This window comes from Anguilla rostrata, chromosome 2 (genome assembly GCF_018555375.3).
Source record: "Anguilla rostrata isolate EN2019 chromosome 2, ASM1855537v3, whole genome shotgun sequence".
Taxonomy (NCBI): Eukaryota; Metazoa; Chordata; class Actinopteri; order Anguilliformes; family Anguillidae; genus Anguilla; species Anguilla rostrata.
The window spans coordinates 65,746,457-65,812,238 of NC_057934.1; the positions used below are offsets into that span (position 1 = coordinate 65,746,457).

The 65,782-nt window shown below is 46.3% G+C and overlaps 2 protein-coding genes across 5 annotated transcripts; one reads left to right on the forward strand and one right to left on the reverse strand.

Moving 5' to 3' along the window:
- The first annotated feature begins 3,272 nt into the window (after positions 1–3,272).
- Positions 3,273–17,530, forward strand: nfil3-5 (nuclear factor, interleukin 3 regulated, member 5). Its single transcript, XM_064324051.1, has 2 exons — positions 3,273–3,704; positions 12,548–17,530. Exon 2 carries the CDS (start codon positions 13,143–13,145, stop codon positions 14,946–14,948), a length of 1,806 nt encoding a protein of 601 aa, XP_064180121.1. The 5' UTR covers positions 3,273–3,704; positions 12,548–13,142; the 3' UTR covers positions 14,949–17,530.
- Positions 17,531–42,681: 25,151 nt separating this feature from the next.
- On the reverse strand, positions 42,682–62,717 carry rgl3a (ral guanine nucleotide dissociation stimulator-like 3a). Of its 4 annotated transcripts, none has more exons than XM_064324052.1 (19): positions 62,569–62,717; positions 61,241–61,622; positions 60,103–60,329; positions 53,016–53,311; positions 52,341–52,385; positions 52,038–52,207; positions 51,711–51,877; positions 51,359–51,610; positions 51,155–51,258; positions 50,740–50,824; positions 49,144–49,215; positions 48,598–48,684; positions 47,907–47,939; positions 47,414–47,535; positions 47,125–47,220; positions 46,721–46,856; positions 46,065–46,364; positions 45,392–45,506; positions 42,682–44,861 (listed from the first exon to the last, which is right to left on the reverse strand). In XM_064324052.1, the coding sequence occupies exons 3-19, from the start codon at positions 60,292–60,294 to the stop codon at positions 44,668–44,670; spliced, it is 2,466 nt and encodes an 821-aa protein (XP_064180122.1). In that variant the 5' UTR covers positions 60,295–60,329; positions 61,241–61,622; positions 62,569–62,717; the 3' UTR covers positions 42,682–44,667. The 4 variants fall into 4 exon arrangements, with proteins under 4 accessions (XP_064180122.1, XP_064180124.1, XP_064180123.1 ...); XM_064324054.1 differs by having other exon boundaries at positions 60,103–60,317; positions 61,228–61,622; XM_064324053.1 differs by lacking the exon at positions 62,569–62,717 and having other exon boundaries at positions 61,241–62,500.
- Between the last annotated feature and the right edge of the window lie 3,065 nt (positions 62,718–65,782).

The window sequence follows — 65,782 nt, forward strand, 5'->3', positions numbered from 1 at the left end:
CTCAGTGGGGAGATGGAATGAAGACTTGCCGGGAGTTACATCTGCCCCGTTGACAGGGGTTGTGTATAAGACAAGCACATATCAGCCCTTTGTCACCCCCCAGCTCCCCACATCCCCCAACTCTCCCCCTTCTCTTCTGCAGAGGAGAAAGCCTGTTGCTAGGCAGGAAGTACGGCTGTTGCCATGGGAACCCTTGCAGACGCAGCTGGGAGGGATGGGGTTGAAGGGGGGAAAGTACGGGTAGGGAAAAAAAGGGGGGGATGGGGGCAGCAAGTTCAAGGCCAGCATTTTAGCTCTGTTCCCTTCATCAGCCAGGGAACAAAGAGGGAAAGAAGGGGGGACAGAGAAAGAGAGAGAGAGAGAGAGATGATCCTAATCATGGGTGTTGAGCTTTTCTCCATTTTTATTTTCCAATTCCTCCAATTGCAATGCCATTGCAAGGACATCTAGCCACAAACAAAGAGTGTATTACCCAATGTGGAAAGAATGCAGGTGACTCATTTGATCCCACACCACGCTGAAACTAAATTCCCATGTTGAGCATTCCATACGTTTACCATCCTAGTTTTCTGTCAAGACCAGTTAAGTAAAACCCGAGACAAAAAGACACATGCACACACTCACGCATGCACACACTCACGCATGCACACACACACACACAAAACTGTATCAATCTAAATACAAAACAACCCAGAGGAATAACTGCAGCATAATTCACACCCTAAAAGCCTTAGCTGGCTAAGGTGACAGGGTAAAACCTTTTTTGAAAACCCCATCCCCCCAACAATTCTAATGGCTGGGAAGACAGGTGTGTGGGTAAGCATGAAGGTGTGACATGTTAACGTGTGGACACACTAACACACCCCCCCTCCCCCTCCAAGCCCCACCCAGGACTGAACACCTGAGAGACTGGGTACCTGCTTGTGTCCTCAAGTGTGGAAGAACAAAGAAAGATCCATCCACTTGCTGTGACCAACCTCTAGGAACTCCGCGGCACCTGTTCCCGGAAGAAAAAAGCTGCCCTGGTCACTTTACATCCTCTGAAATTGTGCACTTGTTTCGTCTTGTGTCCCTGGTCTGCCAATAGTTCCAACTGCCAGCTCTGTCTGTCCTCACTCTGAAAGTGTATGTTTTTCAAGTCACAAGGATCAAGCAAGAAGGCAACACCTATTCAACACCTAACCCAAGATCCATCTGCAAAATCTCATACTTGCTGTACTGCAAATGGTAAAAATAATTTCTGGAAAACAATTTGATAGGAAACCAGGAAGATACCAGGCAAATGAAATAACATTTCCATTACATGTAGATATTTGTTGGTTAAAAAATAAAAAATAAATTTTAAAAAAAACTGTGAAAGTTGCTTAATAACATGTTTTACTACATAATTACTTAAATTAATTCATGTTGTAGTCCCTTTTCTTGTATTAGTCATAAATCTTCTGGTCTACATTACACATTGTGAGTAACTGGTGTATTGGACATGCTGCTGCGCTGCATAATTCGAATCATAACCACTTTCCAAGTTAATTGATAACCAGCATAAATGCCCCCTTGATGTTTTAATGCGGAACCCCCTGCTGTAACTGAAGACAGTGAAGACAGCACTGTCATCTACACAGGTAATCCATCTGCAAATGGAAAAAAAAACACACACACACACACACACAAATAAACCTGGAGCCCTTTGGTTTACCTACCACTGTGGCTTTCATCATTCACTCAGTGAAATCACGAGGCCTCGAACATCTATTTATTTACACACATGGATACGTTACATTTATTTCCAGTACACGCAACAAAATGATATTTGCTCTAAAAAAAAAAAAGGAACCGCGATCAGTGCCACAGAGACAGCCACAGGCCAAATTTACAGACGCAGTTTGTTTTCACAAAGAAACTTGCAGCGTCAAGAGGACATTAGCACAGTTTGAGTTGTGTTACAAGAAGGAGAATAAATTATACTAAACTGTAAAACAATAAATGCTTTCAAAATCTTTTAATCCACAGCAAGCTTCCAATAATGGACGGAGTGTAGCACAGTGGGTAAGGAACTGGGCTTGTAACCGAAAGGTCGCAGGTTCGATTCCTGGGTAAGGACACTGCCGTTGTACCCTTGAGCAAGGTACTTAACCTGCATTGCTTCAGTATATATCCAGCTGTTTAAATGGATACAATGTAAAATGCTATGTAAAAGTTGTGTAAGTCGCTCTGGATAAGAGCGTCTGCTAAATGCCTGTAATGTAATGTAATGTAACAAAATTGTTGCAGGCACCTAACTCATTTCAAACTGCAAATAAAATGTAACGCTCTGTTGAAGCCCTGACCGATCCCTGATACTCTCACTTTTACCACAAATTATATAATAATATTAATTATCCAACTGATTACAGTAAACACATCAAACGGCAATCACTTGTATCACAAATGCGTCTTTATGAGACAATATCTCATTAGCCAGTGTGCCAAAATATTTGAAAGCAATATAGCAATATAACATGCACTTTGTCTTCCATTTTATAAGCTTATTACTGCTGCTGTATTTGGTAAACAGTGACAAAGCATTACGGTTTCCTTTGAGTTTACTGGATTCCTAAGAAGCTCTTTGTAACTTCCTTCCGAAGTATGGCTCCAGTTCTGCATTTGCACTTCTTGTTTTTACATAATACACAAGACGCTTGTAAAGGTTCTGAGAACGGGAGTTAGTCAGGTTACAAACAATGCTGTGTGGGCCATGGACTTGGTCTGGAGACCAGGAAGGGGGTGGCGAATTACAGTTTTGGGTGTGACACTGCTGTTGTGCAATTAGGCGAAGTACTGTTACAAGAATAGAAATCCAACAAATTAAATAATATGTGAAAATGCAATCATGTGTAAAGGACGTTAGATTAGCAAATAAACTTCTGACCAATGTATTAACGGCTGAGAACTTGGCGCGCCACTCCAAACATTGCGCAATAAACAGAAAGACTAACTGGATTTCTGCATGTCACATATTTTTTCAAACATTATTTAAAAACACAATAAATTTGGCATTCCAACCCACTTGCCGTTGGCATCCTTCACTGAATCGTACTGCGTAGGCTAACCACCCACTTCATGCTGAGCGCTATTGATACACTTCCACACAATAGCACATAAAATCATACTTTCTTTAGAATATCGTCAGTTGTTGGCATGTTTCTAAAAACGTCTCGCTCGCTCTCTCCCTACCTCTCTTTCTCTCTCTCTCTCTCTGCCCTACATCTGAGCTGGCCAGGCGTTATGCTGATACCACAATCCCATGCCCCCTCCCCCTCTACGCCTCACATCTCATTGCAAAGGGAGAAGCAGTGGAAACGAAGGACGAGAGAAAGGGAGAACAAAAACGTGACACGGCACCCAAAGCGTGTTGTTATGCAACTACTGACCTACTAACATACATTTTGAGAGAGAGAGAGATAGAGAGAGAGAGGGGGGAGAGAGAGAGAGAGAATTGGAGCAAGTCACTAACATAACACGAGGATTCAAAGCAAAAAGGGAGACACGGAACCCATACGCTGAGACTGAGAAACACTACCTTTGATGCCAGAGACTCCTGTTTGACCGCACCAGTACATTTCAGTCCAAACTTGGGAGACAAAAAAGAAAGAAGCGAGAATACACTACAACCATTACTCCTGAATAGAAGCGACGATATGGATTTGTAATTAAACGATATTAAGGTAGGTTATGTTTACGTAGCATTTACCTATACCTACAAATGCATGATTACCTGGAAAAACGCGCACTGGATGAGAAGGTTTGTAAACTGAACCAGGAGAAATATATTGCTAAAACAGAATGGAAAATTCGTGTACGCTATTTTACATAGTACCTACTACGTGTTGCATTAGGATATATATATATATCATATAATATCCTTAACCGCCTCTCCTGTCGATTACTTTAAATGTGATTATGAACTGTTTTTGTTATTTCTTTTGCAATTCATACGGAATCTGTTGGTTTTGCGGATTGTAAGTGATGCGGGGACAATTGCATGTTGGCTGCGTCGTGCCACGCATTTTCTCAATGTCAAGGCGAGGCAACTACACCCCCCTTTCGGTGCCGTATTGATGTATTGGGGGCTTGGGGTGCATTTCCTTTTGGAAAATAAAAAGGTCGGAAGGTACAAGTTTGCTGGAGCAATTCATACTTGAAATAGTTACATTTAGAGTATTAAAGACTATTGCAGCCTTTGGTTGCTCTTTGAGTCATTGCATGTTGTTTGCATGTTTTCGTGTATTAACAAAAATATAAAACGTTCCAAAGGTTTGCATTAATTTATATAAGCCTACGTATGAAGAAGTCGTAGACTATTAAATTTAGAATTATGAAAATCAGAATGCGTATTGTAAAATATACGCCCTTATTTCCGTATTCTGGTAACGACCGTTCAGTTTCGTGGAGTTCTTTGTCACCGTAAAGGAAGCGCTTAGTTAAAATAATGTGGTTTAACGAAGTTATTAGTCCACGCGGACAATTGGAATTCCTTTGAAAAACTGGGAACACTTGTCTCGCTGTCACGTGTAGTAGTGCTCTGCAGCGGGTAAGGCGGGGTGGTTCTCGAGCTACTTGTAGACTTTTACCTCATTGTAGTTAGTCTGTAACAGTGAACTAGTACGATAAATTAATCACACATTTAATCGGTTTAGGATACTCACGTATACTACTCTGAATATAATTCGTAACGGCCGTGTTCTATACTGTTGTGCAGGTCATCGCTTTGTACGATGAGCTATGACCTCATTTTGACTCTGGGCAAAGAAAATTTCCAAAAGTTTCATCAAGGCTATTGAATGTAACGTTTGCTGTGACTTTAATTTTTTGTTTGGACTGCAACGTTGTATCATGCTAGTGAGTTGGAAGACGATAGCCTACCGTGACGTTTGTAGAATATAACTTATTTTATGCACATAGACTATAATACAGGTGTATGAGGTGAATGAATTGCACAAAATATGCGAAATCTAAACCTTCCTGAATGAGACAGTTCATTCACGTGTATTGTATAAATATAGACCAGTGGCGATCGTAGGCTATTCGATTTTGATTTGGAATTACATTGCAGTTGTTCCAAGACAAGGTGTTAAAGCAAAAGAGCTAAAATGCATGTGGGTCCAGATTCATCCGATCCTTTCAGATACACCACACATTATTTAAAATGATGTCTACAATATATTAAATAGCAAAAATACAGATGGAATTATAGCCCACAGCGAAGAACATTTAATTGCAGTGAACATATTTAGGGGGCGATAGCATTCTTTGAAAGTGTGGCCGCTTGTGCAGCAGCTGTCTTTGATGTGAACTCTGTTTAGGAAAGAAGCCATATTGCGGTAAAATGTAGCCTACTCTTGCACAGTGGGCCAGCAGCTTGTTGCAAGGATTCCACACGTGAACCTGACTCACGTGAACTTCAAAAGTAACGACTGCAATCGTCGGTACTGTGTGACGTAAATTATGAACGATTTTTTTCGCCCTCAGGACTCCGCAATTTTCCAGTGGTTTTGTAGTCGGCTTAGGGAAACAACAGTTTCTTCGCATGTGTTCCTACGTTGCAAAACGCGATTTACATTCAGCACGGGAATAAAAAGAGCATTCCACGTGGTGACCTACAGAAGTTCGACATACCCAGGACGCTTAACATTATCTGAGGAATGGATATTGTAGGTAGCCATATATCCCTGTACAAGTTTCACTGAACTATTATTGAGTTTGAAACTTTTAGATGCAAAGGAATGCGGTATGGTGTGTGGTTAAATTAATGTATTAATATAATGTCATGCATATTATTTTTAACATATCTTCACTTAGGAGTAGACCACTAACACATTTGTAGCGACCAGTTGACCACTGAAAAGTGACAAATATTTCATAGAACTAGGCTACATATCATTTCACTGCAATGGGACAAGTAAGGCAAAGGGAGGGCAAATTTCCACAGGTGTGTTGTGCATCGATCCTTAACCATGTACCGTAGTTTTCCCTGGCAGAACGGCAGTTCCAGAGGGCTTCAGTGGGTTGCGTAATAAAAATAATTATTAAACGGCTTGTGTAGAGGAGATGATGCAACTAGTGGAAACCCAGAGTCTGTGGTGTTCCCACTGAGTGGATCTGCCAGTTGGTCGGTGCTTAACCCAGTTTATTTTGCCAGCGTTGAAATGTAGGTCAAATTCGTCACATGGGGAAAGGATAGAGGAGGGGGGAGTAAAACTAAAAAAAGGAATAATTTAAGGCTTCCTTACATAAGAAATTTGGATGAATGCACTGTAATTCTGTCTGTTCGTCTACACCAGGTCAATTCACAGTATCTGTCTTCTTGTTTGATTCTGAACAACAGATATGAAAGCACATAAAAGTAAAAAAGACAAAAAAAAAATTGTTCAAAAATACTTGCTGCCATGAGGAGCTCATAGACTACAAAGTTTGCGCTGCTGTAGTTCATCTTTAGAGTCTTGACATCAAAAACATTCACGTTAAATATCATAACTCATGGTTTCTCACTTGTAAGATAATCATCAAGAAAAAACTAGGTTTACTAACACATACTATATATAACCTACACAACACAGACTAGCATGGTGTACTGAGTATAAGTCACTTTTTTTTGTTTTCTTTTTTGTTGTCGTTGAATTTTATTGGTGCCGTTGAGGAAATTAGTTACATGGCTACCTTTTCTGTTTGGTGGAAGTGCATGAAGAAAAGTGGCAGCCGGCATGGTTATTACATCACAAGGCTGTCATCAGGCATGTCAATCCATGATGTTTCCTTGGGAGAGATTTGACATTCTGGCAAAGTGTGGTTCTCAGTTACAGGCACAGGTGCAGTTATGGTCAGGTAAAAACCTGCAGTTCAGTGGCTACAGGTTTCCTCCAGCTGGGCACTGTTGCTGTATCCTAGAAAAAGATTCCCAGCTTTAATTTCAGCTTCAGTAGAAATCCAGCTGAGTAAATGGATAACATGATTCTTATTTTTATTCTAAAAGCGAGCTGTGTGCGCTGTTCTCGATAAGAGTATCTACTAAGTGTACTGTAGCATTTGTTGTGATTCCAATATGTTGTGGTTTCATTCAACATAGTTTTTATTCGTATATCGCTTTTTATAGAGACAGGCACTGTCCCAAAGATACTTTGTAGAGGAAACAGAAAGCAGCAATTGGGGCAAAAACCACACTTGAACCCCCCAGAAAGCAAGCAATGGAGGTAAAAATCTACATTACAGTGAGTTGGCCTGGATACGAGTGTCTGTTAAATGGCTAAATTATAATTGCATGGGTACAAGCCTTCCCTTTGCTCTGGTCGTCTCAGGGGGATATCCAAAATGATGAGTCTCAACTTATTGCACAAACTGAACAGCTGAGATATTCTGCTCTCCGTCTTACAGATTTGCTGCAAGTAAATAGCTCTGCAGGTCGAAAACGTCTCCCCCAGCCAAGCGTAATTAAGTCCAGAATTTCAAAGAGATGAAAGTCCTTTCACCAGAGACAGCTGTGGTTCTCAAACGCTGAAATACCCAGCACTGCAGACAGTATGAATTTTGCTTTGCATGTGCCACAAATGAGTCAGGACATTCACGAAACATAAAAGAAATACCTTAAATTACCAATGTGTGCTACATCCTAATAATGTGTGTCAGGCTTGTGGTGTCTGTGATGACCAAGAGGTAAAAAAAAAACTATTACACGCATGCAATACGTTGTTCAGCGACGGTAGGCCTGTATCTGCGCAGTCCAAGCTGGGACTTACACGCGCACACACACGCATCTTGAAGACATACATTATTTGTCGTATCAGTGTGTGGAAAGAGCGCGCGGGGACGTTTTATAGCCCTGGAGCTCTGATTTATTACCCGCCCTCATCTCGGAACATCCGTTTCATCATTCTGCCCGGGCGATATCCGTTTAAGATCTCCCTCCACGTGCGGCCTAAATACTCTGTCTGTCCCGTATTCCTGGAGGACGCCCACACACGCAGGCACCGTTGGCTTCAGTCGGCCCTTTTTGCGTTTGTTCGTTTCCGTCGTGTTCACAGACGATCCTGCTGCTTATTATCGGCTTTTGCAGAATGTCACCCTGACGTGCCAATTGCCCCCGAGTGTCGAGACTTGTTTGCTTATTACGTTTTGTTTTTTTTGTTTTTTTTTTGTTCTTCTTGCTGCCGCCTTAATTACACACGAGCAAAAAATATTCGGCTGCGCTAGGGAAACCTGACGCCGTGTGAGAATGGCGTAGTATTGGACAGAGCGTTAATCAGCAATTGGAAAATCAACACTGCTAAATTTCAGAGCTGTTAAGTTTCATTTCATATATCATACATGAAATGAAACTTAACAGCCCTGAAATTTCGCAGTGTTGATTTGTGCTTCAGTTGGGCTGTGCAATAACAGCTACACTTAATACTTCATACACTTAATGCTTTTCTGTTGACTGCCACCTTCCCCTGTTTACATTACATTACATTACGGCATAGGAGCTTATCGAACGATACAAACTTTACATGCATTTTACATGTATCCATGTATCACTGGATATAACTGAAGCAATTTCGGTGACTTTCAAGGGTACAGGGTCAGGAATCAACCTACGACCTTTTGGTTACAAGTCTAGTTCCCTACCCACTGTGCTACACTCCGTCCTTAAAATGGCATGTTCTGCCAGTTATGTAAAAAAAAGCTTCATCTGTGTAGTTAAAGAGAGCAAATTTCCCTGCCTTCCACTTAAAATAGCGAAATCTGGGCTCATCAATTCAGTGGAACAAAGAAATAGATCACTGTAACCGACAGAGCGGCAGCTGTTTAGACCACAGCGCAGTTATTCCGCTTAAGTGGGTGAACTTTGAGAGTGTGCCTCCGTGTCTTTCCGTGGCTCTGCCTCTCGCGGCATTGGCTAACGCAAGAGCTCGTAAAAAAAAAGACAAGGGCGTAAAGTTGCTGCTGCCGGTTTGTTTGAAGGGCGTGAATTACAGCACTTTTGAAGGCCCAGCGCACGTGACAGGAGGGGCACGTGGGAGGCCGTGGAGTGTTTTTATGTTTACCTGAGTTTTGCTTGGAACTCTGCCCCGGCTTTCAGGGATTCCTGTTCTTGGAATACGAACCCAGACGAGGAATTTGGGGAAACGACTCCTCCACGTGCGGTGGTTGAGCGTGTCCACTTAGAGAAACAAAATGCCTTGCATGCGTGCGCGCGCACACACACACACACACACACAGAGAACCACACACTCACACGTGCACACCTCCCTAACTGGCTAACAGGGTGAACTCTCTCAGTGTCATGGGTCCCTCTCACAATACAAAAAAATGCCACACCTGTCCTCAGGGGTGCCCCTTGTATGGTCAAATTTTTATGGACCCAAAATCCATGAACAGTGAATCATACCCTAGCACCTAGTCTTAGCTCCAAAAAAAGGATCAGTGCAGGTCAGCATAAAGATACCTCAGCAGAGTTTTTCACCATTTCTTGCAAACTTGCTTGCATAGGTGAATCTAAAATGCACCATGACTAATTAATTTCCACACCAAAAAAAATGTAATTAAATCTATGCCCAGAATATTCTGCCTTTTATAAGGAACAGCAGCCTTCTGCATGTCTGGCTGGGATAAAGATGCAAATGGTGTTTTAGAGGAGTGTACATTTCAGGTATGTCCACCCTAGGTGTGGAAAAAACAATGAGAAATGGGTACACATAGTGATGTCAGTATAATTTATAAATGTATTTTTCCTGTTTTGGTCTGTTTGTCACTGCAGGCACACAGAGATAGGAGGGGCATTGGGGATTAATGTTAGGTGTGATTCATTGCTCTGTGTAATCAGTTTATTTATTTATATATATATTTTCGTTGCTGATATTTTTTTCTTCTTCCATCGTGCAGTGCTGGTAAAAAAAAAAAAAAAACCCTCCTCGCAGCCAATGAAAATTCTTCAGGCACACTCCTCCCTCTCTCCCCTGCTCTATTTTTAGAGTATGCTCTAATTCTCCCTCGCGCTCCCTCCCCTCCCCTCCCTCCCTCCCTCCCTCTGTGCCTCACTTGCAGTTCCACTGACCTATTTTTCCTGCGCAGCGTCAAGGCAGAAACCAGCGCTTACTGCGCTGCGCGGTTTCTAGGTCAGTGGGACACGCTGGGAGAAATTCTCTCCCTCCCCTCCGGTCTCTCCCCCCCCCCGGCCCGTTCTCGAGATCTGACCCGTTCCCCCTTAATCTTGTGCAGGCCTCCGACTATTCGAATGATTCTAATTTACGGCAGTAATTGTCGGGCGCGGGCGCAAACAGCGGGGGACGTTTTACGTCGCGGTCGAAGGGCGACGGCTGAACGGGAGGCAGATGCGCTGCTGACGGTCAGGCCTCTAATGGCCCAAATGCATTTTTTTGGGGAGAACATAAAACTGAGGAAGCGGATAAGGAGGCTATTAAAGTGCACGAGGAAAGGAAAAAAAAAAAGTCTGATGCTTAGAGGTTATGTAACGTGATGACAGACTCGCGGTGGGGGGTTATAAGAACGATATCACTAGAAAAAGCATGGCAGAAGGCTTGATTACACGACGTTGCATTCTTAAAGCAACAGAGAGATAGTCTTAGTGGGAAAACTGCATGAATGGATAGATGCTCTTTGACTGCAGGTTTAAAATGAAAAGAATGTAAAACAATATTAACAGCAAAAGTAGTTGCAACCGAAAAGCGTTTTTTCTGTAAATAAAGAAATGGATGTAGAAATTACACTGATAGGGCATCTGGTAGAATGCAGTGTATTTTTTTTTTTGTAGATTAGTTGGTAAAATAGGAAATAGATACCTTTGTTTCTTTGATAACATGGCCTAATGTTGCCTTTCTGATATAAGCAATACTATTACGATATATAATTCAAATAAGATAGAAAATGGAAATGAAATGTTTCCTCTCAGCACTTTCAGGGTTCGATTAGTCACTGACTAGGAACCACAGACAGCAGTCCAAATCATCACTTTTTTTTTTGGACAATGAAATGGAAAATTTCCAATCCCCGTTTCGTGTGCGTCATAACAAAAGGCTGAAAACCATGTCATGGCCGTTTATGTAACATGTACCCAACGGCACGGCAGCGGGGGGGCGTACCGGGAAGCCGGGCTGCATCGAGCCAGAGGCACCAAGCTGTCTCCTGACCTGAGTGTAATCAGACTGGGGGGGGGGGGGGGGAGGATGATGACGGCTTTCCCTCTCGTTAGTCGTTAGTTCCGCCTCTGCCCTCGCCGTGGTTACGAGACACAGCCAACAGTTATGTTACAGGCTTTGGGTCTTACACAAGCAGCAGGCAGGCTGCCACCGGGGGCCCACTCCCTCAGTCAACCCCCCCCCCCCACCCCGGCCCCCTCAGCCTTTCTGAACTGACCTATATTCTTCCCACCGCCCCCACCGGTATGTCTTTCCCTCATTCACTCGCATTCCTCCACCTCTCCCCTCCATCATTATTAGCCTTGCCAACAAAAACTCAACCAGACGCGAGACGCTGACATCTCCATGATCCCTTCTTCCACGGCTCATCGCCAGGAGCTAATTTCCCCTAATCCCAAAAGCACCTTTTATATGTGGGTTGAGGTGGAGCTGGGGGGGGGGGGCGGGGCTTTGGGAGGCCGGTGGTATGTGAAGCTCAGACACTGACCCATATTCCACAACAGCGCTAATCCTCCCCAGCTGCACCTGTGGGACCTACTGCCCCCAGAGCTTTATCTCAGGTCCTGTCTGACCACATTGGCCTGAGTCCACGATCGCGTATCGCCCTTTCAAGATAAAAGCGTTCGAATGTCTCAAATAGCTTATAGGCTTCCTCCAGCTTAGATGATGTGTTTACTATCGAAACCGCCAAATAATGTCACCGCCTCATTTCCCTCGTCATTTATGCCAGACATGTGGTACCGATTATTATTTTTGGGCTACAGTACACCAAAGTGCTTGGATCATTCAAAAATAAATTGAGGAAAGCGCCTGTACTTAACGATGACAGGATTTTGGAGCTTTTTTTGTACTCCACACTCATTACCTCATACCTCGTATATCCATTAATATGACATTTCTGGATGTCCGGAAGAAGTTTGGGGCGCAGTTAGTAATGTGATATGTGTGGTTACATCATATCACCATACTTCAGCATCAACCCAGAGAGGTCGGAGGTCAAAAGCAGAGCCGATCGATTACAAAGGGCACGAGGTCAGGCCGTGGTTGCTATGGGCAACACACCATGCGGTGACTGCTTTGGATATGGCCAAAGTGGTTACTTGTTTAAACTTAAAAAAAAAAAAAAAAATTTTGTCGTTTTTGAATTCTCATTTTTTCATAACTAGCAGCTTTGGAACTACGTGGCCTCTGCATCTCAATATGGTTGCAAACCAGTGTAATTCAGAAGTAACAAATCCCCCCCTAATTCCTTCACCTTTAGCATACCGAGACATGTTATGCATTTCATGCCCTGTTGCTCTTGTGTCTGTACCTCAGCCTGTGCACTCATGACACACGAATGACAAATAAAACGTTTTCTCCTCTTTCTCCCTTTTCAGACTCCAGACGCCTTTTCTTTGTGAGCAGTGACACAGATCCTGGTGCCCCCCAGGAACCACTGAGGTGCAGAAAATCCCGAGGCAGACAGAGTGACCTAGATCCGCAGGGACGCCTGGAGCAGTGGGTCACATCTCCGGAAGGTTGCGAAACAAAGAACATCCGGCGTGTTCTTCAGACCCCGAGGAATCACCGCAGACACCCGTGACCCACTTTGCCGTTTCAAAGTGACGAGTTGAACGATTCGCCGTGAGCACCCCGTGCCGAGATAATCACACCGTCTGCCATCTGACCGCGAGATAAATGCGGAAGATCTGCGTGGAGTTCCACCTCTTCTTGATCTTCCTGGCTGAACTTGACACGTGAGGGTTCACTTAATCCTAGGGCGAAATCAATGAGGTTTCCTCTCGAAAGAGCACAGACACCTCACCTGGAGTTTTTTGCAGACCCTACCACTTAGAAATCAAATCCAGATCAAAATAAGAACCGCTTTTGTTTTGCTCCTTCCACTTCTGCGTTTTCTTCGGCTTTCTCAGTTAATACCATTTCGACGACGGCAATGCGCCAAATTTCAAATCTGGCCACCGGCGAAGAATTATGGAAAGCCTGAACTTGCACGTCCTGTCATCCGACCCCAGCAATTTTGAGAACTTGGAGACCCTCTCCTGCCACAGCGAGCGGGCGGAGTCGCCCCACGGCAGCCCGTCGCGCGCCCCCCGCCAGCCCAAGCCCAAGCCCAAGCCCAGCATGACCTGCCGCCGCAAGCGGGAGTTCATCTCCGACGAGAAGAAGGACGCCTCCTACTGGGAGAAGCGCCGCAAGAACAACGAGGCGGCCAAGCGCTCGCGGGAGAAGCGCCGGCACAACGACATGGTGCTGGAGAACCGCGTGATGGCGCTCAACGACGAGAACGTGCGGCTGAAGACCGAGCTGCTGCAGCTGAAGCTGCGCTTCGGCCTGATCAGCACCGCCGCCTACGTGGAGAAGAGCCAGCAGATCGGCGGCGGCGGCGGCGGCTCCGCCTCCTCCAGGAACCCCTACTTCTCCAGCAGCGGCTACTCCAGCTCCTCTCAGGTGATGATGAACTCGGACTCCTCCGAGGGCGAGCGCCACACCCCGCTGCCCAAGTACTCTCCCCGCGGCTCGCTGTCCGACATGTCCGACGGCTCGTCCCGGGACAGCCCCGAGCCCATGGCCTACGAGGTCAAGCGCGAAGCCGCCATGGACATGGGCGGGATGGAGGCCAACATGTTCAGCGTCCACCACGGCCTGGGCTCCTCCTCCTCCTCCTCCTCCCAGCTCCACCATGCCCAGGAGATGGACCAGGTCATGGACTATCACCGCGGTCATCAGGAGGCCGTGGTCAGCCCCACCCCCCCTGCTCCCGCCCCCCAGAGGAGCGTGATCCTGTACCGCTCCAGCAGCGTGTCCTACCCCATCGACAGCCACAGGCTGCAGGACATGGACCAGCAGCCGCCCGGCCCTCACCAGCACAACGCTCCCATGGTCCATCTCAGCCAGGCGAGCAGCGACCCGGCCAGGCTGGAGGGCTCAGCAGCTTCCATGACGGACGTGGCAAAGCAGCTGGAGATGAAGTCCTTAGACTCCCCTCCGTACGACAACGCCAACAGCTATAACGACGAAGGGGAGAGACCAGGCTTTGAAGGCGGCCACCACCAGCATCAGGAGACACAGGGACACTATTACCAGAGCCACACTCTGCAGAAGAACGGCGGCCGCAGTTCTTTCGCCCCAGACCTCCTTCACAGCAGCGAGGACGGTGAGCCCCACCGGTACCGTCGCCGCCACTCCTACCTCAGCCCCGCGGACGAGGAGCCGCCCGTGCTGACCTACGAGGGCAGCATCAAGACCAAGGGGTACTACCAGGAGCATTCGTCCTCGGCCAAGGACACCTCCTCCAGCGACGGGGACCCCCGCAGCTCGGACAAAGAGGCCTCCACAGACGACGAGTCGCCCTCCTCCTCCTGCTCTGAGACGGGCGGCTACCGCCAGAGCCTGTCGACCGGGCGGCTGGGTTCCCCCTCCGCCTGCCTGCCGGCCGAGGGGTCCCACTTCCAAAGCGAGGAGAACCAGGTGGAGGTCCGGGGCACTGCCCTGCCCCACAAGCTCAGGCTCAAACACAGGGCGCTGAGCAATGGAGGGGGCGGGCCCCAGTGTGACTCCTCCCCCACCGCAGCGGCCACCTCCCCAGCCCTGCCCCAGCACCCCTACCTGGCCCTCATTCACAACACCCAGCAAGCCGGCAGCAGCTGTGGCTACGGGGAGGGGGACAGGTCGTCGCCTTTCAGCTTCGGCAGGCAACAAGAAGGGGGGGAGGAGAAGAACGAGAACGGGAAGGAGGAGTTTGCCGGTCAGAATATCCGAAACAAGAGGCATGACTGAGGGAGAGACAGAGAGAGCGAGATGTGAGAAATAGACTCATTGCGTTTTGTGGCAAAATGCCTCTCCTTAACTGTCACTCAAGAAAAAAGAAACTCTCCAGAGACAACTCCTACACTCGCCATCTACCCAAATACACTGTGTCCAGTACTTTGCCATTGCTCCAGCATCATAAGTACCCCTCATCTTCAGAACCAGAGAGCAGGACTCACTATGTAAACCCCTAAATGTATCTGCTGGACTTCTGGGTTCTCTTATCTGATGCCATGGCATGGACCAGCCAGTGGGCTGTTCTCTGGGCACCACACAGCAGCGGCACTTACAGATGGGATTAAATGTATTAATGGGAAGGGGAATGGAACTCTCTTAGTTATGTCATGAGACATTCAGTATCCACGACACATTGATTACCATGAATTCATATTCGAAAGAGAGGCTGCAACCTCAACAAGTGCCCTTGTTACGGTGTGTGTGGTCACACTCACTTGGACTCGCTGGGTGGAGTCCACACACCAGCAAGGCATTCTGGGAAACATCCCTGACCAAAGTTCCATTTCCCAGAGTTCCTTCCTTCTGTAACCCCATCACTTCCAGGCCTCTTGTACATTTTCTTTGTCCATCCAGGCCTCACCACCCTTTACTTTGCAAGCACTTGGATTGTATTTTACTGTGATATATACATATAATATAAATATATACATATATTTTAAGAAAAAAAAACAAAATCATAAAAACAAAACAAAAGAGGGCGGACTTGAAAGGTCATCAGTTTGCCAGTGATGGAATTGTTGTACAGTCCTATCTTGTCTGTTGCAGATACCACTAAGTAAAAAAAAAAAAAGAAAATTAAAAAAAAAAAGAAAGCTTCCAATGTAATTTTTTTATTTTCTTACTTTCTCTTTTTTTTAATGGCATTATTAACCACAGCTTTTAAAAACTACTGTACTGCTAGTTTCCTGTTATCAGCCCCGAGCCCTGGTTCACTGTAATCGGCCCCCTGGGGCTATGCAAACTGGTCAGATATCCAGAACTGAGATCTACCATCTGCACTGCTCCTCAGCAATGAAACTTCTTCAGACTGAAAGTCATTCAGCTTGGCTGGCTACACTCAAGAGACAGTTAATATTCCAATCACTGCAATAACACTTTTTTTGGAATTTGAATTGTTTTGTGGGGGAACAAAAAAATCTGCAGAGGCCATACAGGATCGACCTCAAGTACAAAATTAAACCAGTGCCTTCCCAACAGGGTCCGTATACTTTCCAGCAAACCGCCAGTCCACTGTGCATTTACTGTAACCGAACACTGGTCTGCACACTTCAAAATTTGCGTTTCTATATTTATCCCATCAGTTTGAGCTTCTTTTTGCCCACATCTGCTGCCGAGAGATAAAAGCTCGCGGCGACATGACTGATTAAAGTAAATGACTCATCCAGTAAAGTAACTAAGCGTACATTTGTGTGAATTTATTTAGGATTCAAGTTTAAATGACAAACACGAACTTGCAAGGTCTGTGTAAGTAGAGGAATGTGATGTTGAACCAGACAATGCTGAAATTATTCTGATAGCCAGCCACACATGCACACAGTATCCTAAACTGTACCACCCCCCCCCCCCCCCACCAGACACACACACGCACACACACACACGCACACACATACATGCAAATTACACAAAGCTCAGTGTTCACTGTTCACTGCTGGGAGTCATGAAAGCATATCGTGAGCTCTTCCTCTGAGATTAGCATTTGAAGAAGGCGATCACATTGCCTCTCCCACCCAGAGAAGCCTTTCTGCAGTCAGACAGTTCTCATGCTGCCCACTGAAGGAGCTCCAGCTAATCCCGCTTTTCCTAATTGGTCTGTTAACTTTACACGGGTGCACAGATAGCGTATGTAATTATGTAACAGTAACTATATCCATGGTTGGAATCATTAATTGGGTTGAAAAATGTTTAACCGGTTGCAGGGACAATCATCACTTATTGAAGCGACGCTGCTTTCTTTTCTTTCTTTTTTTGTTCTTCCGTTTTTTTTCCGAGGTGCCTCCCTGTAATATACACCTCTACTCGTCCCCGTCTCTCTCTTTTTCATACTGTGTGGCAATTGTGAGCCTGCACTGGATCGTAAAGTTATAAAAGTCTGTCCGTGTTGAGTGTTCTCTCGTTTCAGGTGCCTGCCACTGGCCCTCGTGTATAATTGTAAAGTTTTTTCTCTCTTGGACAATGTTGTAAGGTTTATTATATTATTTTGTATTATTATTGTTATTATTATTATGATTTCTGTTATTATTATTTCTGTTGAATTTTTGGTAAGGTTTTTTGTTTCCCGTTTTCTTTTGTTGTTCTCCTTGTCTTGACAGTGATGTGTACTTGCTCCTTCCTTTCCCTATAAACATGTTTTCACCAGTGATGTTTTTTTTTTGTTGTTGTTTTTTTTTGCCAAACGGTTGTAAGAAAAAGAAAGGAAGGGCGGTCTCAGTATTCATTAGCCCTCCTTAAGACTTGGATGTGCAAGTAAAGATGCTAAATGTTATCAGAGGCAGGCTGGAAAACACAAATAAAAAAAGACGAATTTCTCAAAATAAGATTCGAGTGAATTTTGTTGTTGTGGTTGTCTGTCCTCAACTTCCATTTTCCCCTCAGTTAATGAATGAAATCAAGTACTGCTCAAGTTACCGACACTCACTGTTCAATGGTCACTTGTAAAAAGCACCGGGTAAAACAATTCAAAGACATCGTTCTCATTTGGCCATTTTACCCAAATTCAGTGTCAATGGCAGGCAGAATATTGTAGGATGTCACTCCTGTCATAGAAAATCTGGAGTATCGCAGTGTTGTACAAATTTTTAAATGCATCAGGAAAAAAAATCACAATTTCCCAGCAGTACGTGTCAACAGTATCAACTGTGTGCCAGCTAGGCCTATATCAACAAAACAAAAAAAAAATCGCACCAGCAAAATTACAGTGCGTCAGCACCGATGTCTCTTCGCCAACAGTATCACATTATGTCAGCAGCGTTACACGGTCTGCTCTGGCAGCACTGCAGCGAGGCAACAGCAATGCACCGTGCCAGAATGACTACAGTGTGTCAGCAGTATAGCATTATGCTAATGTTTGCAGTATTACAGTACGCCAGCTGCGCTATATTTCACAAGCCATTAGCATTACGGTGTGCCAGCTGTATGGCAGTGGGCAGCCAGCATTATCGAGTGCCAGAGGGACCGCGGCGAGCCAGCAGCAGTGTGTAGTGTGTGTGTGCCCACACAAAAAAACGCACACGCACCCAAGCTGTCCGGGGGAAAAAAAACAAAACAAAACAGGAGTTGCGTCAATCAAGTCTGTGATATCAACTGTAGGCAACTATGATAAAAGAGGAAGATGCGCAACGTGCTTCGAGACAGCTAAATAAAAGTGGTCTGGGTTGGTGCCCATGAGCCGAGAACAGGAGGCAACTACGCTAGTTATGGTTCCTATTGTTCTCTTTTCACACCATCGGTCAACTCGCTGACCGGGATGAGAGCGGTTGCCGTTACATCCTGTCCTTCCACCTCGAGCCATCTCGGGGGACAACAGAGCATCTCGTTTTTAACACAACTTGGCTTCTCCGGCCGCCAGACAAACGCCGTGGCCCCGGCCCGCGGAGGCTACGCGGGGCGGCCCGGGAGGAGAAGACACCGGCGGACGACGGCGTCGCGGCGTCACGCCCAGATGCGCCGCGGAAGGGAGAACAGCTGGAACGGCGTGCCTCGCGCCGGAGGTAGAGTGAGTCACGTCCGTGACGCCGCGTCAGAAGAAAGGGATGAGCACAAGCGCTATACATTACATTACTTTACTTTACAGGCATTTAGCAGACGCTCATATCCAGAGCGACTTACACAACTTTTACATAGCATTTTTTACATTGTATCCATTTATACAGCTGGATATATACTGAAGCAATGCAGGTTAAGTACCTTGCTCAAGGGTACAACAGCAGTGTCCTTACCCGGGAATCGAACCTGCGACCTTTCGGTTACAAGCCCAGTTCCTTACCCACTGTGCCACACTCCGTCCTATACGCGTGGACGAGGGTGATGGTTAGAGCACGTTGCACAGAAATCGGTCCCGTGACTGTTTTTGGTGCTCCTGTGCGCATTACCGTGTGGCACAGCCGTGACCTGGCCTAATTGGGCAAGTCCCTGCGCCCGTTTCGTGTGTTCTTGGGTCGATACACAGTTAAAAAAATTGCACTCTGACTCCTAAGCGTTCTCACAGACACCCCACCCCAATGGCGACCCTACCTCAGCATGACATCCCTCATTTACCAAAGTATTACAGTTGAATTAACCCGTTTAAACAATGAGACACATATAGTGGGTTTGTAGGACTATAATAAAGATTATCTTTCACAGGAAACACGACCAAGCCTTTTCTTTTGTCTAACACAGCTGAATGTGACTGAAAACAGCCTTTGTGCCTTCATCTAGGAGAAACCGCTATATTCTTACACAACGCGCTCCATGTTTCTCTCTCTCTCTCTGTCTCTGTCTGTCCATCTTCCTCCCTCCACATACCGCCTTTCTCTCTCCTGGCACAAAGGATTAATTGAAATGAGATGAGCATTAAAGTGACACATGGGCACACAGTGTTCCAACAATGTGGCTTATGTACATGACTGACAGTGGCCTAGTTACATAAGGCAGACAGACAGACAAACACACAAACACACACACAAACATATACATACGCACACATCTGATGGTTGAAATTTCACATCTTCAGTTTGACTATCACGATTTCTCCACCTTAAGTAAGTTCCTAATCCAACAGCTGGTAATTAGCAAAAATAGAGGCTGCCACTTCAGCCTGACTCTTGAGCCAGAACGTTTATATAACACTGACAATGTATTCCCAGCACTGAAGAAGGGGCCAAAATAATACTACCCCTACAACTATGAAATAACGATTTTCATCCACTGGCTGGTTTCCCTCCTGAAGCTACAAATTTAAGACAGCATGGAGGAAGCCAGCAGAGTCATGTAAAAATGCAGCTCTATGGGCAGGGACTGAAATCCTTCAAAAAAAACAACTGAGCCGAAAAATACAGCAACGAGAAAATATGTGCAAAAGCGTACCGGCATTGGCCAAACAGCACAATCCCTCACAAATGGGCCGAGAGAAGAAAAAAAAAAAAAGGACACAATACAAAAATAGAAAGCGGAGTAGTGGGGCTGACTGGACGAGCAGGGCCATTCAGAAAAGCGGAATGAGGGCAGTGAGTCAGGACCAGCTCCCCGCACACCCGGCGCTGGAAAGGGGGTCACGCTCGTAACCACGGCCCGGGACAAAGGAAGAGCCACGGTGGTCCCGCCTCACACAGCTGTAACCTGGGCAGAGCCAGCGAATAAAGCGCCTCTTTCAAATCAGACGGCCCCCCGCCCCCGCCTGTCCCCTTTGTTAGGCCTGTCCTGTGCCCGGGTCCTGAGTAATCCCCACCGCCCCCCCCCCACCCCCATCGCCACGGTTCCGCCCAAGCGATAACAAGGCGACATTTCCTGACGAGGCCCAGCCCAGCGCACGGCGAATTCCGCTGTGGTTCCCCTTCCCTTTTTTTAGCCATTTTGAGTCAGTCCAAACACGCAGAAGCTTGGAAAAACAGGTCAAGGGAAAGTAGGTCAGTGAATAAGGGTGGGGGGGGGGCGGGCAGTCAGAGCAGGGAGAGGGGAGAGGGGAGTGAAGAGGAATGAGGAGTCAGGAGAGGGGGCAGAGTCGGGGGGGTGGCTGGGTGGGTGCGGTGGGGGCGAGTTACATCACAAAATGGCCTCTGCACATGCTCAAGGCATGCACTGAGAAACAAGGGTGTGGGGATATCTGGCTCCTACAGTCCGAGCCTGGGGAGGAGGTTTCCGCGGCACCTGCAGTCAGTGTGTCTCAGCTGCCCCGCTACGTTAGCGCCGGCTAGGAGAACGCCCGCGTTCCTCCCTTCGTGTGAAGCCATCTTCTGAGAGAAGCCCTGCTAGCCTCGCTTGTGCACATCCAGTAATTACTGGCCTCGTGGCATACTGTCAAACGGGCGAGGGTGAGAATCATCCCCCCCCCGTCCGTCCGTCCCCCCCCACAAAGGACTCGTATCCCACTGCTGCTATTGATCTAAACTGAGTCCACGTCTCAGTGAAAACCAGGCCTGGTGATTCACATTCGCTTTCTGCTCTGTTGTTGATATGAGGATTAGGCCTTGCGGTGAAACGAGCTGGACCCAGTCAGCCAGTCGGATCTCAGAACGCCAAGAGGAAGGAAGTTTCAAAAATCAAAAGGTTCATTACGTTGATTCTAATGCCTGACTGCGACGTAGTGTATGAGTTGACATAAACATTACAGCAAAACAGTGTTTCACTACCTTCAGGTGTGTTCAGGGGGGTTCTGGCAAAAAAAATAAAATAAAATAAATATACATTATCTCCCAAACTTAAAAATAACCCTTCATAATACACTGCATTCACACTCCTGACTGGAAGGTTATATCCCAGTGAGCAAAAGACAGAATCTAGACATCTAGGGAGGTGGAACTCTAGGTTCAGAGATGTCTGACACAAACGGACAAGGCTCACCACAAAAAAACATTCACTGGGATACACATGTGGTTTGCATGCAAATGCTGTTTTACGTCAGTTATACAAATCATGGGGGAAGGTGTGGGGGTTTTAGCGTAGCTGTGAGTTTATTTTGTAACCAGGCCTGGCGCTCTCTTCCCCCCCACCCCCCCACCCCCAAACTACCAGTCCGCAACATCGCTGAGGGCAGCAGGAAGGCCAGAGCGGTGCCTGGTTATAACACTACCAGGATTTTCTTGTTTTAATTCCATGACCAAGTTGCTTGTGGATAGAGTAGCATGGTCCACAGTGGCTCGTAATAGTAATGCAGGCCTTAGCTATATAAAAAAACTTTTTTTTAAAATGAGGCCACCACAGAGCAGCCCACAGTCCGAAGTTCACGGATCATATTTCCATATTCAAACCACAGCATGTTTGCACACATTTGAGTAGTCACTGAGTTCAACCTGAGGGCACAGATCTTCTTCTGAAGCCTTCAATCTATATACTGTATACCAGTCCAAGTCAGGTGTTTCATAAATGCCCAGGTTATTGTTCAAAACAGATTGATTACATTTTTTTGCTTTCATTTGACAGGGACAATACACATGAATAAATTCTTGCGAATGTGCCAGCATTAGTCAGGGAGGGTAACTTCTATCTGTGGTGCCTGGGCTACATACCATTGAAAAACCTCTTTTGTGCGAAGCAACGGCGTTGAACGTCGCACCACCACCTTGTACTTGATGACTCAAGAAAAGCTTTTCAAATGTTTCCGTGTTCAAAAGGCAAGCCTGAGAGATGCATCACTTTTCTGCTGGTCAAACCCCTAAGCCTCAGGAAACCAGAGGTGGGGGGGGGGGGAATGAGCAAACATGACTCCACAGTGTTAATCTCATGCCCATTTTTCCCCGTTAATTTCGTCTCTTCTCCTTCTCTCTGTCATCCGAATCCCGAGTGTGTAGCACAGATTCTGCAGCACTATCAGAATAGTTCAGTGGACCCCGGGGGAAACGGTTACACAGTCAAATCCCCCATTTTCCCGCTGTGCTCAGTCTCCTCTGATCCCACACAAAGAGGGCGAGCCGCTGGCAAACTCCCTTACGCTCAACACGGGCCTGCGAAGGTAGCCCCGAGCGCATTTCGGGCAGGGGAGGTAGGGACTGTACAGTCAGGGGCCAACGCCCCCTCTCCCTGCCTACCCTGGCAGCGACCCTGTATCCAGTGCCCTCTCTCACTCCTGGCACCGGGGCTGATTTGGGCCCCTCCGCCCCCCCCCCCCCATCCCCCCCGTCTGCTCCACTTCCTGCCCGAGAGAGCCAGCAAAGCTCTCTGGAGGTCAGAGACTGTGGCAAGCCGGGACTGGGCATTCAGAGTGAATAAAGCAAAGCAGCCCGGTTATGTAACCAGTGCACCTAGAAAGTAGGTCAGGGAGAGAGAGAGAGAGAGGGGTAGAGAGAGAGAGAGAGAGAGAGAAAGGGAGAGAGAGAGAAAAAGAGAGGGAGAGAAGGGCGGGGTGGGAGAGAGAGAATAAGGGAGAGCAGGGATGGAAGCGGGAATGAGATGGGGGAGGGGGGAGAAGGGGAGCAGAGAGGAACTCAAAGCCAAACAAAGAGCTCACTGTATCTTTGCCTCTCAAATTTCCTTCCTGCTGGACCCGAGCCCAGCCCCTGTTAGATTTTGATTAAGAGCCTTGTGTCACAACGCTGGCGCCTTACCTAACCAACCCGAGCCCGGCTGTCACTCAAACAGGGGGGGCAAAGAGGACGAGGGCGCGGCTCTCCCACCGTCGCGAAAATGCAAAGAATCTCTCAACGACCAACCATGCTGCCGTCTGGATGCAACACCGCGCGCCAGGCAAAAATAAACTGCTGATGTAACCAAAAGATCTGCGCACTCAACTTTGAATGGATATGGTGCCGAATTATGTAACTCGATATGCATTCATGTGCAAGTACAGAGACGCTCTGTTCAAGTGTGTGCTTCTTTGCGAGCGATCGTGGGGCCCAGAAACTGTACAGGGATGAATGGTTTAATGAAGTTTAAAGAAGCATTTTTTGAGGACTCAGTGAGCTGTTTGACAACATGCACCTTTGTGGTAAAACCTTGCCGAAGGTTATGTGGCATATGATGCACATTTGTGCGGGCAGTACGTGATTATTTAAAATGGCAATCATTCAGTTTGTCTGTGAAGTTCCGCGTGGAGTTTCCATGTTCTCCCCCATGTCTACGTGGTTTTCCTCCGTGTACTCCAGTTTCCTGCATGTTTTTCCCCCACAGTGCAAAAACATGGAGGTTAGGCTAACTGGAGACCCTAATTTGCCCATAGGTATGAGTGTGTAAGTGAATGGTTTGAGTGCCCTGTGATGGATTGGTGACCAGTCGGCGCTCACCCACTGCACGCCAGGATTGGCTCACGACCCTGACCATGAATAAGTGGGTTAGATAATGGATGGACGGATGCACAATCATCACCAAAGGGCTATATGAAATGCACACCCCAATACATTAAAAAAGTACGCATTTGGATTTAAAAAGTATTTGTATTTAAAAAACGCAACAGCCCTATCATTACTCGGACTGTAGGATGTAATGTTACCCCGTTTCTTAAAAACCAGTTGGTTTAAAACTCTGAATCTGTAACACTTCTGGCACAACATGGCTCACAGGAGAGTAGAGTGGAGCGATGCCATTCTGGAGGTCTCGGAAATCTCACGTGCAGTAAAGCCTCTACTTATCTGAGGGAAGTCTGAAAACCGCTGTAGGATCAGTACAGGACGGCACCGGGGTCCTGATAAGGCGTCACAGCTCAACGGGCACGTGCACCTGGCTCTTGGGTAACAGTGCGGAGCGGAACACGTGAGCGAACCAGAGAGGACGGTGGTACTGGGGAGGACGAGAGAGGCCCTGGACATGACATGACATGGCTGGCCACAAGCATGCAGGGAGACGGAGTTCAGAAATGAATCACAGCTGCTGTCATAGCTCACTCGTTTTTCTTTTTTTTTTCTTTTTTTTTTTTCCTTTCCTTACCCGGTGGGAAAAAATAGGTCAGTCGTCCATGTGAGGAGCAAAGGGGGCACCAAAAAAGGGGATGCGGGGTGGGAGAAAGCTTGGGACGGGCCAAAAAAAGAACAGGGAGATGGGGGCCGCAGTACGAATTGGGTAAAAAAATGTCCAGCGCGCCCCCGTCCAGAAAATTCGCAGCTCTGCATTATGTGCCAGCGCGTGTCACGGCAGACCACTGGGTCACCGAGCGTGAGCTGGCGTCTGCCCCACTTTCTGCGCGTACGCAAGGCCACGACTATTTTTTCCCTTTTGTCCTCTTTGTTCTGCTGGCTATGGGGCCGACCTGACGTAGCGAGCTTCCACGCGGAAGCTGTGAGCCTTCAGAGCTGCCGCTTACGTAAGCTTCTCAGTTCAAAATGGGCTCTGCGCAGAACAGAAAATTCAAGGAAGGCGAATGCTGACTAACCACAGTCAGGACAAAGGAGCGGTGGCATAATGGCTTGATGACATAGTGACACGCTGTACAGCTTAAAATTAATTAACAGAATTCCAAGAAATGGGCGAGTGAGACACAGAGAGCGAGAGCTGAGGAGAGGAGAAAAGGACAATTCAGAATGTAGGTCAGCCCCTCCCCATTCCTCGTAGCCCCTCCCACCCACCCGAACGCCTTCCTCCAGCAAAACACGTTTTCCCCACTACAACCTCACGTGAACCCTCGCTGGCAACATATCTGCGGCCCGTTGGGCTGAGAGGCCAAGGCAGAGGGCGAGGGCGGGGCCCCGTTAAACTAGGCCATACCCCGCTCCTGTCCCCCCGGCTCCTGGGCCCCCCCCCCTTCCTCCCCTCCCGCCCCCCTGCCCTCCTCATTCAATCCACACTTATGACTGTACGAGCTCCACTCCCTTCTCTCAGAAGCCAGACCATATACAGCTCTAATCAAAGACTGAAGAAACATCTGTCATGTTTTTTCTTTTTTTTTTTTCTTTTTTTTCCAGCCCCTATTTCTCTCAAGGAATGCTTTCCCGCAGTTTATACCACTTGGCTTTTGTAACATAACAGTATGGTCTATTATGGCCTGCTTTAAGAAATTAGTCTTTGGGGATACTGAAATACTGAAAGACCTCTGAGAACAGATCCATTTAAGGACCCAGAAAAACTGTGAGGTGTATTTGCAGCTTGCAGTTTAAGATGGGACGGGGGGGAAGGGGGGGACGGGCGGGTGAATTGTTACATTTCAGCAAAGGATTCTTGTCAGCTGTCCAGTTAAGCCTTGGGGAGCAATGGAACCTGCTGTCTGTGGTCACAGAGCTATTTCAGGGTCACGCTTGATAGAAATGCAAGAGGCAAAAAAGCGCCAGACTACCCCGACTGACAGATCTGCTATCAGTGAGAAACCCAGGGTACAGTCTCTGCTGGACTCTGAACAAATCATGCGAGCAATATCAAAATGAGACCCAAGTGACGCTCTTGTCCTCAGTTTCTCCCATTAAACTCCAGCACTGAGGACTGAGAAAACGGCCATCTTTTCAGCAAACAGATGACGCAATCTGATAACGACTGACCAGAACCAGTCGGGTGTTTTGGCTATTACCTCATACAGAATCATTCCACTTGGGCAAGCGCTGTTGACATAACAAAGCACACAGCCTGGAAAGTCTATGAACCCACCATGTTTTTGGAAGGGCGGGTTAATCATTTACAGTTGGTGTGTGTTTTGAATTCTTTCAACCGTTTTCCACTAGAAAAAAAAAAACGTTTTTTTTATTATCTATTCTAGACAGCCACTCCCAAAAGACAAGAGGTGTATTCTGTTTCTGTTTTATTTTTTGCTGAAGATTGCTTGCTGTTCAACAAATAATAAAATACTCTGGACTGCAGGTAACGAAACCAAACTTGCCACGCCTTTTGAGAACATCTGTTTGCATGCCCTGCTTCCTAATTTAATTGTGCCCAGTGTAGCTTGGCAGCGCAGAACAACGAGAGCTTTTGATCGCCTTCCTGCCTGTGACCAGCCCCCCCCACCAGCCCCCCCCCCCCAGCCAAAGCCGCCACACCTGCTGTCCCGTCCAGCCTCTGTTTGTTTACGCTAACGCTCGGTCTCCTTGACCACTCCGACTACATCAGTCCAGTCTTGTGCGTACGATTCTTTCCTTTCCTCTACCCCAGACAGGAATCTCTCTCAGTGAGTGAAGAGGTTCCAGCTCAGCCATGGCCCAAACCCCCCCCCCACCCCCGCCCCCGCCCCCGCGCTGTTCATCCCTGGCTCGTTTCAGCGAAGCTTAACGTGGAGGCTCTTCTGTAGGTCACCGTGTTAAGAGTTCCCCATCTCAGAGCACACCCTGCCTGTGTGGCGTAAGCCTCCCCGAAGCTATTTTTATTAGGCATCAGAATTAGCTCATACAGGCTATTATCCTCCTAAGGCCCAGCTTCATTGTTGCCCCCTGTAGGGGACATGAGTCTCTGGTCTAAATCACGAGAGCACATATGTTCTACTGCGCTGAAGTCTACACTACAAGGGACACGCATTAGAAATAAAATAAACAGGGTTTTTTAAAAGAAATAATTTCCCTGCAACATGTTTTTGTCGCCTAAGAAACTCGGTATTAAAAGACCAATTCTTTCTTTCTGCTGGGTCTCCGGAGGTTTAAAACAAAAACAAATCGCAGTCCGGGCCCACGACCCATAATGCACCTGAAGAGCAGCCGCACCGGAGCTGCAGCCGCCGTTATCTGGAGGTGCTGACAGCCGCGTTAGAGCTGTGGCGATTGCCCCCCCCCCGGCAGTGCGGCCATGAAACCAGAGACAGTGATACGCGAGGAGCAAAAGAAAAAAAAAAAAAATCAAGATTATCTGGAGCATAAGATATTCAGCAGATGTGAAATGTGAAGCAGGGGGAGTCGGGTAGCTGGACTGCGATGAATCAACTCCAGATTATGCAACGGTAAACAGCCCCTCGTGCATCAGCATCCTGCCTGTGACGAAGGTTCCAGGGACAAAAATAGAGTCGGAGCCGTCCGCTCCCGATGAGTCACTGCTCTGTGTTTTTAAAAAAAAAGATGCAAAGATGCGAAGATGAAAAGCCAAAATACAGCAAACACAGCCCTCCCCCCTTCAGGGCTCAGCTCGAGGAGTGAGAGAGGCGTCATGCTAACACGGTCCTCCCTTTAGTCGTCTTGCGCAGACAAGTGCGTTTCTCCTGAAGAAGACACGTTGTGAGATCACATTAACATCAGACTGCCTCCTGTAGGGAACGTCCAAATGAACCAGTCTACCTGTCTGCAGCAGTGCGTTAAAAAACAAGTACAGTGCATTGGTGCATATTAAGCACGATGAAAGAATTTCGAATGGGAGTCTGGAACTCTTCCACAGAACAGCAGAGGAGAGGTTGTTTGTTGTGCAGGGTCAAAGGTCATCGAAAGTGCCAGTGACCTCGCGGAACACCTGTGGAGGAAACAGGCAGGCATTTGGGAGGTAATTTTATGGCAGATTCCTGACCAATTATTCCTTCAACGCTGTTTTATTGTTTTTGTTTTTTTAAAGCCTGTGCAGTCCCCGGGTGAAGAGAGTAATATCAAACTCTGATCTTGCGTGTTCGTGGGTGTGACTTTTACGGAAAAAAACCCACCCAGCCCAGGAGGAGCAAATTCTTCCATCATACAGACACACATTTAAATCATATTAATCTCCAAAAAATGCATAACAAAAAAATAACAGCAGGGATTTGTATGAGTGGGGGCAGAGGCATAAAAAAAAAAAAAAGCACACAGAAGAATTCCACGCATTCCAGCAGAGCTGCGCGCACAGGGCACATTCGTGCCTTTGTGTCCCTGTGAGCCTGCGCACAAACCCAGGCTTTCAGACGCAGAGTGCGCTGGCACAGCGACGGAGGTCAGGCTCTGCGCGACCGGCCCTGCGCTCAGCCTGCGTCACACGGCGCGTGTGAGGGAGGGGGGGGGGGGGCGTGACTGGCAAACGACCAATCAGAGCACGTGCTCTGGGAATTTTTTTCTTTTTTTTTCTTTCCATTGACGCATTATTTATTGTATTCGTTTCTGGCGGAAAATAATTAATGAATTATTCGAGAGCGAGAGGTGATTACGCTCCGTACGGTAGCTCACGCGTTTCCAATTCCCCTTTCAGTTCAGCCAGCTCAAGAAAAGAATGACAATTAAACTCACTGATTGAAAAATGGCAGAACGTTCCACGGACAGTTTTCAATAGATTAAAATTTTCTGAGTGTTTGAAGTTACTGTAAATGGATTGAACACAGCACAAGAACTCAGTTTTGTCATTTAAAAGATTGCCAAGAAAACATCAGAGGGTTTTGCAGAGTGTACTGCTATAGGAAATGTGCATTGCTTGGGTTTTATTTGTGGCAAAGTTGGATTCAAGAATGAGAGGCAGAATGTTCCATGGGCAGTTTTTTTCAATTGATTAAAATTTTAATTAATTTCCTGAGTGATTGAAGTTGAATGGATTGAACACAGCACAAAAACTCAGTTTTGTCATTTAAAAGATTGCTAAAAAAAATTTAAAAAAAACATTACAGAGTTTAGTAGAGTGTACTACTACAGGAAATGTGCATTGCGTGGGTTTTATTTGTGGCAAAGTAGGATTCAAGAAAGAGAGGCACCCAGATTTAGTGGTAGAAAGGCTGTCTGAGGTAAGATATCCTTTATAGGTCAGAAGAGCAAAGTTCCTCTCAGGTCAGGAAGCTCTGACCACAACAAGCCGTACAGCACAAGCTCACAGTCTCCAGGGCTAATCCTCAGTGCCTCTGGCATCGTGCACTGAATGCTGGCAACCATCCATCACACTAAAGCTGTTGCGCTCCCATCCCTTTGATTTTAATGTGCATGTAAATTTGCACAGGCTTTTGGGAATGCGCCTGTGTGCCACTTCACACTGAATTTCAACCGCCGCGATCGACAGCGCCGTGACCCCGTGTGATCCATGAAACGTGGCGCGTTCTGTGGCGCACACAGCTGCGTAGCCTGATGGCCAGAGGGCTGATCTCGTAACTACGAGGGCTGCGGGTTTCGTTCCTGGGTGACGCACTGCCGCTGCATCCTCGAGCGCAACACACATCAGTAAATGTCTGGCCATCGCGCTAAGAATTAAACAAATAGCTCTACCAAAAAACCTAAGAGAGTTAATGTCGCCGTTATCCAAGAACCCTTTTGGGGCAGCAGAACTGTAAAGAAACAGAACCTCTAGCTGAAGGGTTGCAGGTTCGATTCCCAGCTGGGAAATCGCACAGGGTGGAATCGAAGGAAGACCACTCGCATGCAGCTGGCACGCAGAGCACGGCCGCCCAATCACACCTGGCGGGTTTGCAAAACGAATGTGGGGCAACTGAAACCACCCATGCCCTGGGCGGCACCATTGCCAATTGCGCATTGCCTCCTGCGAGAGCTGGCACAATCCAGAACCGACCTTGGGACTCATCTATGCACCACAGTGCCTTACCTGATGCTTCAGAATACCAGCTGATATGGAACAATTAGTGCATGTAAATTTGAAGCGCCGAAGCTCTCTAAGCCTTATGTATGTAAGAATGACCCCATCATAAAGTATATTGCGGCTGAATGCACAGGTTCAGCAGAGGGATGGCAGACGCCCGGTGGGTCACGTGACCAATCGTCCAGCCATGTGATCCTTCCCGGGCTTGAAGAAGTAAACAACACGACTATGAACCGACCTGCTTGCGATGTGTAACACAGACAAACGTGACCCCCACATAAAACACAGCCTTCACATGGGCCAGCACTTCCTTCTTGTGCGGGGAAAAGATAAACCTTGAATCTTATCTTTATTTGCCCATAAACGTGTGACAAGGAAATTAGCCCTTACAGTATTGTGCAGTAAAAAAAAAGTAATAAAACGTATAAGTTTTTTTTTGTTTTTTAAATATCAACTGTTTCTGGGGGCTGTGTCCAGATTCTTCTCCTACGACTTGACGGCACACTAATCCGATTACCTCATAGATTACTGTCAACAACTCTTCCCATCTGTCTACTGTAGTTCAATTAACTGGCATCAGCGTAGTGTTTGCCACACTTACGCATGCTTGCATCTGACAGAGCGCACATTTCTGACACAGTTAAGCAGAAAATCCTCTCTTTTTCAACCATATGCTTAGACTGTCAAGAGATTACATTTCAAATCCGTCGGCTATTATCGAGGGTCATTACTGAATTAAAAAATGGGGGCGAGAGGCACTTCACTGGAAATGAAATATTAGGAACGCAGGTTAAACAGGGGGTGACATTTCCCTTTTCTCTTATCTGCTTACCGGAGGACCAGATGGAACAAAAAGAACCCTGACCCAGAACATCACCAAGCAGACTTTTAGCCTTGGCGAGGACTCAACAGGGAACAGTCTTCCATTCTGTTTGTCACGCATTACGGCAACATCGGACTCATTGCCGAGCAACCGGGACGACTGAAACCCGGCGATGACGACGTCGGCAGCCGCACGGCCGAGAACCAGAGCTCAGAGGAAGCGGAGGATCCTTCAAACACTGACGTGACAGAAGAGAAGCTGGTCTACAGCTCCCCCTCCTCCTACCCCCCTCCTGCGCCCTCCTGCTCCACAATCCAAACAGCTTGAGCAAACGAGCAGAGCCCATGTGACCGACCACTCACATGCAGCCGGGCAACAATGTGTCAGTGGAGCACCTTACCCAGAGCCCGTAGGAAATTAGGTAAAAAACTGCAGCTCGGGGGGCCGTCTGGGTAGTGTAGCGGTATATGCACTCGCAGAGATAAGGAAAAACCTTAGGGGTTTTCACTCATACAACAGTGGCATTATAATGGGCATATACTATGTACATCACAATAGGTTTGGTAGGTTTAAATGGTACATTTGCCAACACAAGGGAAATGTATTCCGTCTTGGTTTACCAGTATTACATTTATGTACAATTAGTATAATTTCCCATCAGAAAAGGAGGGAGCCGGCCCATACCTTTGCACGGTCCACTCTGGACTCTAAATCCACAGCTGTGTTTGCAGGTGTGTCCAGCGGTGCACTGGTCTCGTTGCTTTTTGGAATATCAGCGCAAAGAGCATGACTGTAGGCGGCAACAGCAGCTTTTATACCGTTGGCTGCACATAACAGTCGGCTGGTGCGATTTTGACAAAAGCAAACATACCCGGCGGTTCTGAACACGGACGGTAATCAACTGGAACGCAGCGAGGTGAACGGATGAAAACAGATCGGGAAAAACAATTAAATAAAACGACCGTACGCAACCTACAGCTAAGCACTGCTACAAAAACACACCGACGGACACACCTTGATTTGTTTGTTCTCTGTAGCACAAAGAAAAATGACACTTATTCCCGAATGTTTACATCTACAAAATGACGATTCCGTATAGCTGCGAAGGAAACGGCGCTTCGATTGGCCGACTGCCTCGTGAACTCCGGACTGCATAAACTACCTCAGGGCAATGTTTTTTTTATTTATTTTTTTATTCTTTGTTTACAGTTTTTCAGGAGATGCAGCCAGCTGCAGCCAAGTTGCCAAAGACAACAAAAGACCAATAAAATGCCGCGTGGGATGAGGCGGCGCGCGATAAACAGCGCCGTTGTTCACGGGCCTGTCGGCTTCGTGCATCTCTGGACCGGTGCGAATTCTACGCAATACGAGGGCGGCCTGACTACTGTGCCGTAACTGCGTGTTCACTAAATGGCGTAGCTAGTTAAGTGGCCTTGTCGAGCTTAATATGAGGACTCGATGCCAGGCTGTCAGGCTACAGAACTGAGCATGGAAAAGCCCGCTAGGAGCTGCGATGTGACATAACGAGCGATACACCTGCATGAAGGGCCAGAATATGTGGGTGCATTTTTGGGGGAGTGGTAAGGGTGGCTTGGTCCTGCGGTGGGTGGCTGAAGGATGGGGGGGGGGGGGGGAGCGGGAAGGGAGGGGGGGAGGGTGTTCAGCCAGCTGAGGGGGTCATGTAGTCCGTGAAGAGAACTGTGGGAACTGTCCATTCCATTCCATTTCAGAACAATCATCTGTATGTGCGACACAATGTTTTCAGCGTGCAGAAGGGATATGACTCATAGATGTATTATCGCCTCTTATTGTTTGGCTTAGGAATCGCTGTTATAATTGGAAAGGATTGCTCTGCCTCGGACGTCAGCCACACCGTGCGTGCTGTGTTGCACTTGCTAATGTGCTATTGGAACTTCTCACTGCATTTCTAATGCTCTGGTTTCTGCCTAGGATAAGGCTGTCAATCAAAGTAATAAGAACAACAAATATGTTGTTGCATGTGAGCTTCCAGCTGGCTGTTCAGCATCACTGGCCTCGTGCCGTGCGCTTGGTATCTTTACGATGAAAGAGCCACAGAGTGGCCAGCATTGTGTTTGAGTGTGAGAAATGAAGAACATGCATTACGGAACTACAGAACAGAATGTTCTACAAACTACAAGAGGTGTTTGAGTAACAGATCAAAAAGCAGAACCTTAAGAACCTGCATCAGTGACAGCACAGAGAAAAGCAGAAGAAAAATATAATCTGAAGTGGGAAAAAAAAAAAAAAAAAAACATTAAAGAGGAAGGGCTGCTGAGGTAATTGGGGTTCGATGGGCCATTTTCCCAAACAGACGAGGGCAGCATTAATGCAGGCATAGATGGGCGGAAAAAAAGGTGTTATTGTTCCAGCAGCAGAAAGAGGGAGGGCAGGAAGGAGGGAGGGAGAGAGAGGGAGAGAGAGGGAGAGGGAGGGAGAGGGAGGCAAACAAGCCGCCATGTGCAGGCTGAGTGTGTGGCGTCTGGCGGCCATGTGCCTGAGGTGAGCGTGTGAGTGAGGCTCTCTGCGCTCCTCCTCTCCCAGGAGCCTGCGATCAGTCATACGCAGGGCACGCGCAATCACACTCACGCAACCCTGCAAGCCTCACACTTAAACAGACCCAGCCCTGCGTCCTGCGGCGATATACACAACGCTGACTTTAAACAGAGCCCAGCCAGCTGGAGAATCACTGCCTGCGAACCCACTCTATAATAATTACTCACTCCATACTCTAAAAGGACTGGCTACAGACATTTATACTCCTGGGTCCAGGTTTAAACCATGATTACCATACCACAAACTGAAATGCACAACTGTGAATCTTCTACCCTGCAAAATACACATAATTACGCACACAGATACACGAGCAAACACACACACACATACGCACATACATAAACACGTACACACACAAACACACTCACACACAAGGGGAGATATGAATTTGCATGGATAGTTAATGAATAGCTAATAGAAAAAGCTAAACCACAGGCAAATACCAGCTACACGTTGGTGCCTATTGCACATTGACAACTGAATGGAAAAGCAATACCAGCAGGGAATTATCACTCAGAAATCTGCAGGTGCTGCCTTCAGTATTTTATTTTTACTCCCTTAATCCCATTTAGCTTTTTTGATTAAGTGGCTGAGCACATGGACCGTGAGGCAGGGGAATACCCGTCCCTAATGTGATCAAGCACAGCTCAAATCACACAGAGAACCAGGAGTACCATCAGGCACACAGGCACACAGGTCAGCCCAGTGTGGTGCTTTCATCACACCCAGAAGCCAATGCCCTGGAGTCACAATGTCCTGTAGAACTGTTCTGCATCAGTAACAGAGCCTACATCAGCAAGAGCGCCCACATCAATTACAACACCTACGTTAGTGACAGCACCTATAGCAAGAACACCAGCTACATGAGCAACAGCACCTACATCATCCACAGCGCCTACATTAGAAGCTGTGCCTATATCAGGAACAGCACCTACAACCGCAACAGCACCTACAACAAAAGCTGTGCCTAAATGAGCAACAGTGCTTACATCAGTATCAGTACATGAGCAACAGCGCCTATATTAGTGACAGTGCCTACATGAGCAACAACGCCTACATTAGCGACAGTGGCTACACGACCAATATCACCTATATTAGCGACAGTGGCTACACAACCAATATCACCTATATTAGTGACAGTGGCTACATGAGCAGCGGCGCCTATATTAGCGACAGTGGCTACATGAGGAACAGCGCCTATATTAGCAACAGTGCCTACATGAGCAACAGCACCTATATTAGTGGCAGTGGCTACATGAGCAGAGGCGCCTATATTAGTGTCAGTGGCGACATGAGCAACAGCGCCTATATTAGCGACAGTGGCTACATGAGCAACAGTACCTATATTAGTGACAGTGGCTACATGAGCAGCGGCGCCTATATTAGCAACAGTGGCTACATGAGGAACAGCGCCTACATGAGCAACAGCACCTATATTAGTGACAGTGGCTACATGAGCAGCGGCGCCTATATTAGTGTCAGTGGCTACATGAGCAACAGTACCTATATTAGTGACAGTGGCTACATGAGCAGCGGCGCCTATATTAGCAACAGTGGCTACATGAGGAACAGCGCCTACATGAGCAACAGCACATATTAGCGACAGTGGCTACACGAGCAACAGCACCAATCTTAGTGACAGTGGCTACATGAGCAGCGGCGCCTATATTAGCGACAGTGGCTACACGAGCAGCGGCGCATACGTGAGCGATAGCAGCGACAGCAGGCCCTTGTCGCCGTGGTTAGGATGAGCCCGCAGTGCGGTCTGTGACAGTTCCTCAAACACGGCCAGACGCGGGCGATGACAGCAGACAGCACGAGGGCCACACTGTGGCTTTGTGGGCCGCCGCGGTCTAGGAATGCGTCTGCACTACATGTCTACAGTACACTGTGCAGAACCACTGCGTCACTCCTGCTGCAAGGTCTGTCTGTCTGTCTACAGTCTCTCACACACGCAGTCACACACACACGCACTCAAAGGGCACCTAAGCACACACACATACACGCACGCAGTCACACACACACACAAGCACGCAGTCTCTCGCACACACACACACGCAGTCACACACACACACACGCACTCAAGCGCGCACTCAAGCACACACACATACACGCACGCACAGTCACACACACACACAAGCACGCAGTCTCTCACACACACATAGTCACACATACACGCACGCACGCATGCACTCACGCACATGCAGTTAACCAGCACATGCGAGTTGTATCAGTCTGCAAAGGTGGAAAGTCCAGGGGTTTGGAAGTTTTAAGAAGTCCTGCGTTTCTTCCACCCATTAAGTCAGTCAGCTGATTTCATCAATTAATTCCATCCTCCCGGGTGAAGAATTGTGTAAATTCGCAAACTGCGGTGACCGGAACAAAGTACAGGGTATGACTTTTACATTCTGGATGTGGATTTTCCACCTCTGTCAGTCTGTCCCCAACACCCAAACTCAGGAGATCTCTGTGTTCCTACCTCGTGCAGTAATGCTGCCCATTTGGGCTCCACAACAATGCAAACAGTAGCAGAGCTGGGGTCAATTTCAGCTCATTCAAATAAGTTGGGAAGTGAACTGAAATTCAGGGGTGTACACTGCACACTGTGTAAATTCAAGGCTTATATCAATAATCAATATTTGTCTAGTCGTATCATGATACCTCCCTGTTTCACGTTAGCGTACAAATGCAAACAGCAACCAAGTTTCCACATTCAAAGAGGAAGTAGATGAACACAGCCTACGAAGGGAAAATGTAACAAATTTCATTTGTATAGCAAAATATGCAAACTTTTTAGCAATTATTAAGCAGAGAGCATGAGTCTAGAGACCTGCTGTGTATGTGTATGGCTTTCTTTGTGAACATTTCTTTTAAACAAATAGTAAATAAGAGGTTCAGATGACTTGTAATTAGGCTACTTTTTAGTATGATGTTTTCACTTCATTTACAGCACCAGTGGTGCCTCAAATGTCTCGCCTCTGGCGCATGAAGATTGCGTCATCATATCGGCCATAATCACAGCATAGGGCCGATTCTGATGAGGTCATATTCCGATACGTTTATGCTGTTACTGGCAGACGCAGGTGTTCAGAGCATTTAAAATGAATACTGACATAAACTGGAATTGACAGAAAACCTTCCTCAGCTGTAGGGTTTGTATCAGTACCAAACCACATGCCCTATGAACACTGCAAACACTGTCAGCTGATGACTTTGGCACACGCTTCAGTAACGCCGAAATGGCATGCGAGCCCTGTGCAGGCCCTGCGCAGCTCATCCTTCAGGGGGTCGCAGAAGCGAAGTCGAGGAACGGTCGACGCAGACCCACCCCCGCGGGACGGTACAGAATTAAGAGCATATCAATCATCGACCATCACACATGGCAGGGCTGGCTGACCAGGGCTTTTTTGGGACGAGCTGGTTTTGGGCTTAGGGAGTGCAGCATGTCCATGCCTCAGATCTGCTGATGTGCTGGTTGGAGTGGGGGGGGGGGGGAGGGGGGGTTGTCTTACTTTTAGGACAGGCCCCTGCTTCTAGGGCAAACGGCTTTATTTATACACCCTGTGTGCTGTCACCTGCCACCCTGACCTTCTCCCCGTCCCGCTCTCCCCCACTGAGGGTGGCCCGTCCGCCGTGCCGCCCTGCCCCGCTCCGGCCTTCCGCCCCCACCCCCCCCCCCCCTCCCCCTTTCGCTCAGCGAGGAGCAGGCACCGTGCCCACAGCACCAGCGCTATTGGATTACAGCACAGCCACGCCCCCGCGGATCACAAGGCAAGCGAGCACAGTGTGCCTCCCGCAAAGCCCCCCCCCTCCTCTCGCTCTCTCCCGCCCCCCACACACAGACGAGGGCCACGGCGCGGCTTTTCGGGGAAAAGATGGGGGGCGCCGAACACAAAGAGGCAACCTGTGCGCCTCTGTCCTAATTACAGGCCCCGAGACCTTTTACCTTGTCTGAAACCTTCCCTCCTCCCGTGTGACGTGCGAAAACGCTGGAGGAACGGTGACCGAATTTCGAGTGCACCGGAGCAAGGTCGCCGAGACACCCCCCCGCAGCGGCCTCCTCAGCCTGGCTGTTCATTAGCGGGATCGCGCCCCACGCGCGCTGATCAAAGCTCTGCAGGTCACGCCCACGGCTGCTCAGATCAGGGCACGGAGTTCACTGCCAAAGGGGGCTATCTGTAAGAACGCACACGTGTGTGTGTGTGTGTGTGTGTGTGTGTGAACGTGTGTGTGTGGTAAGGGGAGGGGCTGCAGTTCACTGAACAAGGTTAAAGTCATGGTTTTAAAAGTTTTTTTTTTTTTTGTTTTTTTTTAAAGAAAGGTTGCAGGCCTCAATGAGAAGTGTGATTTTTTTTTAAAAGATCATCAGCCAAATTCAAGGAGGAAATTTTGGCTGCGCCACAATGTCAGTTAGTCAGCACACATTGCACATTACTGTCAGGAGTGACAAAGCAAATTACTGGGGAAAAAAAAAAAAAAGCTAAGCAAATTGCCGACAACTTTTTTTTCCTTGCTATGATCTAAATTCCCTCCCCCGTTTCACCCACTGGAACACATTAGCGCATTCTGCCTTCAACGGCTGCGATGACATACTGCTCGCTGAATGCAGCCGCCGCGCGAGCCAGCTGCCGCCGAGCAGCTCCGGTCTGGGCCCGGGACGGTGACTCACCGCGACCTCTCACACCGTCAGGCTGGTGGGCCTGACTCAGCCCCGACTGCGCCACGGTAACACGATCCCGGGTTCCGTAGGCCGAGAACCACCCAGAAACTCCGCCGCAATTCATCGACGCGACTAGAAAAGTGCGTCGGTTTGGCTGATGTTCGGCCCGACGCGGTGGCGGGTGATGGATTGACCGTCTGACCCAGTTCAACGATGACTCGCCAGAACCAGAGCCTGGGTGGGCAGGGGTACAAAAGATGGGGAGGGGCGTGTCCGTCCGCCTCCAGGTCTCCAATGAAGAGACTAGCAAACCGGGCCCGCGGCCGAAACCGGAGCCGCTCGCAACGTTGATTGACGGCACTCTTGACCTATCCGCTTGCACATTCTTGCCTTATCTCATCCATCGCTGATTTTTGCTCGAGCACCTGTTCGACGCTGCAGTGAACATTTCAGAACTGTTCCCACTCAGGATGAGTCTGCAATCTGGAAATTCCATCTCAGGACTCTCCGTTTCGAACACAGACGCAATGCAACTGATAACATAACGTAAGGGGGTGTCTCGGCAGAACATGGATTACAGAGGTTCCCAAATACACACAGGCCACAAACACACTTTTAGATTAAAAGTGCTTAAATTACAAGGCACGTCTGTAATGCAGGAGATCACCCCCTGCAGATCCAAGAGAATTTTACATGTAACTGCCAAAAACACACTAGCATAGGATGCAGTGCTTAGGACTTTTTTGTTTATTACTGGACATTTATCGCTCAGTACACCAGGAAAAATATATTTGGATGGGCAAAGGTATCACTTTTTTAAGCACTTGATATTTGTGTAAATAGATGTTTATTTTAAAATTGTCAGCACATGGCAGGAACTGCACAAAGATTATGAGAATAACTCAAATGAAGTCTATAAATACAGCTCAGCCAATGCCCTTTTAAAAGGCTATTTACAGTGTACAGCTTCCATGTAACCTGCTTACATAAGACAACCAGCAAATACGATTTTTTTCTTTTGAACGACAACATTTTTTCTGCAAGGTCCATTCCTTCGACAGTATATCAGATATCTAGTAATATGGTTAATTATCTGTAGTCTTTTTCCTGGACCGACATCCTAACCACCTACTACCACCTGAAATGTAATTTTAAAAGACCAACCGTTAAATTCATTGTCAACTCGCAAGACTTCTACTGCTCTCCTGTGGTCGATCGTAGAAAGACTGGTCTTGTTCGTTAAGCTTGCTTATGTCCACCTCTGGTATTTACTGCCATCTACTGGATGACTACAAAACCGCGGCACTGTTGATAAATCCAGAACCCTAAAAACATACGCTCATTGTTTGGGCTTATAGAATTTGTCGTTGCTTTCATAACCAAAATTTTGTTTAAAATGACTACTCTTTAATCACTGGTTTAATGATCAACGCCAATTCAGATAAAAGTGTGTATCTTAAAAGTTGCAGAACCGAATTAGGTCTATTTCAAATACAACTTCATGATATTACTTTCAGTCATACTTTGGAGGAATTATTAACAGTATTCCCACACCAAAAATATAAAAAGTAAAATTAAATTATATGGAATACAGTTCTTAGAATGAACATTCAAATGTAACACCCTGTCATCATCTCCTGTTTGACTGCTATGGCTAAATGGGGTAGGACTTTTGAATGTTGCTTGAAGTGCTGACACCGAGCCAGTAGGGTGCAGTGTTCACTCACGTTCAAACAGAAAAGGCCAATACCCCAGCATTGTCCTATCCATCTATCCATCTATCTATCCATCCATCCATCCATCCATTATATTATCCTGAGCAGGGTCGCGGGGGGTGCTGGAGCTTATCCTAGCGTGCATTGGGCGAGAGGCAGGAATACACCCTGAACAGGCCGCCAATCTATCGCAACCCCAGCACTGTGATGGGTACAATCCACAATTCTTTACAGGAGACAAAAAACTGAAAGTCCCAACTCAGTGTTATCTTCAAATATAGCATATCACCGATGACATAGGGCATGGTTGGTCCCAGAGTCCTGGCCAACTTCCGGATATAGACCATTCCATTATGATTATCCAATGACCGTCAAGATAGTTCATTAAAAATAAATGATAGATTACATGAATCCCACTCTCTCTACCACTTAACACCCTGTCAAGCACAGTGGTACATGAAGCTGTTTCTGGAATGACACAACCATGTAAGATATGCCATTAATTTAACATATTATTTGGTTCAGTTTGACTGACGCAATTGTATTAAATAATGTATACAATATCAGGGATAGGCAACTCTGTTGCTGAAGGGCTTTTTAGAGTCATTAAGTGCTTAATTAATCCAATATGAATTACCTTCTAGTCTAAACAAACCCAAATTTAAACATTAATCCAAGGCCCCAGAGTGGAATAGAAAACGGTCCAACAAACTGTCTGCCAAAACCAGCACACAACAGCACTAATTTTGGGAGAGATGTGAAATTAAGTTGCCAATCTCCAAACACAGAATTAGTTACAGACAGAATATAAGTAATAAGCTGTATGTATCACACATAATAATGCATACTGAAAGAGAGTTTGGGATTAATGGGGCATTTCCCTCAGCAGGGGTGTTGAGATTTGGGTACTGAGATCCACAAACTTTTGGCCATGTAGTGTATCAGCAAAATCAGGTGAGGCTCTTCAGATGACTGTTCTCAAAGCCTGAGTCACTTATACTGAAAATGGAAAAAAACTGAAATGCTAATTCTTTGTCCACAAAACACCAATTTAAATGATACAACCCTAAAAACAGCCAGCTGTACAGTTACACCTAAAATTACTTTGGAATCAGATCTCTCCCAGGACACCCATATTAAGAACATCTTCAAAGCAGCCTCCTGTCACTTACACAACACATCGAAAATTATACATTTCCTCACCATGATGCTGGAAAATTGGTTCATGCATTAGTCACATCCCAGTTAGGCTTCGCAAACAATACCTTCAATCTACAGCTCATCCAAAACTCTGCAGCCAGAATCCTTACTGGAACCGGAAGGTCAGAGCACATTACTCTCATCCTTGCATTGCTGCATTGATTCCCAATAAATTGTAAGATTGAGTATAAAGTCCTCTTACTGGCCAGTGGATTATGTGGGTTAGCCCCATCCTGCTTGATGGATTTACTCGAGCCCTATATTCCAGTCTGTGCACTACGCACCTGCAATTCCAGCCTGTTGACTAGTCCCAGCATTTCCAAAAGGCTGGAAGGTGGTAGGTCCTTCTCTTATGGAGCTCTCACTTTGTAAAACAGTCTGTGGCCTATAGGCCTAGTTGTGTAGGCCTAGTTGTGTAATCACAAATCGGTCGCTATTTTAAAAATAAATCTGGCAATCCATTTTTATCCACTTCTCCCTGCTTTAAATGTTGTGTGTGTGTGTGTGTGTGTGTGTGTGACGAACTACTTCTGTTTGTATCTCCCCCAAAATTCGCTTTACGCCTCGCTTATAGGAAGGGAGGGAAACGCGCGTCTTTTTAAGAAGCGTATATATATATTGTAAATGCGCCACATGTCCGTTTCATGTTCGTTTATTTGTTAGTCGTATGGCAGATTGTCATTACACATCCAACTAAACCAAGTCCACAATCTCTGCAGGTTTATATTTTTAAAATGGAAACCTTACATTTTACTGTATTAATAATTGCGAACTGCTTATATGCATTTTAACGTGTGCACACGTTAATTTGTATTTCCAGTACACTATGTTAATATCCGGTTATATCATACCACATTTCAAACTTTCGGTAGTAAGGAAACCTCGGTTTTACTCACAGTGAATCGTTTCTGCAGCATTCGGCCAAAGGAGTGTGTTGCACTGATCATGGGGGTTTTATGCCTTGTGGGTAGTGTAGTTCAGGGTGGTTTATGCCTGAGGGGGAATTGGTTTCAATACTCTGTGTACGTATTTGTTGAATGCATGTTTGTGTATTTTCATGTTTCATATGTGGGAAAGCAAATCACACTTTTTATTATTTATCTTAACTTAATTGATTTTAATAGTAAGAATGGCTCGGTCTGAGGGGGGAAAACTTATTTGGGCCTCCATTTGGATCAGTTGGGTAGAGCTTGTGATTAAGTGAAGAGCCTACTCAATCCTACCGAAGGAAACATTTGGGAAGAGATTGCCTAGTTTCTTTATTTGCTTATTTAGTTTTGTCATTATATTGTTTGTTGTTGGTTCTTTTTGCACTTTCTTTCTCGGCCTCCCGTTTGACTGCCTGCCATCCTCACAGTGTACTATGGCTCATTTACTCTTTGAGCCTATTCCATCCCTGTTAACACTTTGTCTGATACCTTTTCATGGCCTACGTGTTCCTAACTCTTTTGTGTCTACCTCATTCATTCTTAATTTTACCCCCTGAATTGTTGTGTGTTGACACCTTGTTTGTAACCCTTAGTTGGGTGGGGTCCTTTTTGCCAACATCTCAACAAATGCACTTGATCAAATTCTATGCATTCCTAGAGGAATTTGTTTTGAACACTCACCAATTTGAAGGTCTTTTTTTACTTTCTGTGGTAATTGTGTTTTAGACTTACTGCCTCTGGTTTATGTCCATGGGGTCTTTTTTGACCCCAATTAATTCCAATGGGGACAGTGCACTGATACATTTTTATTAATAATTTTCCATAAATACAGCATGTTAAAAGTGCTCAAACATCTAATGATAAAACAGACAGTTACATAAAAAAAGACAATGTGCAAGAAGATTCTAACACATAACACATATCGTGCGATTTCTATTTTTCTGAGAAACTTTCATCCAATTCACAACGCAGTTCTTGGCTGGAGAAGGTGCTATTTTCACATGACCCACTGGGAAATAGCTTCTGCTTCACAGTAATTCCACAGTCGGTCCATCTGATAGAAGTCCCACGATCAATGACATATCACTGTCCAAATCTCCAACTAATCCCAAACTTCTGCATTCGCAAACACACTCCAACACTGGCACGCCATGAAGTTCTGTGGCTTTTCTCCAGAAACATGAACTGGATTGGCTCGAATTCCCTTTTAAAAGAATTTGTTCCATAATTCTTTTTAAAAAAAATTGCTTCTTCACCACCTACCCATACCTCAGAAAGCAACAAATGGCCACAAGGGGTGAAGCAGAGAAACACTCTGCACTTCCACAGAAAGTATTTCTGTCAAACAAACGTATAAAAGACAAAAGAAAACTGCAGATCCATTAAATACACAAAAGACAAAAATGTAAATGTTAACTTCTTGTTCACATAGAGTCTATATCCTTGAAATTCAAATGGACCCCTTCACCCTCCCCACACACACACACACACACACACACATTTTCACACACACACACACACAGTTTGCCCATGAGCATTGCTATGGGTCACAAGGCATTCAGAGATCTTTATCTTAATCTATCAACCTCCCTTCATTCAGCTCGGTGTCAGTCACTGAAGCAATGTGGAACGCCGTGTCACAGAACAGACCACTAAAAAGGTAAACTTCAAAATCCTTCAAAAAATCACTAACACTGTCTCCTCTGACCCAGGCCTGCAGCCGTTCTCGCTGCTCGCGACGTTCTCGTCGTTGGCATGCACAGCAGCGCTTGCGTTACATAACGCAGCACTCTCCTGGCATCTGCGGAATGTTACTCAGCCGGACAGGTGGCATGCTTTCTCCAGTTGCGCGCACGCGCGTCGCCATGCCCACACCTGGGGTCCCAACGGGACCGTTTCTGGCCGCTTTCCCCCTCTGTTCGTTCCCTCCAGTTCAGAAGCTTCTGTGGCACAGGCGACACTAATGCAGTATCCATCCAGGGGACCACCTGTCTGCCGTTTGCACCCCCGCTCTCCCTTTACTGAAAAATCCAGGAATGGAGAAGAAACCCGGTTTCTAAAATTCTCACGTTCTGAGGTTCTCCTTCCTGCCACCGTCAGCTTCGGGTTCAACGGCAGAGGCATGTATTTTTGGGCCATTTACACTTTCTGCTGCTTATTCAGATAACATGGGGGTTGGAGGAGAGGCCTTTCAGAGCCAGACACTGCATGCACAATTACTTGAACAACTACAGTAGAGTGATAAAGCGAGCAATAAGTTCATGTGCTACAACTTGCTTATTTGTGGTCCAGATGGACGTCTGAGCCAACGTGTCCTTTTAGCACAAACTGTTCAACACGTAAGACTAGAGTTCAGACTAGAAAGCCAAAAAAAAAAGGCTTCCACACAAATGACTGGCGTCACCCAGACCACAGTTCCATTCTGAAGTCTCCAACTGACACCCCAGCATTTCACATCTTCACAGGTATTCTGAATCTTGCTTCTACTTACTCGGACTCTTCATAAAGTGCTTCTTAGCTTTCCTTCCATATCTTAAATTCATTCAAAAAAAAAAAAAAAACAGTTAAGTCCAGGGTAGCATAAATGTAGGTAGTCCCATGTAGACCCATGAATAGTTCGTAGTCAGCAGCTTCATTGTGAAAGTAAAAAGGCCACTGAGGCCCTCTGGCTGTTTTGACTATGGTCACGTGTATATTCATTTGAATATAACACAAGCTACATTTCAAAAGAGATGCCATTCCAATGTCTTGCGTGCCAAATTCAGTTTGAACAATCGAGTCATTTTCCTCTTTTCGGGTGCAGTAAATCCTCCAGGCCAGAGGTGGCGTGGCGCATTCCTGTCAGAGACCCTAAGCTGGAGGAAGATCCCAGGGGTCTGCAGTTGCCTCTCCATTTCTGACGCAAGATGAAGTCGTAGTTGGCGGACGTGGACATGGCGTAGAACACGTTGGCTTTCTCGGGAATACGAAGCTCTGAAAGAAACGGAAGGGAACAATCTTTCTATTTGTTTATCGCTCACCTAAAAACATCTTAGTTTAAGCCATTGTTAGTGTTGAAAGGGCAAAGACAATGACCGTGGTGGTTTTAACCTGTGTCACTTGTCAAACAATACAGTCGTTAATCACTCTAATTTAATGAAACCGTGAGATCATTTTGGAATTTTGTTTACAGCTCAGGATGTTTTTAGGCCATGACTACATGGCTCCAAAAAGGCCAGAGTGCCTCACTCGCTGCCTGTCTGACTGAGCAGGCCGCTTCCCCCAGAGAGAAGACAGAACCTTTGCGTTACCACTGGATGGCAAAAAGCCTCCAAGTAAGTAGCCAAAGCAGAGCGAAGTAGCAAAGTGCTAGCCGAGCTCCCAGCTGTGTTTCACACCCAATAACCAGCCAAGTCAAAATAATTGGCTCCGCTTCGTGAAGCCACCAGAACACAACGGAAACGTAGCCGAAAGGCCGCAGGGGGACGAGTGCCGCAGCGGAGCGGCCTGAGGCCAGCGCTCACCTCTGTCCCGGGACAGCACCTGGCTGAGGGTGAAGTCCTGGCAGCGCTCCCCCTCCAGGCTGTGCTTCTCCAGGGCCCTCTGGATCACCTGCGCGGTCTTGTCCTGGCTGGTCAGCTGACAGCACCACAGAGAGGGCGAAAACTGTTAAACTCTAACTCTCGCTCGCTGTTACGTACGCACTTTCTTAATATTCTGGATTTTGTTTTTCTCTTTTTTCGGCGTGGACACAAAATCTAAGTTCCTTGTATTTACAGAACTTGAAATATTACATCTGAAGCAACGACTTAGGAGAAGAAGCCAAATTCTTCCACGGCATTGTTTCTCCCCTCCACAGTTTACAGTGGGTTTATATAATCAAAGGTGGCAATAGCAGAAGGTGAAGGATAAAGACCATTCACTGTGCATGGAATATTTTTGAGACCAAATCCCAAAGCCTAGATTCAACATACAACAATAACAACATATCAACATATGCACTGTCTTCTTTGAGGGGAAAAATGTTTTTTTTTTCTATCGTTTCACCGTGGCTAAACTGACACAGGGCCACAAATGCACAGTTACATCATTTACGTCCCTGAGCCTCGACCCCCAAACGGTCTCAAGCATCCCCTCTCCCCTCCCCGACAACGCCCTGAATGCTAACGGCCGGCGGCGGCGGCGGCGGCGACGCACCAGGATGCTCTTGTAGACGTTGCCGGTGTTGCCGCTCTCCACGCTGACCCTGACGATGCAGGAGTCGTCCACCTGCTTGTTGTAGACGGGCAGCGAGACCATGGACACGGATCGCTGGTGCTGCCCGGGCGGGCAGGCCCCGGGGCTCGGGGCGCCGAGGGAGGCGGACGACGAAAGGTCGGGCTGGGAGTTCGAGGAGGACCCGGAGGAGGGGGAGCAGGATTCGGAGGCGGGGGTGGGCGAGGAAGACAAGGAGCCGGGGAAGGCCTCGGCCACGTCCTGACAGGACCTGGAGAGAGACTGCGGAGGGGGGAGACGGGCGTGAGCGTTTTCCCCCCTCGCCGAGCACAGCGCGCCTGACACCGAGCAAACAACACTCAGAACGCAGGAAACACCGACTCCCGCCCTGCCCCAGCGACAAAGGCTGACTAACACGCTTCTATGACAATCACTCACTGGCCTATCAGGGAGGGATCACAGTTGTGCCCAGGTATATTCAACAGTAGCCCACATAAGAAATACATCAATCAGCTTAGCCCACATTTTTAACACCTGAGTAACTGGCAAAAAGAAAAAGACAAAAGGGACTGAAATGGAAGCTGGGAAAGGCCTGAATAAAGAAAGAGAGAAAACCCAGTCCGAAAAGAGGTGTGTACCTTCAGTTTGAGTCTGAAGGGGGAGGACTGAGGAGACGCGAGATCCTCCATTTCGGATCCGCTGGATCCAGAGGACGACACACTGATCTGGTCGGCATGCAGCTTCCGCCCCGATCCCTCGCTCGCAGTCAGAAATCTGCGCGCACACACACACACACACACACACATTTAACAAATCACATTTCACTCTAACAAGCAGCACACTTGGTTGGGCAGAAGGTGAAAACATGTTTTTTTGCTAGCTACCCCGAGAATGACCGTTAGCCAAAAACAGAAATCCTAACGATGATGCAACACTACATAACTGATCCGTGCAGGAGAGGGAGACTGTAAAAAAATGGAGGGAGACTGTAAAAAAATATTCAGCATAAACAGCAGGATGGGACAGGGGCACAGGAACTTACGAGGCAAGTTTTTTGGAACTCAGGAGGTGGTTCCAGATGCCGAGGGACGTGGGACAGGGGTCAACAGGGGGCTCCAGCTCCCGGGACAGCTCGTAGCTGCGAGGGACAGAGAAAAAGGCAGAGGTGTTCAAAACTGCACACACCACACCGGCAAACAGAAACAGGAGCGTTCTCCACAGCCGGGAATTCGACCGGGAAATCACGACCACACCCAGGACAGGTCGGACAAAAGCCAAGAGAACACATCCGTCCAACCTGAAGCCCCTTAGTTCTCCTGTTCCTCACTCACCTTTCCTGGTCAGTGAGCAGTCTGTTCTCCTGCAGCCAGGGGGCGATGTTGGGGTGGTGGGGTAGACTGTACTGGGAGCAGGCCTGCTTGAGCTGACGGATCTGCGACAGAATCTCAAACTCCTGAGGGTGGGGGAAGGGGGGGGGGGTGGACAAAGAGAAAGAGAGAGAGGTCACAACCCAAGCCACCTGCATAGATAAGTAATGTATAAATGCCTGACATATCTTTGTATGGCCATGAGCAGGGAAAAAACCATTTGAGCTAGGGAGTTGTTTGACTGGCGACATAAACCCATCCTGAAGCAAAAAGAAGCAAATCTTCTCCCAACCCCGGAGTGAAAATGTACTACAGCTCATTAAAAATAAGTGTCCTCAGAGTACTCATAACACCAATCAAGAGACTCACTGCCCATAGAGCAAAGCATCATGGTGGTTTTTTATGTCTGACTGTGAGGTACAGAGGTTCATAAGAGGACGGGGAATGAAACACTTACCCTTCTCCGCTTCTCAAAGTTAATGAGGCCACCCTGAGGGAGGAGAAAGAGAGAAATCATGAGAGCTGCCCTCAACTTCACCAGCAACTTCCATGCACTTCACAGTCCAGTGGATTCAGCCCGTCAGTATTAATCAGTGTGACAGTCACTCCAGTGTGAAAACAGCCCTACAGAGTCAGTGTGACAGTCACTCAAATGTGAAAACAGCCCTAGTGTCAGTCAGTGTGACAGTCACTCCAGTATGAACTCAGCTCTACAGTGTCAGTTAGTGGTCAGTCACACCAGTATGAACTCAGCTCTACAGTGTCAGTTAGTGTGACACTCACTCCAGTATGAATTCAGCCCTACAGAGTCAGTCAGTGTGACAGTCACTCCAGTATGAACTCAGCCCTACAGAGTCAGTTAGTGGTCAGTCACTCCAGTGAGAACTCAGCCCTACAGAGTCAGTGTGACAGTCACTCCAGTATGAACTCAGCCCTACAGAGTCAGTTAGTGGTCAGTCACTCCAGTGAGAACTCAGCCCTACAGAGTCAGTCAGTGTGACAGTCACTCCAGTATGAACTCAGCCCTACAGAGTCAGTTAGTGGTCAGTCACTCCAGTGAGAACTCAGCTCTACAGTGTCAGTCAGTGTGACAGTCACTCCAGTGCATGCTCACTCCAACCATGTCAGTATCTCTGGTGTCCACTCACCCCAACAGTGTCAGGCAGTGCCGTGTCCAGCATGGTCAGAACAGTCAGGTAGGTGCCCAGGTATGGGACAACGCCAGCAGCGCCATTCTGCACAAAGAGTAGGTAAACATTATTTCAAAATTAAAACTTTACCTATAGTCACTGAAGTCACGAGCCAAGCCACGAAAAACAAGGAACTATATTGGTCTTACGGAAAGATTCAGTTTTTTGGGAAATGGCTGCTTTGAATGGAAAACTGAAGAGTTCTGTTTGAGTCCATTAAGTGAAAGTGAAGCAGAAACTGATATCGGCCTCAATACCTTCACGGATTTATTTAAAGGCCAGGTTATGAGGCGCACGTCCATCAACGCAGTGACAGGTCTAATTTTATACTCCCAATTACTCTTCCATTCTTCTGAAGGAATGAGGAAAGCGGCGAATGATGTCACTCCAACGTCACTGATGCTATTTCTGACTCTTAACACGTCTTTCACTTTCACACCCTTTAGGTTGCACGGCGCACCGGATGACACCATCGCAACGTGACCTTTCGAGGGGAAGCCTTACCATCTGTCGGGGGAGGGTGCAGAGATTGGGAGGCCTGGGGGTGGACGAGTCCTCAGTGTGCTGGTTCCCATCCTACGTCACGAACAAAAAACACAGAGCAACACACCTGCGTTTAGCACCGTGAACTGGGTTTGGGTGTGACACAAAGGCTCACAGAGCTAGATACCAAGACCAACCCCACCCTGCTACATATATTACATTACAGGCATTTATAACTGCAGAACGGAGAGGTCTGGCTGGCTATATTACATTACAGGCATATATAACTCTGCTCTCGTGTTCGTAAGTAGGTAGCAGAAATATTTGCGACGAATAAGGGAGTAATAAAATTCAGATCAGGTACTAAAATTACACTGCTTTGTTTTTTTTGTTTTTTTTTTGCGCCAGCACGCATACCTGTGCAAATGGCAGCAGGCTTATAGTGACTGAGAGATGATTCACAGCCTCTGCTGACTTTCAGTCTTGCTCTGTGTTTCATTCATTTCAAGCAATGGCTCTTGGCGTAGCGGAATTGCGAGCGATTTTAACGCTAGCAAAAGCCAACAAACCGTACACAAAAAGTGCAGCTTTCAGCCTGACTGCATTTGCACTGTAGTCCTTTTGTGGAAGAGGCCGCTACAGCTTGAACATGTGAACGAATCCAAGCGCCCTGTAAACACTGACAGCACCCCTCATTCTGAATGGAAGAAAACTACATGCCCCACAGTCCTCCACCCCAACAAAAAGTTTAAAGGTTTTTAAACTTTATTTACTTCTAATGCGAAAGAACTGGAACAAAAAAAAACTTCTGCGCAAGCATGTTAAGCATTCGAGACTCCGATATCTCTGGCTCTGCTGAAGGGGCCCTTTCATGTTTTTCCACCTCTGGGGGTTTTCGCAGTTAACAATTAAACCCTTTCACAACACCGCACCTCTCCGTGGGTGTCAGAACGAGGCTGCGGGTCAACAAAAACCATTTCAAACACGGGGACAGCAAACAGACGCGGCCCTGTCCTTTAGTGATTCCAGACCCCTTTATCGAAAACAGGCCACAGTGTACCAAAAGAGCCACACCCCCACCTCCAACAATTCAGGTTCAGAAATGCAGCAAAGGGGTTTGGCTTCTACGGCTCCATGCAGAACTGCTTATACACTCCTATCGCACCACGATCAACAACAAGCCCCTTTTTCACCACAAAAGCACAGAAGCAGAGACAACCCTTTCCCCATGCAGTATGTGTAAACAGACCCTCTACACTACCTGCACATAATTACAGCCACGGGCTAATTAACACTTCGGTAAAATATCCAGAATGTTTCAAACATTATTTAAACATTCCTGCTGAGCACAAAAACAACAGCTGATAAATCGCCACACGCAAATTTCCTCCTCAGGAATTGAACTGAACCTTTTGCTTTCCTGTTAACGCTCAGGGTGACAAGAAGCAGCGACTAGAACAACCGCCCTGCGCACGAGAACAATCTTAAATATGTTGGCCCGTCTGCGTTCATGTGACAGGTGACAGGCGCGCATTCGCCCGAGCAACCGACACATTACTCCAGATGCATTGTGGGGTACCGGAGGGTCCCGCCGCTGCACACAGGGAGAGGCCTCACCTCCACCAGGATCTCCCTGCTGGTCAGGACGCAGTTCTCATCCGGGAAGGTCTCACACAGGTTCTCAAAGATAGCCGCACACTCCCTGCAATGACCAGCACAGCAGATGCTTTATTAACTCAGCGCAACTGCAAGCTATCAGACACCAAGAATCATTTCAATTATATGAGGGAGTACCCTTCACTTTCATTATCGACATTTCATTTCTTATCCAAAATTACTTGCGCCCAAAGTGAATCACGGCACAATACACAGAATTCCTATCTCTATAGCAACATGAATGACAGGAACGCAGATTACAGAAATAGATTGGCTCGTAAACATATATTTCATTCCACAAAGGTCACAGAACGCGTCGCCGCTTGCGGCGCTGCCCCACCCCTCCTGGAGCACCCTCCCCCCCTCGTTTTCACACCTGCTGACGGCGGCCCAGGTCTTCTTCAGCCTGTAGATGGCGTTGGACTGCAGGGCCGAGAGGATGGCCCGGAGCGAGGAGAGGTTCCTCAGCTGCCGGCACTCCTGTCAGAGACACAGCGGAAACAGAGCGTCACGCCTCGGCCGCTTCCGCTAGCTTTAACGCGCGCGCGTGCGCGCTAACCGGCGCTGGAGCCCCGCTGACCTGCGCTACGCCGATCCACCTCTCGATGATGCGGGCCCTGCGGGCGGGGCCGGCGGGCTGGCGCCGGTGGTCGGGGGGGGAGGCGGGCGGGGCGCGGCAGAGCAGCAGCGAGGTGATGACCCGGTTGGTGACGGCGTTGAACTGGGCGATGGTGGCGCGGACAGAGGGGGCCAGGTTTCGGCTCTCCTTCTTGTCCCGCTGAGACCACACGCAGCCCAGGCACTGGAACGGGACCACTTTCACAAAGAGCCCCTAATAGACAGAGAGAGAGAGAGAGGGAAGAGGCGGGTTATTACAGTTCGGCATTTGGGAGCCCCACAGCGATAACACAGCTGAAGTGATTGACATTTACCGCATCCAATCGCGTGAGCTCCTCTGCGATGTCTCGGACAGGGAAGTGCATAAAGTCTCCCAGCTCCTCGCTGGTCTCCCACACGGGCCCTTCCTCTCTAGTGCCCTCCTCTTCCTCCGGCACTGCTGGCTTCTGTACTGCAGTGATCAGGCCAGCAGGTCTGTACTCTGCGTGGGGGGGGTGATATTTTAGCGATTGGGTAAGGAAGTACAAATCATTCAAACATCTCATCTCAGGTCTGACACGAGTCCAGCGTTTGGACGTCCTCCGGAAACGGCGGAGACGGTTCCCGGCGTCGTCCGGGGAGAAGCCGCCGCTCTTCCGTACCTTCGCTCTGGAACTTCTTCAGCAGGGCAGAGGTGCGCTGGGCCAGGCGCCGAAAGCAGGGCCGGTGGTGCAGGTGGGCCGACAGCAGCCGCAGGGGGCGGTGCTGGGGGGGCTCCCAGAAGTCCTCGCTGTACTCATCCAGCCAGGTCCGGATCAGGGGCATCAGGGCACTGTGGGGGGGGGGGGGGTAGAGGGGGGTTGGGTGGAGGGGGTGACATGACAATGAAACTCATGTCCTGGGAGGTCTGAGCACATCCAAAGCCAGGTGAATTATCATATTTTGGCATAAAATTGGCCCCTCACCTTTTTTGGCATTCGCTGTTGTCCAGCTCAGACACCATGTCATCCCTGTGGAAAGAGCCAGAGAGGAGCGGTCAGTGGTGAGTGTGAACAGGACGGGTCTCACAAGCTCCATGAGGCATAGCAGAGCTGAGGTTGGACCTCAGTCTGACAGGATTCACACAGAGAGCTGTGTCCCTGCATGGTGCGGTCAGCAAGCTGAAGGTTTCCTTCTCACTGGCCTGGTGCTTCCTGCCGTCTGATTTGAGGTGCCTACACTTTGAGCAAGTGTTTTAAGGTCAGGAGGACAACTACTCATCTACTCAATGAGTCAATCTACTCAGTGCAACATGGTGTGACGTGTCTGTGTCACTGCTAAAGGTTTTCCCAGAATACGGCTTTTTGATACATTTTGATATTCTGGGTGTAGAAATCTGTGTGGTATTCTGTTCTTTCGTTACATTTTTTCACCCTCTTCAGAAAAAATTCAACTTAATTGAAGAAATTTAGCAAAGAAGGCACCCTCTCTCCCAGTTTCATGATGATGAGAAAAAGCTACGGTTAAGAATGGCTAATAGGGAGACTACTAATGGGAATTTTTGCACCAAAAAAATAAATTAAAAAGACACCAAATGAGAGACCATAGAAGATAAGAGCACGATGACGGCGAAGGGCACCCTGGTCCTCCCAGCCCCGTACCTCTGGAAGAGGAGCTCGATGAGCGTGCGTGTGTCGGAGAACGCCCGGTACGTGGACAGGAAGATGCGCGCAAAGTCGGGCTCGGGACAGGTGGGGTCCAGCAGGTGAGTGATCAGCTGGTTGAGGGTGGCGGCCTTGAGCCGCCGCAGCCTGCAGGTGCGGTACTGCACGAAGGCCCGGGAGGGCTGGGCGGCGGCCGGGACCGGGCCGGGGGGGTCCTGAACCGCCTCCCGCCGCAGGGTTATCCCGTACACCACCCCGTCCTCCACCTCCTCCCCCCACTCCTGCACGGGATCCTGGGTAATGTAACGAGAGGCAGGGTTTTAGGCCATTAAATAAAGGATGTATGAAGCCTCTGCGGCCACAGGACACAAATCAATGGCAGAACCAATCTGCAGGCAATCATTACTGTGATGTTGAAAAAAGAATGTGTCGTACTGTTAACTTTAAATACTGGAGTTTCATGCGTAATAAACTGACAAATGTTACGTATTCTTAGTCCGGATTTGAATTTTAATTCTATCAATTAGCAGATGCACAATTATAGACCAATAGTTGTTAGGCAAAAAATGCATTGGAAACGAGAATATTATTCACTTATCGTTCCTTACTCTATTTCAGATTTTGATGACAAAGGATTATAGGCTAAGACAAAACCATATATCCAAAAATGTACTTCAGAACATTATAGCACATCACACTCCATAGTGCAGTACCAGATCACACTGCACTGTACTATATACCCCTCTAAAACACAGTATTACAAAACAGCACTCCACTGCACTACACCACAATACACACCACACAACTACAGAACATGAGCCTAAGTTGACTCACACACACACTGTGTCAACTGCTGCTCGGTAAATCTCTCAAGAGAAGCCATTTAATTCCTGTGTTGTCATGCGACACAGGAATCCAGGAAAAGAAAACACAAAAAAAAATACAACTTAGAAACACTATCTGTCAGGTGACCGAAACAATGCCGTGGAATTTCCACAAAGAATGTCTCAGTATACCAGTAAGGAAGATTTGCCTTCTTCACATCTAGAAATCTCAGAACAGAGGAGAAAAACTAAAGGAAAATTGCTTTAGATAACTGGACTTGCAACTATTCTAATCATGTTATCGAATCAATGTGGGTTGTATTCATGGGAAAGGACAGATCAGTGATATGTTATTCACACAGCTTATTAATTTCTTTACCTGGTGTAGCAAAAAAAAGAGAGAAGTCCTGTCCAATGGGAATGGGGAGGGTTCAGCTCTTTTAACAGAAATGCATTTCCAAGTGTGTGGGTGCCTTAATGCTTTGAATGGAGTGATTATCCCCTTTTCTTGGCTTATTATTCAAATGCAGATAAGGTTCTGCGTGAAACTGAAGGGACGGGTCTTTCTTTCAAAAGGTGTGTGTTTAAGAGGTGACATCAGAGCCCAGAAACCCACCCTGCCCGTCAGGTTTCACTGGGAAGGGATGGAATGTTGATGGGTTGCGAAATGGCAAAAAAATTCTACAATGCATGGCAGTGCTGAACATCAGTCTAAAAACAGCAGCCACCGTAAGGCCTACGGACCTGCAAGAATAATGACTACCAGTCGGTACCAGCGCATCATGAGGAAGAAGTACACCACTACTCCAGTTTCACAGGTGTGGGGGGGGGAGGGGGCATGACTACCCTGTGCTTGGCTTGTGTGCTGTAAAGAATCCATTATCACCAGTTGAATAAGAATGTGACAAAATGAAACACCCATTTGCGCATTGTGAGCCAGAGTACACTGCGTATCCCATGGACCTGGAGGCTTAATGGGCCCAGGTTTTCACACCCATGTCAACTTCACAGAATGGGGAAAAAAACATCTGGCAGCACACACATTAGTTAAATTTTGGTTTCACTGAATTGCCTGAGCGTAGAGAGGGTGGGTATTCCAAGTGTCAAAGTTCACACTTCCTCAAAAAGCCCGACTATGACATCACTGGAACTTTCTTGATCTAATCAAGCCAGGAATCAGCACAAGACGATCAGATCCAGTCCTCAAGGCTCAATGGAAAAAGAATGCAGTCACCTGCATTTTAAGATTTAAAAAAAAGCAGGTGACTGACACCAACACTTTAGTATTTAAAGAGGCACATGAAAAAGAAAAAAACTTGATGCTGTTTTTTTTTTTTTCTTTTCTTTTTTCAACCGTTCTGCGAGACTAAGCTCTTCTCAACCACAGCCACCCAGGCAGAACACAGCTGCACTACTTCACATGAAAATCACTCACAAACCTCCATAGGACGGCCTTGACCTCATAGGCCTCGTCACATAGGACTAGTTTTCCTGTTATCACCAGAACACCAGAAGACAATATCTCAACCTGGGCAATGTCCCATACCCATATGGATCCATTTGTTTCCTTTTTGGGATATTGCACAGGTCCCAAATACCATGATCAATGCAGTTAAGGGTACCTGCGGTTTTTATGTAAGATAAGCAAGTCTTGGGGAAGGGTAATGAGGTCACGCTTATCCATTTGCCCTCTACTACAGCATAGAAAACTCCAAGCAATTAAGCATACATAACATTTAAAGCTGGATGATTATGGGCAACAGGGAAGTGTAGATATCATAAATGACACACTGTCTTATACAGTAAAAAAAAAAAAAATTTTTTAAAGTGTAACCATTTAACTCAGCAAAAACCATCAATTGAAGCGAACATCGGGTCTAGCAGTCAATCATCAGAAACCATGGGTACTGGCAAAAACATCAGGGGGGAGGGGGGCTCCTGAGACACTTAAAGATATAGCAGGTAAAATGTCCAAGGAACTGTACAAAGGGGTTTAATGACAGGATATTTTTCCAAACAAGGTAATTCAGACAGGCCTGCCCTTTGTAAGACAAGTGCAGAGTAAACAAGTATAGTACCTTAAGGAAACACTCCTGTGATGGAAGATGCCTGTACCATATAAAATATTAAAAGGACCAGAGATGTGCTAACTACTCCTTCCATATTTCTGGGGCAGAGACTGCTTCAGGGAGCAGTGCTCAAATCCAAATCACTGTTTTACCCAGATGAACAGGTGCACTCTCATCCACAGTGTATGAATGCCAGTTCAGACATGCCAATACATGCCAATGAAGAAGAGTTAATCGAACCCCAATGCAGGTACTGCACTCCCAATCATTAAAGAGCCATCCTTGCTCCAACAAGGTAAAACACCCCTGGGTTGGCATAGGCAAACTGTCTGTTAATTACAAGGACAGAAATTTCATCAACAACTGTGCGATTGTCTTATTAAAACACACGCAAACCCACAAACACAAGCATAAATGTATACGCGTACGCACACACGCGCATGCACATGCACATACACATCCTCCTGTGGGGGTTTAGGCTAGGGTTGTCTGTAAAGCGTATTGTGACTGTTGTAAAATACGCTATACAAATAAAATCTGATTTATTGATTGATGCACACACACGCACACACACACACACACACACACACACAGGAGCCTGTGTTCAATCAAAAAGATTTAGCTAGCCTACACACTTCTGGATGAATGAAGCAGAAGAGTAGAGACATTTTTTGACAGTTAACAGCTGCATGCTTATTTCAGCATGTTCAGACTGCAAGGCCACGGGCATACAGCTGTGCCAAAGTGCCCTCATCACGGCAGAGCAACAGCAAAAAGATTCAGAACACAAACCAACACTGTCAGAGGAATATTGACTATGTGCAACGACTGTACCGCCGAGAAGCAACCAGCAAGAGGATGAGCATAAGCCCGCCATGAGCAAAAATTATAACCGCGCAAAAGATTTAAATGGATAAACTGTGTTACATACCCCATTGATAACATTATGACAAGCTGGTGGTGTATAGTGTAACACATTCCTCAGAAATTCCCGTGGTGCAAAGGAACAGTTTACATACAATTACCAAGTAATAATAATAATAATAATAATAATAATAATAATAATTACCATTGTTAACTGCCATTTTCCCATTTTTCCAAAGCTGATGATAAGGATAATGAAATTCTGCCGCCAAGTGCTCGTTACTTATGGAGCCATTTCTTCCATCTTCGATATTTCTGTGTTTTAAGAATGAAATCCCGCTTCACGAAACTTTGATTTAAGGCTGCATAATGCGCGGGGATTTGAGCGCTTTGACTTTTGCTGGTCGACTTCGGCGCAATATGTGCTTCATCTTGACGAGCGACACGGGGTTACAACTTAAATTAATATAAAAACGTTTATCATATAAATTAAATGTTACAACGGAATAGTTAAATCGCGAGCGGCTGTTTTCTTGAAATTAAAGTAGCATTATTTATAATGCAACAGCCTCTCCAAATTCTGTGTTAAATCCCCGTAGACCCGAAGTTGTCGGAGCCGTGGCAAGAAGTTTCCGAATAGCAAGCAGCGCTCAGGGTATTAAACACCTGCTCACCTGAGAACCACACGATTGCGGTGGGAGGGGCCAGTTTTTAAACGAAATTTAACAGGAAGGTGGAGCGAATGCGGGTGACAATCTCAGCAGCTCGAGGAAAGCTCACTAAATGATGAGCACTGCATATCTCATGGGATAAGCCTAAGAAATTAAAGTGAATTATTATTCAATTGTTGGCACACAGCTATACTTCTGATATGAAATACATACACGCAAATACATATTTTTGGGGCAAACATAAAATCTAAAACAATTCATAAAATACAGAGGAACACTTCCATATAAACACCTTTGTTAAATCAAACTTCAGAAGTGTAGTTGTTAAGAAAGTATCCAGCAGACTGTTCAATTAGAAATCATAAATTCAGAGTCTGCGGTACCCGGAGTATAGGACAACTGAAACTTTGTTCTTTGGAAGCCCATCTTCAGGCCATAGTCTACTTCAGGAAGTAAAAGAAGTACGGTGTATATGCGCTCCTTCGGCACGTACACGGTATCATCACCACGTAGCTATCAGGAAACCATTTAATATCAATGTTTAATTGAACAAAGTGCTTAAAATAGCATGACACTGATGAGATTTGTGATGTTGCCAATTGTCCCGTCCTTAAAATACTTTTGCATTACTTGGCATTGATGTGGCATTTATGCAATATGATACGTGGAGTCTGCCCAACATGAGTGTGCAACAATGAGTTATCTTAGAAAGATTTCATCAATGTGAGGTGATCTCTTTTTATGATGGCTGAAAAAAGAGATGACACGTGATACCAGCATTTGGCCGATTGGAGACAATCATAGAGGATCTTATGGTCTGTCATTTGCTGTTATCCAATCAGTACAAGCCTCTGAGAACCCATGACGTTAGGGGTGGGGTGGTTGCACGTTTCTCAGTGAAACCAGTTTCTTTTCAGATTACCAATGCTCAGTTTTCCTTCAAAAGAGATGAGACCAAATTGTGCTTTATTGCTGTATTTGCATATCAATGCATGTTTAGAAAGTAACTTGATTTCGAATACACATGGTAGAAAATGAATTTTGCAGAAACCACATTAACTGGCATTGTAAAATTCCTAAGATTAAACAGGCACTGCAAACAGAGTAGAAAATAATGCTTCAGTTCTAGCTTGAATCTGAATCAATATCCAGTATTCTCAACTTTAATTCTTTTATAGTGACTGATACAGTGGAGGAACAGTGGCTTCAGTGACTGGTCAAGAATTCTTCTGAATGAAATGCTACTCTGTGGAGTTTCAAAGTAACCCTGCACAGCAAAGCATTGCACACACTGTCCATGATTCCTTACACATGCAGAAATATATCGCTTTCAAACAAACATGTTTCTTCATTGATTTCCCTTTCCACTAAGGTTCTTATTTGAAATAGCTGCCGAACTGATTATTTGCTAGGAGAAATGAAAGACATAGTTAAACAAAGCTGAAGGTTTTGTCTTACTCTCTGACGTCTAAAACATTGTCTCTCTGCCATGTCCTCCCCAGGGGAGGGCATGGCGGAGAGACATCTATAGAAGAACTGCTAAAACTTGCAGGGTGACCAAGGAAACAAAATCTATAATTAAACAATAATGAAAAACATCACTTAGATCCCTTGTTGCCGTCAGCCACAGTTATTATAACCTAATAAGTCAGTTTAAATGCATATCTGCAAATTATTTTAGACGATGGCAGACATGTAAGAAGCTGACAATTAGCCGAATTATATACTTCAGTGGTTTGTATAGTCAGCAACACTTAGCCTACATTTTTATATAAAAATCTTTATTTGAATATGGCAACATGATTTCTACCTCCTGCTGCAATACTTCTATGATAAATTCACCAACACAGACCCGTCTCCTACCGTCCAATTACCGTGGGAATAAGAAAACTCATTCATGAAACACGTCGTCCATAGCAACAATGTCATATCTGCCCTTTCTCTTAGCTTACGCATCGTCCCTATTTCCTAGTAGAAGCTGGCCTCAGTAGCTTTGTGAACAGGTTTTAAACTGAACTCTAACTGCCACTTCAGAGAGCTCTTAGTGGTAAGATAAAATGTTTTGTAAACTTAAGATGTGGAAATTCCTTGCTAGCTTCAGCCCATGTTAAGCCACAGCACCCACAGCCTAACAAACTCGCCTCCACTATGCTAATCGCATGGAAACATTACTTTGTGAACTGATGTGCACTTCAGTTCAGAGGCTGAACACCCACATAAAAGTGTGCCACAATTCCGGGCTGGAAGCATGCTCCCCAACTCTCAGTACCAACCCTAAAAATAAAAGAGCAAACCATGACCGACATTACAATACCAAACCTGACCCCAACTCCAACTCTCAGTACCAACCCCAAAAATAAAAGAGCAAACCATGACCGACATTACAGTACCAAACCTGACCCCAACTCTCAGTACCAACCCCAAAAATTAAAGTGCAAACCATGACCGACATTACAATACCAAACCTGACCCCAACTCTCAGTACCAACCCCAAAAATAAAAGGCAAACCATGACCGACATTACAACACCAAACCTGACCCCAACTCTCAGTTTGGTATTTGCGAACACACAGAAACTGAACCGAACCCCAACGTTCGCCTAAAAACAAAAAAAAAAGGGAAGAGAACCATCAGTGCCCAGCATGGACTCACTGACCGGACTGGGACGTTCGGTGTCCAGGAGTTGGAAACTCCGAAGCCAGACCCCGGGCTCCAGGTCCAGCTCCGGGCCGAGGCCCATGTGGCGGGCGTTCCCCAGGCACAGCCTTTTCTTCACCTGGCCCACTCGGGCCCGCAGGCCCCGGTCCCGCCCAGCCAGAACCAGCCTGGACCGGCTCCACTGTCGCATCGCTCTCACACGCGGTACCGGCAGTCCAGGATCCACTGTTCACCGACAGAAGGACACTCTGAGTGAGCTGTACTGGAGATTTTCAGATGTATATACACATTATGGGAAGTTCTTGCCCTGAATCATTAGACACACCTTACCTTAGAAACCTATGACAGCACCCACAGTAAACCGGCGAGAAATATTTCAATCGCACCACCTTTTGCACGAACGCACACCTGTTTTCATTAGAAAGCATTACAGCCATTCTCTAAAGGAGGGAGGAGATTTAAAAATGTTCCTCTCAGAGGGCACTGTGCACGTTATTTCCTTTTATTGATCACCAGAGCCATTCCATCAGACTGCCATGGAATTCTGCCTGCAACTTTGTGCACTACATTTAGGCAACCATTATACTTTTTTTTATTATTAAACACCAAATTACCTCCAGCGGCTTACCAACTTGGGGGTACCAATTTTTTGTTTAAATTCATTACTCAGGAACCTCTAATCTTTTGGTAGGCATTCACAAAAAGCAGGTCCAGAGAATATGAATCACAGCAGATATGATCTGTACTTCCTGAACAGTTTCAGAGTTGGTGTTACAAAAGGAAAAAGTCCCTAGCATTGCTTAAATCTTCCTCAATCTTCAAGACAAAGCACAACATGCCACTACATAGACCAATACTTCCTTTAACAAAATCAGATGGGCTGCGTAAAATACATCAGCAAAATCCTGTGGTGGTTGAATAATCAGCATTAGTTCTGGACATTGTTCAATATTAAACGCAAAATAGACGTGAACACACTCAGTCCGGTCTCCTGCTGATTTTGTGATTCATTCATTTTCAAACTCACATTTTCTCAGTTTTACCATGCCTCCTCTCTTACTTTCACAAACATATTAACACATACAAATGTACATACACATCACACACGCACACAAACGGTAAGCTACAGTACTTACGGTTAAAGCACCGACTCCAGAATGATATAAAACTTCAAAAGGGCAGATCAATCAACGGTCCTGTGAGGCATGCTTAGAGTATTCCAGTGGGAAGAACATTCTGTGATTTTACAGTAGAGGGTTTGTGTTCAGCTGTGTGACAATGACACTTGTGGAAAGGCCATTGTTTTTTGTTCTCCGTGGCACAGCCGCCCGTGTGTATGGGGTCCCATCTCCAACGCTAAGGGGAAGGCATCCCCTCTCTTTTGTATGATTTCGTAAACTTGTCCCCAGTGATTATAGAGCTGTCAGATCAAATTATTCTGCATAAGCAGCAGGCATCATTAAAAAGAACACCCACTCTCTGGCCTTTCCTTTCTTTTCTCCCCCGGGCAGTGGCCATCTGCAAAGAGAATTTAGTCACGTGAACTTGACATATCCCCAATTCATGTGACTAATTATAGAGCGTATCCGAATTTATAAAAAGCACAGTGTATTAAAAGTACAAGGAAACGATCCTCTACGTTGACCGAAAGTTAAAATGAATGGAACAATGCTTATACCCGCACCGCACGGGCAGTTATCCGTTTCCTATTCGTAGATATCGTCGCAAAGAATGAGGGCAGCTTTCCATGGCGATAAAAAGGTAGTCTAAAAGTGAGTAGGCTATTCAACCAGAAAATGTTTGGGTAATGGTATCTCTAGAAAAGCCTTTTTTAAAAAGTTGAAAATGGTGAATGAATGAATAATCAGGCTTTCTGTCAGAAATGGCACAGCCTGTCAGAAAAAATTGTTACTAAACAAAAATACACGAGACAAAGCTTTATTTGTACTTAAGCGTTTCCTTCCCCTAATATGCGAAGCTGCTCACTAACTGGCAAGAGAACTCTACTATTTCCCGTCAGGCGGATAAACGCTTAAATATCACGTCTTATATATCATTGCTGATGTAAGGCAGACCGTAAAAGCCATTTCAGCTCGACCCCTTGACCTCATCGATCTGTTAAACTGGATGAACAACAAAATCTGGGAAATGCCATAATAGTTTAAAGGTTTTTCGTTATTCGTATATGTTATTTTGGGGGGAAATGAGAAACGTCGTGAGTCCAGGAAAAAAAAGCAATAAGTCAACAGTTTGAAAGATTAGCCTGACATTGCCGTAGGTTACTCTGTATATAGACAATTCCTTCCAAAGTCATATTACGTAGTTTTTCTGCATTCTGTGGCCACATTAGCTTCGGTTAACACGAAATCCCAACTTTTCCCCACGATTACAACCATTTTATGAATGTCATATTTCATAGATACGTTTTGATTTGAATTAGAACAAAAATATGCTACATTGTTACCTGAACTGGCAAAGTCAGAACAAGCGTCTTCAAATTATAAAACAGGTGCGTAATTACTCCCGGTTCTGAATCCATTATAAAAAGAGACAAGGGACCGACGCTGATAGAGCGCAGTGCTGCAGGTTGGTAGTAGGAACTTTAATCTACCTACACGCGTGTCTCCTTAAGACAGTTGTTCATAGCCACATTTATCTATTAGCTATGATCTATAAAAAATAAATTTTAAATTTAAATTGGCTTTTGTAAAGTCAGCTAAATTATGAACGCAGTTAAGTAAAGCATGAAATTGGAAGAGGCCTATGTGTGTGCGTGTAACTAGAATCAGGTTTGAGTTTTTGCCATGTGTCTGTAGTTCAAATGTGGCACCGTGTCTCCCAAAATTGGAGAGGACAAACTGGTTTTATGAGCATCATGTGCTCGTATCAAGTGATGTTGATGGTTATGATGGAGCCCCACCTGTCATTAAAAGGGACGAGAGAACAGTGATAAATCAGCGGAATGTATATATCGTACTGGGCTGCCACACGTTGAAGCATCAGCCAAGAGGATGGAATGCTAAAAATGGAAAACAAACGCATCACTTTTAAGTCACACACAGCTTAAAGGCATTCTATGGAGAATTTTTTTGCCTTGCTGTAGTCATGTGTGTGTTTTTTTTTTAAACTTAGTTTATTGATGGCTGTCCTCATCAAGGAAAACTCATTCCATGGTTGACTCTGGATTTTGGAAAGAGCCCTGTTGGCCTGTTGCTTCAAAGTGCTTGTGTTTCTTCCCTTCTGCCATTGCAGTGGCTAGCTAGCTACAAATTCTCTGCAGAAGCCTGAAACCCCGCACACCATAGAAGAAATTAGGCAGAGGAGGACGGATTTGGCAAATCATATGACGGAGCAGTTATTTTATATTTTCAAGGTAAAAAAAAAATAGCAACATTACCCATAAAATATATTTACCCATTCATGCTTGTTGACATTATTTTTTTTTTACAATCTTTTTTTGTTGTTGTTGTTGTTGAATTATTCTAGTTCTTGACAAAATACCAGCAACCAAATTATTTGAAATGCTCTATTATTCTGAAAATGATATTGATCATTGTGAATTATTTATTTATTTATTTATTTATTTATTTATTGTAAATGCAGATCAGGAGCATTGTGTTACACATTTCTTACAGCAGGTTTAAATTTCTCGCTCACAATCCCATCATAGGTACATTTATCAGACGGTTGGTTCACACCTGGCTGGAACGTGTCCTTATTTCCCATCAGCACTGAGTGGGTGAACAGCTTTGTAACACAATGTGTTCACACTGCATTTCAGAATTACATAATGTGAATAATTATTATTTATAAGCCTTCCCTTTGATCAAGCAAAACAGAACTGTGTGTGCTTCTCGTGTGCATTATGTACAGTTTGAGTGACAGGAACTGGGGAGGTACTTTATAAAAAAAGTAATGTAAAAAAGTTTTTTACATTAACTGCAGCCCAGGAAATGCAGGTTAAGCTGGGTTTGAAAGGAAAAAAATGGGAGATGGACACGGAATTCCAATAGTTCTCATTCTAAATATATTTTCTTTAATACTATGACATTTTACAACATCAGCTGACTACAGGGTGCCGATTTCATCCAACCTTTCATTCTTGAGTCCACCGCTTAAGCTCATGACGGATTGAGTATTCATTCCACGTACCGCCAACCGCCCCTCCACTTCACCACCAGTTTTCCTCACCAAATAGCAAATACTCATTTTAACCTACTTTTACCTGTTCAGCTGGGCACTGATACCACCGCTTCCATTGTTGGACACTACATTTACACAATATGAAAAATCCAAATATTTTCGGGTATAAAAACCCAACTGAATAAGAACGCAGCTATTGCTTCTTACAGAAACCTGGAAATGTTAACATAGTTCTTGTTCTACAGCTTTACGGCCCCTTTATAATTCACTTCAGCTGCCACAAGCCAGCATTAAAGGCATTGTTTGATCCAAGCTAATGCAGTTTCAGCATGGAAAATAAACATATTAACTTTCTGTTCTGTAGATAGACATGTTGGTTTCATGCTTATTGCAAATACATTGTGTTCCTTGTGATTAGAAAAAGCCACCTTGCTGTTATCCTCTATCCATCTGCATTTTGTCAGAAACGATGCACTACTGAATTCCAGCCCAAACCATGCGGACAGCAAGTGACACACTGGGCACATGACAGAGTTAAGATCTCACGCAGGATCGTTCTCCGAGAAACTTGTGTCCTCCGCAGTAATTGGTCAGATTATGCTAAGAGCCCAACAACTCCTGCGGTTTGCGTGTGTGGCGACCGACTGTTCTCGAGGGTCTGATATTCTTGAGCAAAGACACACTGTGCCGTTAACAAAAGAACAACAAGGGGATTACACGGTAACAGTAAAAAAATTAACGAGAAGCACTGAAGGCAGAAACAAGGATTTGTTTAGATTTAGGAAAAGTCTGTCCAGCAGTATGTTCCACTGCAGCGTTGTCAATCCATGGCCACCGAGAATGAATTTGAAATACACTTCCTGGTAGGTTTTTACTATCCTTTATTTATCCAGGCAGGTTCCACTGATCCTGGCCAAGGGCCTTTCGATGTTATCCCTGTGTGTGGTCTGTGTGGTCTCTCCCCCCCCCCTTCACTGAGATAAACATCTTTTTCTTGTGAGCCCTGGCTGTTTCAACAACATAAAGAATATTAATTGCGGATTACGATGGAGCATTTCATGCAGCCCCAAGTTATTTAGCAAACATGGCCATTGCCATTGCTGTTTCTTCGGTTAACAGTTACAAGAGGTGGGACCCTGTATCCAGTCGGAGGGTGCAGAGCCAAACCCAGCGAGAGGGGGATGCGGCGTGCGGCGGGCTGCACGGGGGGGAGGCCGCCCGTGAATGGCCTTGCACTCAAACTTCAAAAAGAGTCAAGAATGAGAAGAATCCCCAGACCACAAGTCAACGAGCCACCCCGCCCCACCCCCGCAGACCGCATCGGCGCTGACGCACGGCTCGGCCGAAAAGGTGACCGCTTAGCTACGGGACTGGCCTCCGCGCGCCTCCGAGCGATCCCTCACGACGGTAACTACGCGAGCTGTGCCTCACGAAGGTCCCGGAACGTCGTGTTTTTAGACCCGTGCGTTCAGACCACACAATGGACCCGGTTTTCCTCTGTGTAAGTTCATGAGTCACATCATTATTAGGTTTCA

Excerpts from the sequence above, each read along its gene's own strand:
- nfil3-5 (XM_064324051.1), top strand. The coding sequence starts at position 13,143 with ATGGAAAGCCTGAACTTGCACGTCCTGTCATCCGACCCCAGCAATTTT.
- rgl3a (XM_064324052.1), bottom strand. The coding sequence starts at position 60,294 with ATGCGACAGTGGAGCCGGTCCAGGCTGGTTCTGGCTGGGCGGGACCGG. Across the intron at positions 52,386-53,015 it reads ATCGAGCTCCTCTTCCAGAG|GGATGACATGGTGTCTGAGC; the intron begins GTACGGGGCTGG and ends CTCTTTCCACAG. Across the intron at positions 46,857-47,124 it reads AGTTCCAAAAAACTTGCCTC|ATTTCTGACTGCGAGCGAGG; the intron begins GTAAGTTCCTGT and ends GTGTGCGCGCAG.